The sequence below is a fragment of the Onychomys torridus genome, chromosome 1 (genome assembly GCF_903995425.1).
Source record: "Onychomys torridus chromosome 1, mOncTor1.1, whole genome shotgun sequence".
Lineage (NCBI taxonomy): Eukaryota > Metazoa > Chordata > Mammalia > Rodentia > Cricetidae > Onychomys > Onychomys torridus.
In genome coordinates this window covers 92,761,987-92,834,075 of record NC_050443.1, presented here as the reverse complement: position 1 = coordinate 92,834,075, position 72,089 = coordinate 92,761,987, and the positions used below count along the sequence as shown (strand labels likewise).

General features: G+C 40.6%; 1 protein-coding gene across 1 annotated transcript; it reads right to left on the bottom strand.

Moving 5' to 3' along the window:
• Nucleotides 1-18,394: 18,394 nt before the first annotated feature.
• LOC118577222 (calcitonin gene-related peptide 2-like) lies at nucleotides 18,395-20,639 on the bottom strand. Its single transcript, XM_036177328.1, has 3 exons — nucleotides 20,551-20,639; nucleotides 20,163-20,306; nucleotides 18,395-18,554 (listed from the first exon to the last, which is right to left on the bottom strand). Exons 1-3 carry the CDS (start codon nucleotides 20,637-20,639, stop codon nucleotides 18,395-18,397), a joined length of 393 nt encoding a protein of 130 aa, XP_036033221.1.
• Nucleotides 20,640-72,089: the final 51,450 nt, after the last annotated feature.

Genomic DNA, 72,089 nt, shown 5'->3' with positions numbered 1-72,089 from the left:
ACAATATATTGATGTATTATAACATCACAAGGTACTCCACTAGTCTGTACAATTTTGTATTTTGTATATTAGTTCATAAAGAAAGTTAATTTAAATTAAAAATCAATGAGCATATATTCCAAATGTTCATCTTATCCTCTGCTCCAGTTCTTAGAGAGAACCCTCATTAGATCTCTTTGCATTTGTTCTGATCTCAGCGACTCCTATTCAAACTCTAATAATGCTCACACCCAAGAACTCAGCATAGCTCTTTCAGAGCCATGGGTTACTTCGGCCCCTTGTGAGTCCCTCAACTTTAGATAACTCCAGAGACACCATCCTGCTGAGTATACGGTGGACATTTAACTTTTTTCCCACTAGCACTCTAATAGGAATTTGGAAAGCTCCCGTTGTATAGCCCTCAGAAGAGAAGGCCTGCTGCTCACAGTGGACGCTGGAAGAGGACATTATCCTGGCTAACCCAGCACACTGGAAATGAGCACAAGCCATGGCCTCCACGCTCCCCCTGGGCTCTACATCTTGAGTAAATAGCATGAGTGTTTATATGGTGACAGCAGTATACATGCCTCTTCTAAGTAACTTTTAAAGCAACTTTCCAAGTTCTAAGAAAAAATTACTGAAATATTAGTTAGATTTAGTTGCAGGATAGTCAACATCTTTAAACTACTGAAGCTTTCCATCCATGTGTATCTCTTCTCTTCTTTAGCTTCTTTGTTGCTGTTGTTGTTTGTTGTTTGTTGTTGTTGTTTTGTCTTGTTTTTTGAGACAAGGTCTCACTATGCATACCTACCTGGCTGTCCTAGAACTCATTACATAGACCAAGCTGGCCCCAAACTCACAGAGATCTGTCCATCTCTGCCTCCTAAGTGCTGGGCTTAACAGCATACATCACCACACCTAGCAATTTAGCTATTTTTAATGCCTCTGAGTAAAATATAATGTTTTTAACAAAATCTCAATCATTCAATTTTACCAATAAAGACTCAGGAGCCAAATGCTGGGGTCAAAGCCTGCTATCTCAAAGAGGCAGAGAAAGCACCCAGCTGACCTCCCTCCTCCTTTGCTCTCTCAAACAAACCTCCTCAAACGTAATGTCCCTTCCTTCTACTTCCTGTGTGTCTCTCTGTCTTTCTCCTGACTCCCTCTTACTCTCTTTGGTTTTTCCTATGTTCACTTCCTGTCATCTGTTTGCTTACGTCTGCCTCTTAACCTATGGTTGACTTTATATAATCCTGTTTACAATAATCAAGCAGAAAAATCTTGGATTAGTGGTGTGTGCTAGGCTGAGCCACACCACAACTAGAAACAGGTTTTTCTAGTAAATGATGCCATCTCCAGGTTCATCATGTCATCAAATATCCTGCGACAATATAATAATCTTATCAATGTAGATGACACACATACCTTGTTGGATTTACACTTAGACTTTACATTTTATGTTTATATGCAGCTCAAGTGGTTGGTACTTGTGGTATTGTGTTCCCAAAAATATTGTGCAGGCTAATAAACTTATCGCCTTTAATCCTAGCATCTCAGAGACAGAAGAAATACCTCTGGATCTCTGAGTTCAAGGCCACATTAGAAACAACCAGGCTTGGTGACTCACGCCTTTAATCCCAGAAACCCAGCATTTAATCCCAGGGAGTGACAGCAGAAAGAGAGAGATATATAAGATGTGATATAGACCAGAAAGTAGCAGCATTTGGCTGGTTATGTATGCATTTGTCTGGTTAAGCTTTTAGGCTTTGAGCAGCAGCACAGTTCAGATGAGAGCCATTGGGATGAGAACACAGAAGCTTGCAGTCTGAGGAAACAAGACCAGCTGAGGAACTGGTGAGGTGAGGAAAGTGTGGCTTGTTCTGTCTCTCTGATCTTCCAGCATTCACCCCAATAACTGGCCTCAGGTTTGATTTTATTAATAAGACATTTTAAGATGCATGCTACAGGTACTTGTTCGATTCTATACTATGTTTTTAAATACATTGACACACACCCGTCAATATGAGTACATTGATCCCAGAGCCAGTCATTTTTTAAAAAATACTGCTATTAATTCCAATGTTCTACTTACACATTCTTTAGAGACCTGTACATATAGAAGTGTTTGCCCAGCTTGAAGCCTTCTTTTCCCTGCCTTTGCTGACTTGGCACTTCCTCTGGTAACAAAACTCCTGGCAGAGCAGTGCTAACTACAGATAAGCAAGGCTGCGCTGGCCATGAGGTGTGGCAGGAGTAGAGCTCAGAAGTAATCATGGCTGAAAACTAACCCAGGGTGAAAAGTACTTCAAACCAATAACAAATATCCCCCTAAGAAAGAGGGGCACTTTGCTCAGCCTGGAAGGAGGGGATTGGGGCGGGGGAGGGAAGTCCTTGCCCTGGAGAAGATGGGTAGGAGGAGGGAGGACAGGGGAATCCATGGCTAATATGTAAAAATAAATTAAATTATAAATTTAAAAAATAGACATGATTTCAATACAAAAAAGAAAGAAAGAAATAGGGGAAGGGAGAGCTGAACTCATAAAAGCAGAAGTAAGGAATGCACTCTCGAATGGAAATCAATAAAGTACAAAAGTAGGAAAGCCAGAAAAATTAGTGAAGCCAAAATCAATAAAAGTGAACCACATTTAGCTAGACTATCCAAGAAAAAATATGCAAATTACTTAAATCTTAATTAAAAGAAGGAACAATACAAAAATAAAAATCTATCGCATGGGGAATGCTACCAAATTAGAAAACCTCTATATAAGAGGAAAACTTCAAGAAAAAATTCAAACTACTGAAATCAACTGACAAAAAACTAAAAAGTCTGAATAAAAAAAAGCTGAACATTTCACAGGCCTTTACAAGATCTTAATTCAAGAAGGACATTGGAGTAATACTCAGAACATGCCCCATGAAGAAAATCCCAGAATACTTTACCAAGCACTTAAAATTTTAAAAAGTCTTTCACAAAATCTTCTTCCCAAAAAATATAAATGAAGAGAAAATACTTTTCCAGCTCATCCAACAGACAAAGAGGCCCTTGTCCTTGTCTGTTTGGGCCTAACAAAATTACCTTACACTGGCTGTGTGGAAGTCACAACTTACCCAGCACAGATCTTTAGGCTGACATGTCAGAGACTGAAGCAGACCCAGTGTCTAGGACAGTGTTCTCACAGATGGCACCTTTTGGTTGCATCTTCACGTGTTGGAAGGGACAGAGAGTCTGGCCTGGGTCTTTAACAAGGGCACTGACCCCATTCATGAGAGTCCCTCCTCCTCGACCTCCCAAAGAACCCACCTTTCAAAGTATCTGGGGAAGACCTTGGTATATCAGGTACCAATCTGAGACAAAAAATAAAACTATCAGCCAATACCAAGTTTAAAATGAGAACACAGAAATCATCAACAAATTGGATCCAGCAAAATGTAAAAAGTGCTGTACATCATGTCCAAATCATTGGTAGCTTAAAAATCAGTAGGATAAATCAAATTAATGGAAAACCAAAAAAGAAATAATACACTCTGACACCCTTTCATGATGAAAACACTAAGCCACATGGGAACAGGAGAGAAGAACTTCCCAAACTATAAAGGAAAAAAGAAAACATCTTCAACAAATGGTGTTTTTCTATCTGGATGCTGGCATGTAGAAGAATACAAGCAGATCCATATCTATCATCATGCACAAAAGTCAAATCCAAGAGGATCAAAGTTGTCAACATAAAGCCAGATATGCTGAACTTAACAGAAGAGAAAGTGGGGAATATCCTTGAACATATTGGTACATGAGACAACTTCCTGAACAGAACACCAATAGCACAGGCACTAAAATCAATAATTAATAAATGGGACCTCATGAAACTGAAAAGCTTCTGTAAGGCAATAGGAAAAAATGGCAGCCTATAGAATGGGAAAAGATTTTCATCAACTCCACTTCTGACAGAGGGTTAATATCCAAACTATATAAAGAACTCAGGAAACTAGACATCAACAAACCAACTAAATCCAATTAAAAATAGGGTACAGATCTAAAGAAAGAATTCTCAACAAAGGAATCTTAAATGGCTGAGAAACACTTAAAAGAAATGTTCCACATCCTTAGCTATCAGGAAAATTCAAATCAAAACTACTTTGAGATTCCATTTTACACTTGTCAGAATAGCTTAGATCAAAACCACAAGTGACAGCTCATGCTGGTGAGGATGTGGAGAAAGGGGAATACTCCTCCATTGCTGATGGAGTACAAACTTGTACAGCCACTATGGAAATCAATATGGCAGTTCCTCAAAAATTTGAGAATCAATCTACCTCAAGACCCAGCTATACCATTCTTGGGCTGTTGTGGCCGCATCGTGAGACCCCCAAGCAGGACCACCACAGAGCCAATATCCAATTCAAAACACACAGGGGTTTATTGATAACAAGCAAACTCAGACTTGGTCTGCATCCAACACACTGGCTAGCCAGGTGAAGGAGGATGGCCCTGAGCTCTCAGGGTAAGAGGTTTTTAAAGGGAAAAAACATAAACAGGGTGATACAAGCCTTGGTGTCATATTGATTGAGTGAGGTTGTGTAACCTTTGAATTTACTGGTTGGGGTTTACAGTTATCATTTTGGGAGTAGGCCTGGACAAGTCCCAGGCTTTCTCCTTGAGCTGCCATGGGGGCTGGCTGGCCTAGCACATTCACATTGACCCATGCACATAGCTCTAAGTTGGTGGGGGGTCCCAGACAGTAAAAAATTGGCTGAATCTTGAGCAGTCAGAGTACATGCAGAAAGGTAACTACTGCAAGGACTATGTCTTTTGTTTGTGGCCATCCCAAAAACTGCTTACTTAAGTCTCAGGAAACTGAAATTGAAGCCTGATCTCTGAGAAAAGACTGAGCAGCCTGTTATGGCATCTGCTTGGTCCTTTCAGGGCATATACCCAAAGAATGCTCCATCATACCACAAGGACACTCCTCAACTACATTCATAATTGTTTTATTCTTAATTTCCAGGAACTAGAAACAACTTAGATGTCCCTCAACAGAAGCCTGAGTGAGGTAACCCAGACTTAGAAGGCTCAAGGGGAGAGCTCATGGATCTCCATGGGAAGAGGAAATAGGATAGATTTTGTAAGTGATTGGGGGTGTATGGAGATGGAAATAGGAGGGATCAGGCTGAGGGGATGGAAGGAGAGAGTAATGGGAGAGACACTGGAAATGGGAGACATTTGGAGGCATCTGGAAACATAATGCAGTGGAAACTCCCTGGAATCTTCAAGAGCAACCCTATCAAAGACTCCTAGTAATGGAGAATACAGTGTCTGAACTAGCCATCTTCTATAACCAGGCAAGGCTTCCAGTGGAGGGACTGGGCCACCAAACCAGCCACAAAACCTTTGACCTGCCTACAAGATATGCTGGAGTAAAGGTAGAATAGACCTTATTTGTACAAGTGGCCAACCAATGACTGGTCCAACTTGAGGCCCACACCATGAGAGAAAGCACACATCTGACACTGACTGGATGGACAGGAACCAGAAGCTGGACAGCCCAGAGACCCAGGATAGAACCAAACATGACTGGGGAAAAAATTCAATGAAATAATTACTAATGATACTCTAGATTGGTGCCTAGTCCAATTGTCACCAGAGAGGCGTCATGCAGCAACTGATGGTAGCAGATACAGAGACCCACAACCAAACACTAGATGGAGCCAGGGGAACCCCACAGAGGATCAAGGGAAATGATTGTAGGAGACAAAGGGGTTGAAGACACAAGAACACAGCCCACTGAATCAACTAAACAGGCTCAAAGGTGATCTCAGAGACTCAAGTGATAATCATGGACCTGTATAGGTCTGAGCTAGGTCCTCTGCATAGAAGTTATGGTTTTAGAGCTGGGTGTTCTTGTGGTACTCCCAACAGTGGGAGTTGGGGCTGACTCTGACTCTTTTGCCTACTCTTGGGACCCTTTTCCTCCTACTGGGTTTCCTTGGCCAACCTTGATATGACTGTTTATGCCCAGTATTATTGTAATTTTTTGATATTGGTGGGTCTGGGAAAGAGGAGTCAGAATGAGGAGAGCTGGGAAAGGTGGAGGGAGGGGAAACTGCAGTCAGGATGTAATATATGGGAAAAGAATAAGAGACAAATATATTTAAAAAAGAAATGAGAGATGAAAAAATAAAATAGAATTGGCTCAATGAGCAGAAAATGTATGTGCACAGAAAATCCTCAGAGGAGTGTATCACATCTTAGCCTTTTGGCTAGGATCAAGTGTAGAAAAAAAATGGCAAAGAAACTACAGGAACTAGTGCAATGCGTACATGAGCTTTGCACAGTCAGGACTCAGGGTTAGTCTTTCTTAATGCCTTACACTACCCATGAAGACCTGGAAACTTAGAGAAATCTAAGTACCACCTCTTTAGCACCAAAAATATAATTACAAATCTAACAATCTTCATGCCAAAAATAAAAAAGTTATTAATGGAAGAAATCAAAGCCCTAAGTAGCTGGAATCCGAGGTGCTCGTGAGTCAGTCTACTTAAGCTGGTCCTCCTCCTGAGCTTCTAATCTAACAGAACTCACAATCAAATTCTCCCCAGAAGTGTTGTAGAGACCTACAAGCTAACTCCAAGATGTGTCAGGAAAAAGGAATGATCTAAAATAGCCAAAATAATTTTGTAAAGTGTTATCAGTGTTGGACAAACCCAGGTGCCTGACTTGCATTCTAGCGTTAATCCTGCAGATGAAGAAGGTGGTGGCAACAGCAAAATGGTGGCCAAATATTGAGGAGCTCAAACTGGGAATCCAGAGACACACCTTCACAAACACAACAAAGGACAAAGACAGGAGAGAGGTGAGACATTCGCTGTTGTTAGTGAACAACCCCAGAACAACCGGACATCCACAAGATAGGGAATCTCAACCTCTACCTCCCATTCCCTATACTAAAACTAACCTGGAATGAATCATAGACCTAAATGTGAAACAGAAAATTGTATGTTTTTTATGAGAAACTACAAAGTTATCATGACTTTGGGTTAGGCAAAGGGTGCTTAGATATGAACTCCAGTAAAATTCATCAATTAAAAAAATCTCAATAAATTGGACTTCATAAAAATTTAAAAACTTTTCCTCTATGAATTATACTAAGACAATGAAAAAATTAATTCAAAAATTAGGGGAAATATTTGTAATTGTGTATCTTACAAAAATCCCGCATCTATAACATATAAAGTACTTTCAAAGTTCAACAACAGTAAAGCAAACCACCAACTAGAACTTTAGTGCTTGAAGAGACACTCCAACAAAAATGATAAACAAATGTCAAGGAAGCACAGGAATAAACAACACTTTAGTGATGGGTGAAATGCAAATGAAACTCATGGTAATATACACAGCTATTCTTGAAATACTGGGACTTCCATGTGTGGCTGTTGAGAATAATGACAATTTGTGATTGTCTTATGTGGTGGGTTCCCTGAAATATTGTGTGTTCCCCTATAGCATGAAACTTGTTAATGAAACTCAAACCCAAGGCCAGTTACTGGGGTGAATGCTGGAAGATCAGAGAAGCAGAATAAGCCACGGCTATCTCACCTTGCTAGTTCCTCAGATGATCCTGTTTCCTCAGGCTGGAAGCTTCTGAGTCTTCCTCCACATGAATCTCAGCTGAACTGTGTTGCTCCAAAGCCTGAACGCTTAACCAACCAGATACTTAACTAACTACATGCTTTACTTTACTAGTTCCTGGTCCTCATGCCTTATACACCTTTCTCTTTCTGCCCCCACTCCCTGGGATTAAAGGTTGGGTTTCTGGGATTAAAGGCCTGGGTCACCATGCTTAGCTGTTTCTAAAGTGGCCTTGAACTCAGAAATCCGGCTAGCTCTGCCTCCCAAGTGCTGGGATTAAAGGCGTGCACCACCACCGCCCAACTTCTGTTAGGGCTTACTCTTCCCATTTTCTAGGCACCATTTTTGGCTTTGTTCTAGTGGCTGTCTGTTCTGACCCCAGATATGTTTATTTAGGGGAACACACAATATTTCAGGGAACACAATACCCACAACATTTCCCCTGTTTTTGTCTAAAATTTTAAAAAAAGTTTATAACTAACATAAGAAAAACTATCCAATAAGTATATACAATATATATAGTCAAGAATTACATTAACAATGTCTAGTCCATTAACATTTGACAAATTCAGATAAAAACTCCATTATATATATTAACAATGTCTAGTCCAGTAACATTTGATAAACTCAGACAAAAAAAATTTTTCATTACTTAATGATATTTAAAACAAATAGTTCCTTTTTTTAAAGGTAGATTCCATAATCTCCCTTTTTATCTTATCATATCCATATTCTCTCTTTTCTTTTAATAATAGATTCAATAATCTACCTTTTGTTATCTTTCTCTTTCTCTTTTTAGAATAGATTCAATGATCTACCCATTTATCCTATTATTTCTTTATCTTTTTTCTCAGAGTAGATTCAGTGATCTACCTCATATCTACATTCTCCTTTCTCTTTTTCAAACAAAAACTCTATTTTTGGGTTAATTGTCAAGTCCTATATTATTTGTCCATCCGCTGCATAATGATAAAGTGCAGGGCTTGTTTCAAGTCCTTGTTCAAGTACTCTGTCAGGCTGTATCATCTCAGCCAGTCATCTCGAAATTGTCCTGAGCAGTTTGTAGTCCAAAGTCGATCTTTCCATGGTGTTAATGGCTTTACCATAGTCCATGTGGCATCATCATTGTGGAGTCCCATCATCCTTTTGAAGATTTCAAAGTCATTGTTAGGCATGAACATGATTCCTTTTAGATTTTGTTTGTTTGTTTGTTTGTTTGTTTGTTTGTGCCTCCTCTGTGGTTTGGAGCAATCACAGTCTGATAAATGTCTGTCTCTCGGGACCACGAATGTTCTTCCCTAGAAGAGAAAATCTTCACAGCAATTTCTCCCCACCATTTGTCTTGCCAACCTTTTCCAAACTGACCTTTGCCGATGCTTTCTTGTAACACGATGGTCCTGGCAATTCTTTTGTGAAGTTCCAGGTAGCAGTATCACCAAAGTCACCACCACGATGAGAAGCTGCTGGTAACTCGAAGCAGCAGCCACTGCCTCCATGGTTCCACCGACACTGTTTGTGTCTCTGTCCCGGCTGAAGCTTCTCCTAGGCTGGCCTCAACTCGGGATCCTCCTGCTCCTGCCTCTTTCACCAACCGGCATGCGCCACCACAGCTGGCTGAGTGTAGCTCGGGCCTGAGCTGGGGCCCACAAGGCCACAGGCAAGAGGCTTTTTCGTGAATTTGAGGTACCACAAATGTTGGGTGCCAGATGTAGATGTAACCGTCTTGTTAAATAAGAAACACAGAGCCACAATGAAAGTTAACTCCATATGCAGTTTCTTCAATGCCCATATTTTCTCTGAAGTAGATTGGTACTGCCAGGAGCCGACATGTCTCATAGTCATAGCAAAAAAGAAAAATTCCTAAGTTATTAAAACATTTTAAATGCCATATTCTGTAGATCTCTGAAGGGTTTGAAGATGACCTGTCTATCTAAACTATATCTGTTTGATCTTGAAAACACACCTAATATGACTACAAGTTCAATTGTAATGTCTAACCACTAATTTTAATTTCTATATATCCTAATAGTTGGTAATACTAACATCCAAGGATTAGCAAATTGCATTACATTGTTAAATGAATGGTATAAATACAATATCTCGAGCAAGATTAGAAATACGTGTATGGTATATTCTAATAATCTCAATCTCAATAATAATAATTTGTATACAATATAAAACAATCCAATCGAATGTAAAGTATTTAAAACTAGTAATTGTCTTTTTCATTTTTCTTTTTTTTTTAAACAAGCACCTTTTGCCTAGCCCTTTTCCTAACCCTTAACAACAACTTGTAACCAACCCTCCTAAACAATGAAAACTATCCCATACCCAATACCCATAAAAAGACCGAAAAACCACCCACCCCACACCACCCCTTTGGGAATGTGGGCGTTGAATTCTTAAAATTGCTTCCTCCTGGGTATGGGCGAAGTTATCTTTATTCTGAAAAGAAAAATTTTGGGTTAGTTGACAAAATCTAGGAAAGGCAACTATATTCTTTGTTATCCATAATGCCAAAGTTCAGGGTTTATCTCAAGTCCTTATTCAAATATAGTGATATTTTATTTGTATTGAAATGTGATTTTATTTATATGTTAATAAAGTTGCCTTGAGGTCAGAGCAAGCCAGAGCAGAAACTGGGTGGTAGTGGTGCTCGCCTTTAATCCCAGCACTTGGGAGGCAGAGCTAGGTAGATCTCTGTGTGTTCAAGGACACAGCCAGCATGGCAGACACACGCCTTTAATCTCAATAGCAACCATAGAAGACCTGGAGGTCTGTACAAACAGGCAGTGATGAGGAGGTCATGTGGCTGGGTTTACAACCAATGAGAAAACAGAACAGAAAATCTATAAAAAAGATAGGACACAGAGAGGTAGCTCTGGGGCGGAGAGGAAGAACAGCAGAAGCAGTGAAGGGTAAGGTTTTCCGCTCTTGCTCTGACCTCGTGGTTTTTAACTCTGCAATTGGCTCTGTGTTTCTTATTTAACAAGACAGTTACATCTACATTCCCTGAAATAAACAGACAGCCACTAGAACAAAGCCAAAAATGGTGGCTAGAAAAAGGGAAGAGTAAGCCATAGCAGAAGTTGGGCGGTGGTGGTGCACGCCTTTAATCCCAGCACTTGGGAGGCAGAGCTAGCCGGATCTCTGAGTTCAAGGCCACTTTAGAAACAGCTAAACATGGTGACCCAGGCCTTTAATCCCAGAAATTCAACCTTTAATCCCAGGGAGTGGGGGCAGAAAGAGAAAAGTATATAAGGCGTGAGGACCAGGAACTAAAGGAGGAGTAAAGCATGTAGTTAGTTAAGCATTTGGTTGGTTAAGGATTCAGGCTTTGAAGCAACACAGTTCAGCTGAGATTCATGTGGAGGAGGACTCAGAAGCTTCCAGCCTGAGGAAACAGGATCACCTGAGGAACTACCAATGTGAGATAGCTGTGGCTTGTTCTGTGTCTCTGATCTTCAAGCAATCACCCCAATAACTGGCCTCGGGTTTGATTTTTATTAACGAGTACCTTTAAGATTCCTACTACAGTCTTACTAAGTTAAATACATACTCACCAAACAACCTGGCACTCCCTAGTATTTACCCTAGACAAATCAGTGTATTGTATTATTTTCCTGGGACTGCCATAACAAATTTCCATGAATTTAGTAACTAAAAAAAAACAAAAAACAAAAAACAAAAAACAAAAAACAAAAAACAAAAAAAAAACCCCAGCAATTCGTTCTCTTTCAGTTCTAGAGGCCAAAGGTCCAAGGATGTTGGTACCAGGAGGGTCTGCCCCTGTCTAGGAACTCGGGAGAGTGGGGCCTGGACTCCAGGTATCACTAACAGCAGTCCCAGGCTCTTTTGTTCCTTTCATTTCCTTGGTTTGCCTATCTCTGTCTCTTCCTTCATGTCATCTTCTGTGTGTCTTCTTCACTTGTAAGGACACATAGGACATTATTTCCTGAACAATCCAAAATAATCCTGTTTTAAGATCCTTAACAGCAGCTGCAAAGACCTTTTTTTTCTAAATAAAGTAACATTTCGTCAATTCTAATAATTACAATATGGGCACATCTTTGCAGAATCCTCATTGAGTTTGTATTATTTATCACCACATTAAAATTTGCCCATGAATATTTACCATACCTCTACTCAAAAGTGTCAAAAGGTAGAAACATCCCAAGTCCCATTCAGTGAGACAACATACATGGATTGGGGTTCATATCTACAATGTTTTATACTTCACAATTCAAAAAAATAAACTAGTGATGTGTACGTCACAACATGGAAAAATCTCAAATGTATTCTGTGAAGGAAAACAATTCAGACTCAAGACTTTGTACTAATTGCATTGATGACTATTACGGAATATTTGTGTACACGATAAAGATGTGTCTCTGCCTAAGGCACCTTCTGATTAGTTTAATAAAGAGCTGAATGACCAATAGCTTGGCAAGAAAGAATAGGCGGGACTTCTGAGGAGAGAGATGAACTCAGGATGAATCTGCACAATTTGAGAAAGATGCCAGGGAGACACTGAAGAACATGGTCATTCGGTACAGAGGAGAGGTAACTGAGCCATGTAGCAGAACACAGATTAATAGAAACAGGTTAATTTAAGTTATAAGAGCTAGGTGGGGAAAAGTCTAAGCTAAAGCCAAGCTTTTATAATTAAAAATAGGTCTCCATGTTATTATTTGTGGGCTGGTGGTCCCAATGGAAAAGTTCTAATATAGAAGATATTCTAGAGGAGTCAAGTCCATAGAGATGGATCAGCAAAGACTGAAGTTGAGGGAGCAACTGAGTGCAGAGGGAAGCAGGAGGATTTGGTGAGTGATGTAATTGCTTTATGTCCTCATTGTGCTGACTCCATGGCTCAATGATTTGCTCCCAGAACTACACACCAAAATAAATGAACTTTTCAATATGTAAATATAAAATCACATATCTGAAATGAGATTCTGGGGCTGGGACTATGCCAGATATATTTTCTTTTGCCAGCTAGACCCCTTTAGACTCTCTTACTTGGAGTTCCTAAAAGGACATCAGAAGCCAAAACCAAGAAATAGCTGATCTGGCTCCTTCTAATTTCAATTTCTGTTTCTGTCAGCATCACTCACACACTGATTTACTGTAACAGGGAAGTTGTTTCCAATCCCTAGCTTGGTTTAGTTTTTCTGAATTCCTAGAACATTCTGGATGCACCTCCTCCCCTGCCCACCTATGGGATATCTGCATTTGTACTCTTAAAACAGCCTTATATTGTAGGAGTCTGTGGGAGACCAGCTACGACTTGTTCCTACACATCAAAGGGTTCTTGGGTGGAGGAGAGAGGAATGAGGGAATGATAGAAAGAGATGATAAGAAAGACAGATGCTGTGGATATCACTCTGTATAAATAAAGTGCTGATTGGCTAGTAGCCAGGCAGGAAGGATAGGGTAGGCGGGACAAAGAAGAGGAGAAGGCTGGAAACAGGAAGGCTGGGAAGAGACACTGCCAGCCGCTGCCATGAGAAGCAACATGTAAAGACACCGGTAAGCCACAAGCCATGTGGCAAAGTTTAGACTAACAGAAATGGGCTAAATATAAGAGTAAGAGCTAGACAATGGTAGGCCTGAGCTAATGGCCAAGCAGTTTAAATAATATAAGTGTCTGTATGATTATTTTATATGTGGGTTGTGGGACTCCTGGGGCTTGGTGGAACCTGGAGAGAAGCTCTCCAACTACAAATGGCACCCAACATGGGGCAAGAGTTTCCACCTAAAACCTGAAAAGAAAGATCCTAAAACGGAGCTAAAAACAGCTTTCTAGTTGTCTATCTCAAGTCAGCGGCAGCCTGCCAGTTTGAGCTACTATGGTGGGTTCCTGTCATGTGCGTCTGACCTGTAGTGTGGCGGGAATGAGGAATCTACAAACAACACTTTACTCTGCTGCATGTTGGATTTAGCCTTTGCTAGTTAAAAAAAAGGGGGGGGGATTCTGGGCTATGCACTGCTTTGATAAAACTGCTTCTGATAGTTGATGATACACATGGCTCCAGACCCAGAGCTGGCGGTAAACTGTACCACCGCCATGTTGGGAAGCTGAGATGGGTGGAACCAACAGCCACAGAGGTGTTTCAGTCTTACAAAGCTGGTTTATGTTGTCTTGGGGAATTTTTAACTACAAAAAAAGATTTGATTATAAAAGTTGTTGAGTTAAACAAATATGTAAATTTTAAAGATACCTTGACTTCAAAATTTGGATATAAGGATATGTTGCTTTGGAAAAGAGTCTCTGCTTTTGTTTCCACAGAAAGCCAGAGGCTATGGATTTGTTCCAGATTAAGATACATCAGGTTTGATCAGCCAAGACCACCTGAAAGGTCTCTGATGACACAATGGCCCAGATGATCTGACATCCAAAATGGTTTCAAGACAACTGGCTCAGAGGTTTACCCTCACAGACTACTCTATAATCCTAAAATTTTCTTTATGTCCCCATAAGATACACTGCCCCCTTCCAGCAGGAAGCAATAAAAAAAAAGCTACGCCCAAATTCCCAGCTGGCTTTGGAGATGGAATTGGCTCACTCCTTCTCTAAACCCAAGCACATTGTTAAAAGAAAAGGTTAAGAGATTCTTATGTCCCAAATCAGAAGAGCCCTCTGGTGTGGGACAGAGAAAAACCAATATTTTATTTAAAACAGGTTGATTATATATACAATCTCTTTCTAAAGATAAAAAGGGGATATGATATAGATATGATAGGATAAAAGGGTAGATTAATGAACTTACTTCTAAAGAACAACAACTCATTTAAAATGTTTTACATTGGTATAGATTTTAGTCTATTGATACAAACTTAAAGTTAATTTTATTATACTGTGTATATATTTCTACTCTTGTTTAAGGTATTATGTTTGTACAGCTCATTTAAAATTATAATGGATAATTAAAAATAGATTAATAATTAGTCATCTATGATAATCATACTTGTAGCCATGCTAGTTAAGTCTTCTAGGTATACACAGAGATAATTCAGATAGATAGATAATCTTCAAATACTTCAAAGACCTACAAAATATGACATTTAAAATATTTTTAAAATTTAGACTTTCTGGACAATGAGACATGTCTGCTCCTGACAACACCAATTTACTTCAGAGAGGAGGATGGGCATTAAAGACACTTCATATCTTATCTTCACCTTGGCAAAAATAGCCATTTGGGCAAGAAACTGTTCTTGCCTGGACTGCTTGATCGACTGGACGTGCAGGACCCATAGAAAGGTGACCACTAAACTTTGCTTGACAAAATAGTCCTTCAGTTTCCTGCTTCGCAGAGGAAACTGCCAGACATTCTACAGGACACTGAGAAAAATGACCGAGAGACTCTAGCCCTATGGGCTGAAGACAAATGCCCCAAATTTACAAAGGAACATTAGGTGACTGTCCAGGCTGCCAGCTGTCTCTGTCTACCCTGCAAGACTCCCGAAAGTTGCTTGCATCCTTCTCCCGGTTCTCAGGTAATATTATATCCTTCTGAGGTCTTTGATGTGGTTGAAAACTAGATAGTTATAATTTCCTCAGTTATGATACAAGATAAGTTAGATATAAAACTTTAGACTCACAAATATAAGATAGATAAGATACCTTCTTTAATATTGTAACTATAATTCTTGCTTGATAATTGTTTTGTTATCTGTAATTTTACTATGTAAAAGTTAACCCTCCTTTTTTAACAAAAAAGAAAAGGGGAAGTGCTGTGGATATCACTCTGTATAAATAAAGTTCTGATTGACTAGTAGCCAGGCAGGAAGGATAGGGTAGGCGGGACAAAGAAGAGGAGAAGGCTGGAAACAGGAAGGCTGGGAAGAGACACTGCCAGCCGCTGCCATGAGAAGCAACATGTAAAGACACCGGTAAGCCACAAGCCATGTGGCAAAGTTTAGACTAACAGAAATGGGCTAAATATAAGAGTAAGAGCTAGACAATGGTAGGCCTGAGCTAATGGCCAAGCAGTTTAAATAATATAAGTGTCTGTATGATTATTTTATATGTGGGTTGTGGGACTCCTGGGGCTTGGTGGAACCTGGAGAGAAGCTCTTCAACTACAGACAGAGACACAGGATAGCTTTGGGAAGGCACTGGATCAATCCCCAGCTGCCCAGAGCTTTATTCAAAAGGGCTTTTTATAATATGCCAAGGGGAAAGGCAAAAGACCTCCCCCTTGCAAGATCAAAGCACACTGTACAACCAAGTGTAGACCCTTCCAAACACCTGGTAAACATGCCACCTGTGTCCAAACCATCTCCTTATGCAGCCCTGCTGGGTAAAGCAAACTCAGATTCTCTGATCCTAGATAAGGTCTCACTAGGAAGCCTCTGTGTGCCACCACATTACATCACCCCAGCACCCAACCAAGAGATACTGGAGTCTGCTAATTTCCCTTCTCGGTGGTTTAAGAATCCTTCTCCAAGCTTCTCAGTTCTCCTTCATCTAGCCCATAGATGGTAACCCCTGTACTCCATGCTCTCTTTGGTCTTTTCAGTACTCTAACAGCTATGTGTGCCATTGTTATATTAAACATTAAATATTGCCAGTTAAAATGACCAATGTAATCCAAAGTCTTTTATGGGCCCTACAGAATCCTGCATGTTTAGTCACACCATTTCATCTCTGGACTCCACAGCTTCTTCCACATCACTTACTCTAGGTCTGCCTGCCAATTCACAGAAACTGAATGTTAACCTCACCATGTCAATGGAAAAAACTATTGCACATAAAACCTAGTCTCTCATGCCAATGAGTTGCAAGAGGTAAACAGATGGAGAGGAACCTCAATGTCAAATGAACCTTAAGGTATGAACCAGAGCAATACAAAGACTCAACATCAGCCAAGATTTTATATGTAGATGTATAAGGAGCTGGGGAAGGTTAAACCATTACTGCATGTGTGAGAGTAAAGAATTAAGAAATAACAAATGTACTCATTTCCCTTGTTAAATAGGCCTTGGTTATGTTCAACATCTTTCCCATTTAAAGAATACATGGTAAAATCCTTATAGATACACTGATACAGTAATAGATTGGGTAGAGGAAGAAATGGATTGTAGATGTAGCAACACTACTTTTGATTTTTCTTGAAACCACGTAAGGGGTACAAAGAACGCATTATACTGTATAAGGACTAGAACATTATATGCTTAAAATTTTTTATGTGTCAGGCAGGAAGGCCAAAGGATGGTTCACAGATCTCTGAAAAATGTCAGAAGACTTTGTTAATAACATAAGGCATGGTGGTTTCTACCGTGTGCTCTGAAAACCATCACAAATCATCCACAGCTTATTGATGTGACCTTGAATCTCTCCTCCCCATGCCTTTGTCTCCTCAAATGTGGGTATCTTCCTATGGCTTGGCCATGAAAACTGAATCAATTCACAGGTATATGACAATTTCTTAGAACACCGGAATAATACTAAACACTCAAAAGTATTTATTATTATTATTACTGTAATTATTATTATTACTATAATTATTATTATTACATAGGAAGACAAATTAAAATGGACTACCACAGACTCAAAACAAATGTATCCAAAATATGTTTTAATCTTGATGAAGTTCACAAATGGTACAATTTTGACATTTCCTTAAATAAATGTACAATCATGTTCTGAGACACCAAGGCACAGTATCTCCTCTATCCAGAGTCCCCAGAGGTTGCAAGAGGCAGTGATTTCACATCTCCCCAAAGTTCCCCAGGCTCTCAGAGAACCTGTGTGGTTTGCTGCTAGTGAAGCTAAGTAGGAGACGCCATCGCACTGACTGGCCACAGACTCAGCATAAACATGATGCAAACAAACAGATAATTAATTTATTTACACTCAGTTTCATTCCTCTCAAGTGACCATGGTGATTTTTCTCTAGAGTCTATCAGGATGCAAACATACACATTGTCCATGGAGCCTTCTTACCAGGTCATTGTTAATAAAAATTAGTAGACATGGTTGAGTTCAGCTTCACATAACCTGAGATGAAGAGAAAAAAAAAAGAAAGAAAGAAAGAAAGAAAAAAGAGGGAAGAAAAGGCAAAAGGAGAGAGGATGGGAGGGGAGAAGAATGAAAGAAGGATATGGACACATGAGTAACCACAATCATCCCTAACAATGATGATTTACGTAAATGGCTCCTCCGCTAAGCAGCATCCATGAATTCTGAATTTGGAGTGTGAGGAGGCTTATAACACTGTCCCTATTAATACTGGAAGTGGCCCATGGTGTCCTGGGGACCCTGCAATCTCAGCACTTGGATGTTAGGGCAGGATGGTCAGAAGTTCAAAGCCTGGGCTGCTTGAAACTTTCTCAAAAACAGAAAAGATACTAAAGATGCTGGTAGTGGTGTGCTCACAGCCCTCTAATCTGAACTGTTGGTGGTGGTGTGCTCACAGCCCTCTGATCTGAACTGGGGAACACCAACCAAGAGCCTGCAGAAGCTGTGCTCATCTGTGCAGCCCAGTAACAGGTAAGGTCTGCAGGCCTTTCCCTTTCCAAATCCAGACAGCATTTCTCTTCCTTTCTCTCCTCGGCAACAAGGCACTGCTACCCTGTGGCCTCTCTGGCCATTCTGATTTCAATTTCAAGCTCAGTTTAAGAAGGAACTCATTACCTCAGGAAGAAGACTAGTACTAGAGATAGATAGGGGACCCGAAGGCCCTACCACTCTCGGTGGGCTACACAATGTGGCTCTGAGCTCCCAAATCCTTCCTCTCCCAATCCAAAGTACAAAATCACCTTCTTCTCGGGGCCATTAGCTACTCAGTCCTGAAGGTCCCTGCGGCGCCGGCCAAAGGCTTTGGAGCCCACATTGGTGGGCACAAAGTTGTCCTTCACCATACCCCCTGACCTGCTCAGCAAGCCCGCTAGCCGGTGGGTCACACAAGTAGCAGTGTTGCAGGATCTCTTCTGGGTAGTGACACTGATATTCAGGATGGAAAAAGAAGATAAGTCTTGTTAGTGAGGGCTGGGGAGGAGCCTACCCCCTGAGAACTTCATCCCTTAAACATACCACTTAACAGTAAGTGTTTCTCCTAAGTGCATTTACCAAAGTCGCTCAGGAAAATGACCCGAGAGTCTTTGCCAGAAACTATTCCCCAAACCACCACCAAAAAATAATAAATAAATAAATAAACAAACAAACAAACAAACAAACATCTTACCTTGCTGAAGCTAAGAACAGCATTGGCAGCATCATCTCAGAAGTGCTTATCTGGTCCTTAGCATGCTGCTTGTTGCCATAGCTACACACAGAGATGGTCCATCAAGCCCCGTGCCCAGCTCACCTGAAGCTAAAGCTCATTCCTAGGTCCTGGCCACTCCCAAGTTTCAGAAGTAGACCAAAGCAATGATCGCTACAACTCTGATTCTTCCAGAAAAAAAAAAAAAAAAATGAGTGAGATGGAAGGGATGTGCTTATTTGGGTATTCAAAAGCAGGAAATGAGCAGTTCCCTAAGTGCTCTAGAAGGTTCCCTCACTGTCTCTTACCTCAAAGGTGGCCTATGACTTCTGTTCTCTCACATTCTCAGTCACTCGGGAAGCTGCTGTTGCCAGCTTCAAACCCAGAGAGGAATGTGCATGCAGCAAGTGAGAAAGTGGGAGCAAGAGAGGAAACCAGGAAGGACACAGAAGCTCTTGGTGGCACCCTGGACACTTCAGGCCCCTCTGCAAGTGACCTGCAGTGTTCTTTTCTTGTCAGAATTTCAAGTCCGAAGTCCATTAGCAGAGAAGGTGGGAAAGTTGTTTAGCTCTCGACTTACATGCCCAGAACTTGTGTATTTAGATTCCCATACCACCAGGGGCTGACCCTGTGGGCAGTCAGCGGGTTAACCCCCTCAGGGGACCAGACGTTGGGACAGAGGGTGGTAGGAAGTCAGCTCACACAGACTCCATTGGGGAGGGTTGGGGTGCGGTGGGCCAGGACTGTGCGGGGAAGGGAAGAGGAAAAGGGGGACTCTTTCTGGCATTCCATGTCAGTCTTCCATGCTATCAGGGGTTTCTCAAGGGGGATGCAGGTCAAAACATGCTTTTCCCTGGGGCAGTGCTGAAGCTGGACCAGGGTTGGTAGCTGATCCTGTAACAACATGCACACCTCTAAAGATGCTCTGGACCTACCTCAGACACTGTTCTGCCTGTCCCAGACCCCTCGTACCCTTACAGCTTCTCCTTGCCAGTGTGAAAGAACAAATCCTGAAGCTGCTGAAACTTCTTGCCATTCTGGTCCATCCTCTGGCATCACACTTACCTGCCCTACTTGAGCCCATGCAGCGATGTATCCCCATAGGCTCATGTCCAACTCCCACAGTAAGCGATTCTACATCTCCTCATTCCCTTTCCCAAGAGTTTTCAGGAGAAAACAAAATTTTAACGTGTCTAACCAGTATGAGTCCCTCTGGTGGTATTGGAACCTCTGTCATCCATGGAGGCTGGGAACAGTTAATTAGTTCCTTGGACTTCCGGTAGCGTCTCCGTACCTCTCTGAAACAGTTCCTCCCGAACGTGTGGAGGCCAGGTGAGGAGGAGCCTTACCTGGAGCTCTCAGCCTCCTGCTCCTCCTGCTCCAGCTTCCTGGCCTTCATCAGCTCGTAGTAGTTCTGCACAAGAGCAGCCAGCAGGAAGCGCTTTTCCTGTTCGCTGAGGGTAGCCAGGTCTACGTTGCTCTCCAGGGCTGACCTATGGAGGTAGCAAACCTAGGATAGATTCTCATTCCCTGCCTTTCTCCACCCCAAATAAGCAGCCAAGCTTCCTGATCACCCCCTGTTTCTTCCCTAGGGGCTTAGAGCTCAGGTCAGGAGGCCAGTGCCCACAAGAGGGCGCTGATTTACCAGTAACCAAGTAGGGGCTTTGGAGCCACAGAGGTGACAAGATCCCCGGCAGTAGGAGTGTCAAACTGCACTCTTAGTTCAAGCTAATTTACCTGAGAGGTGCTGCCTGGAGGCTGCTGGCCAGGCACAGGATCCATATGCTGCTGAGAGCCAGAAAGGGAAAGAACTTCCAGAAGCCCATGATGTCTCTGTAAAAAGAGAGTGGTCCACTGTACGAGTACCATAGACCCAGGTTCTAGTCCTGCCCCTGCCACAAGTGCCCTGCTAACTTTTCTATCACCTGCCCCACCACTGTTCCGTTGTTTGCCAGAGGGCTGTAGGGAATCTCCAAAGCTACAGTCTAGTGAGTGGCTTGATAGAGCAGAAATGAGTGGGGGAGGGTAGGTGTGGTTTGCATTCGCCTTCTGAGTTCGGAGGAGGGGCTACAGGCACTCATCCGCCCCAGCACGCCGCAGAGCACGCCTGCCAACGCCCCCTTGGCTCTCCTCGGTGAAGACAGCAAGAACCACCCAGAGCTCCCTGACATAGATTTGCTGTACCACTGCTTTGGATTTCTCACAGGCTGAAATTTTTAAAGCCACCTTCTCTGAGCAGTTGCCCTGGGGAGGCTGGAAAGGTATCTTGGAAAGACATAATCTCTCTCCAGCTGCAGAACTGAGAGAATTTCTTTTTTTCGAGTCCCAGTTAAACTGTCTCAAAACCTCAGAAGAACTGTTTAACACCTGATGCTGGACACCTCTCCACGGTGCACCCTAGATGCTTGCTGGTGACCCCGGGCGCTAAAGGCTGGAAACGTCTGAGAGAAAAGATCGGTGCTCCCCAGCCCTAGATCCAAGGACCTCCCATCCTAAAATCGGATAGGGTGCGGCAAGACCACTTCTCCCAAGGAGGAGCTATACAGACTCCTAGGTGAGGTCGTCCAGCTTCCAGAGGGGCTTTGTACTGCTACCGGTGTGCTCCAGAGTCCACTCATCCTAGCTAGGAGAAAATGCCACGACCGCACTGACTGATCCCCGGCTGCAGGAAGGCAGAAATGGATATGGGGTGAAGAACCTGGCCCGCACAGGGAGCCAAGTCAAACTGGTCTCGTAGTGGCGTGCGCCTGTAATCTGCAACCTCGGGATGCTGAGAAAGGAGGATCTTAGCGCGTTCAAGACCAACCAGAGCTATACAAGGAGTTCCAGGCCAGCCTGAATTACTACAGTGTGAAACATTGCATCAAAAATAACAACAACAAAGTGGACAAACTAATGGGTTGAAAAGTTAGTTCCTCACCTGGTAACCCGAGCGTTGGCACAACGAACGTTCAGAGCCAAGTGTCCACAGGAGAAGAGCACACACCACACGGCTGTAGATGCCTTGTCCTCAGAGTCCTGGTCTCTTATTCTCTGGTGGGGGGGGGGGGTGAGAGGTGGGGGGATCCTCATTAGATCTCTCGACCAATCAGAGCTCTGACCGAGCTCCCATAGCGTTTTCCGTCAGAGCTGCACTCCTGCAGCAAGGAAGCAGCAGTGCACTCCTTCTTGTCTTTGCCTTGAGGTCATTGCTGAGGAACAGGGTGGGGATGGGGTAAGGAGACTGAGGGAGAGTGGATTCTCCAGAATGTGTGAGCAAACTGGAGAGAGTTTGGCATCAAGATCTCTTTAACGCCTGAACTCGAGCGTACAACCTTTCGCTGCCCCCTCCAATGGGGGCCTGAACCTCCTGGAGGGACTCAGGCAGGGTGAGCCAGCCGCAGTCCTGGGCTCTAAAAGGACTTCAGTTAGATACAGCCAGGAAAGTGACTGCTCGGGAAGGAGGGGGTCCTGGGATCCATCAGGGGACTTCTGGCACGCCAGTCCCCAACCGGCATTCTACATTCTTCGCATCGCTAGCCTAAAAGCGGTAGAAACTAGAGAGTATAGGGGAGCAGGGTAACAGGCTAACATCGGGGATTGGACATTCTCTTCCCACGCCAGACCCTCCAAATCCTCCCCCATCCAAACCCAGGACCTCGTACTGCCACGGTGATTGTAGGTTAACGCACTTCCCCGCGCCTCTGGCGGCTTTGCCAAGCTGTGAGGCTGGCGCACCCAGTGCCCAGGTCTCCGCTCCCTTCCCCTCCCCGCATCTCCACTGCCCTACTCTGCAGAGAGTGACAGCTGAGCCAGGGTCCTGCACCCACCACTTGAGCTGGCGCTGCAACCCAGGGGTCTCTAGGGGACTTTCACACTCGCCCATCCGCTGGTCTGGACCGCAGGTGCCTTTAGCATTAACAGAGCCACTGAGGAGTGCTCAGATTCTCTTGCCTCCAGCAGAAGGCTGTGTGAGCCCTAACCCAAATCAACTGAGCTCTGGCCAAAAACAACCCTCCATGCTTCTGCTCTGAGAAACAGGCATGGATCATGTGGACACCTTAAGAGACACATCACCACTCTACTACAACCATAGACGTCGATCAGCGCACACCCACGCAAAGGGACTAAGTATCTCCTCTTTTCTAAGCTCAGTTTTGTGAGTCCACATTGCCCATTCTCTCTGTTCTCAGGTGCGTGGAGAAGATAAAGGTACTCGAAAGAGAAATACCACCTACTCCCAAGGCTCCCGGCTTTCCCCTGCCATAGCTTGATTGCCACACGAGGACCCCCGCCCCCAAGTGCCCAAGGAGAGGGGACATTCCAGCATTGTGTAGAAGAGGATACCTGAAGCTTGTGGAGCTCCACACCTGGTGTTCAGTTTCTGGGAATCAAAGAGGAACTTGGGGTATGTTTGTCCATGTCCTCTGAGTCATTTTCCTGTATCAGGTGCTGTTTGTTGGAGCAAAGACAGATGACAACACCCTCCCCCAAAGAAAAAGCCCCAACTGGGAAACTCCCACTGTCCTCCCATCCTCATAAGCAATGCAGTGAGCCAGAATGGAAAGCAGTTCCCCCAGGAACTAGTCAAGCTATATGTAAGTCAAAGTTGCAGCCAGCAGAGGCACAGGGTGGCTTTGTAAAGAATGTCCATGCAGGGCACCCCACCAATGTTCTCTAAAGGATTTTCTTCACGAAATCAAGGTCTCTGCATCCATATGGCAGCGTTCACTTCTGTATGAAAGGAGAATCATGGATATGGCCTTTATTTGGAGGCCTTCTCTCCCAAAGTCCTGAAAACAATAAAGTGGCATCTGTGCCCCTCTTCTGGGTTTTGGGCCTGGAGAGTGGCTGTGGGCTGGAAAGGTAAGTTTGTGAGGTGAAGAGCATCTGTATCCTGCACCACCAGTCCCCACACTACTGTCACTGTTCTTGGAGTCCGGGAACGCTTGTGGTCCAGTCATTTCAGGCTGCATCATTCTCCACAGCGCACTGGCCATAGTTACAGGGAAGACTGCATGAAGACACTCCCACCCCCAGCTCTCCAGCCTGGCCTCCATCATCAGTAACATGCATGAGGAACAGGAAAGCAAGTAGAGGATTATATCAGGAATCCTGATCAGTCTCCTGAGAAGCCTCCAAAATACTTATTTGGAGGAACATGGAGCCTTTGAGGTTAGACTGGGAAACCCACATAGTCTTGAAAGACAATATCTACAACACCAGGACTCTTCAGAAGTGTGGAGACGGCTGCCAGAGCACATTCCCCAGATATGCACATGCTGTACACGTGGTCCCCAGCCTGGTGTTGACTAACCAGGGTGGAATATGCAGTAGTTTCTGTACAGGTTTCTGACATTCCTGACCCCACCACACACCACAAAAATAAGTATGGCCAGTTCAGCAAGTTGGTTATCTTCTTGGGAGACCCATAGGAACTTTTTTTTTTAACCTCTGTGCACCCAGAATTATTTGACCTGTTTTTTTTTTTTCTTTCTTTCTTTTTCTTTCCCTTACTGAATGGTGCATAGTATATACAGAACAAATTGGTGAAGTCAGAAAGAGTGAACCAGGGAACACTTCCTGAGGTCACTAGAGTAGAATCAGACAATGAATTCATAGGCAAATTAAACTGGGTTGTAGACCCCATTCAGAGCCATTAGGCAGAAACACACATTGCTGGACCAGAGACATACACCTTTTTATTTAATAAGAGAAATGGGTGTACTGAAGAAACTTTCTGGAGTCTATTGCCAGAGGAAGTACTAAAGGCTTCTCCTCGGGAGAGTCCACAGCTTGAAAAGCAAAACAAGGCATTTTCTCTCAACCCAGCTTGGAATCATATTAGTGAATGAACAAGAAGAAAAGTCAATACAGTAATTTGCTTTCTAAATGGAGGAAATTGCATCTTGATTTCCCTGGAACTGGCCTGAGCTCAAGCTGTCTAGCATCAACCTAACTAGCATAAAGAATACTTTCCTAGGAACATATCTGGCTAAAAAAAAAAAAAAAAAAAAGAAAGAAAGAAAGAAAGAAAGAAAGAAAGAAAGAAAGAAAGAAAGAAAATTAAAAAAAAAAACCCTTCGATATTTTGATGTGAGCTTAAATATTACCCAAATCATTAGTTTTAAACCATGGAAAGGCTTGGTACAACTTTGTGCTGTCTGATTTGGGGAGTTTTGAAAATGTTTCTTTGATGGTTAGTCTGGACTGTCAACCTGATGGGGTTTAGAGTCACCATGAAAACAAGCTCCTGGTGTATCTGTGAGGGAGTGTTCTAGATTACAGTGATTGACAGGGAAAGCCCACCTTGCACCATTTCAGGCTCTGGGTCCAAGGTCCTCAAAGGGAGCAGAAAGCCAACAGAGCAGGAAGTGTATTCATGTTTCTCTGCTTCCTGACTGGATGCAATGTAACCAGATGCCTCAAGCACCAACTGCCACCTACTTCTCCATGAGGGAAAATGCCCATTAAAATGTAAACCGTAATAAACCTTCTCTCTTAAGTGGCTTTTTGTCATGGCAACAGGAATAACTAATACAGTATCTTAACTAGCTGTTCGCCTAACAAACTTCCTAGAATGAATATTCCATATCAGGTTTCCATCAGTCAATGTACATTTATTGAGGACCTACAGTGTGTAGGCCATTGTCTTAGACACAGGAATTCATAGTGAATTCAAGAAAACTCCTGTCCTGACAGCCTTGTATCACAGTGATAGACTTTAATACAAGTCTGTATACACCCTATTCTCCAAATGAAAACAATCCTCCATATGCTGTCATTACAGTAACCCCTGAGTCAAATGGGTATTTGTGGTATGCATTACTGACACCATATAAATACTACCCTAGTTCAGGCAGACAGTGTAGTCTGGTAGCATTGACTCGGCCAGTCCCTCTTTCCATTAGCCTCGTTCTTTCTGCCTGTTTATTCTTTTTCCCTGGATCCCATTTGCTCATCATCAATTTACTTTTTTTTTTTTTTTTTTTTTTTGGTTTTTCAAGACAGGGTTTCTCTGTGTAGTTTTGGTGCCTGTTGTAGATCTCACTCTGTAGACCAGGTTGGCCTTGAACTCACAGAGATCAGCCTGCCTCTGCCACCTGTGTGCTGGGATTAAAGGTGTGCCACCACCACCCAGCTACTCCTTCATTTTTATGGAGCTAGTTCACAATTATGGATTACTAGTGGTTCTTTGGGAAGAATTCTAGATCAGAAATCATTTTTACTGCACATTTCAAAACTGTTCTCTAAAATCTTCTATCCCCAGTGCAGCCTTTTGTTGTTAAAGACTCATAGGCCTCCATCTCCTCCTCATAAGTGTTCTAAAGTGCCTTAGGATGTGCCTCGGTGAGGTCCTCCTCATTCATTGTCTGAATACGCAGAATACTTGCAATCTCAAGTTCCATGCTCTTCAGTAGGACACTTTCTTGTTTTCTTTGATAATTCTTCTCTCTCTCTCTCTCTCTCTCTCTCTCTCTCTCTCTCTCTCTCTCTCTCTCTCTCTCTCTCTCTGTGTGTGTGTGTGTGTGTGTGTGTGTGTGTGTGTGTGTGTGTCCACACGTGCCTGCTGCCTACTTGCCTGTCTGTCTCTCCCAACTTTGGAGGGGGTTTCTGTTGTTTAAACATATCCTTTTTTAAACTCTTTTAATCATATTTCTAATTTTCAAGAGACTTTTTAATCTCTCAATAGTCTTCTTTATTGTTTGTTTGTTTTTTAAACAGTTCGGTGTATCCCAGCTCTCTGGGAGTATTGAAAACAGGTTATCTGGTTAATAGGTTAGTCTTTCTTTGTCAGGGGTGGTCTTTACATTTCAAATTCCTCTCTGCTGATGCCCATGTAAGAGAGGGCAGGGAAGTACTAAGTTGTGAGGGCACTTGCTTATATGTGGACTGCAGTTTAGAGTTACCAGGTGGGAACTTGGACATGGGATTGGGTAAAAACTTCAAACTACCAGTTGTTTCAAGGCTTCTGTTTGAGTTTCTTTTAGAGGACTCTTCTAAAAGAGTCCTCTAACTTCTTGTGTGGAGCAGCAGGGTGGAGTTCAGAATGAGGGGTAAACCAAAAAGCAAGGGAAAGGGAGTTGGGAGTCTACTATTTGTTATGGTAATTCTCCATCATTTCTAGGACCCAGCACCCTGGAAAAGTGAGGCAAATCCAGAGTCTAACTGTAAGCCACTCCACACTCTCCCAAGCCCTCTCCCACCCCACCCCACACCTCCCACCCCCACCCCACACTCTCATCCCCCACCCCCTACTCCCATGCCCAGGCTTGCCATCACTTTACCCTCCGCCCATGTGTAACTGCCTACAGGGGAAGCCTCTGCTCCAAGCCCTGAGCTTTTCTGAGGGGTTTGCCTCCTCATGTCTTTTCTCACTGCACCACATTTACAGCAAGAGCAGGCATCTGTACATGTTTTCTCTTTTGCCAATCCAGGTGAAAAGATTGGCTTAACAGGAGGAGATGCAGCCTTCACAGAGCCTCCCAACCCCTGGGTACTTTTACTTCAGCGGGGTCCATCAGAAACCCCTCACCCACTCCCCAAGCCCAGAGAAATAAGGATCAAACTAACATCAAACTAACAGAAGTCCCTTCTGGAGAATATTTTTTAGAGTCTGTGTCTGCCAGAGGATAAGCGAAGCACAGTGGCCCAGACCCAGGCTGGTCACTCTGAGAGGTGGACAGTCTCAAGTGAGTGACGTCAGGAATTACTCAGGTTATTTCCTCTGAGATGATTCAAATTTTTTCTTGGCTCAGACTCACAGAACCCAAAGTGACTTCTCCCTCTCCGAGTCTGATCAGAAAGCACTGTTTCATGATACAAAGAAGGCAGAAATACAGGTCCTTAAACTTCCTTGTCATGCTAATTACAGTAAAATCATCAGTGCTCTCAGATCCTGGGAGGTTTTGTCAAGGTAAATTCCCAGTGATGCTGAAACACCCTTTGTAAAGGCCCTAATGGATGGGCAGTTTCTTCTTAATGTTCTCAGTGACTCCGAGACACTGCCAAAGGAAGATTCCTAACAGTGTGCTTTGTCCTGAGTATGGACCCAATGAGCTAGCCTGTTCACCTCCACATTGCTGGCTCCTGCCCCACCACTTCCTTCCTCAGAGAACCTCAAAGGGGTGTTTTTGAGTCTTGATGGGTTCTTCTAGTCACTGTCAAAGTTTCTGCATCTAGCTGACTTTCCACCTTCTAATTCAAGGCCAGCCAGAGAATAGTAGAATCCTGCTCTGTAGAAGTGATAAGAACAAATCAAAGGTGAGGAGAGAGATTAGAGAAGCTTCCTACAAAAGACTCTGAAGTGCTCCAGTATTAGCCGGTACACTGCCCTGTTCTTATCTCTTCCGGGCCTACTGTGAGCTGGAGAAGGAGTTTTCAAGAAGAATCCACTTCAACTACTTCCTTCAGTGTTTCTGTGATGTCAATGTGAAAGACTAGGAGTTAGACAGACTTCCTGGTAGGCAGACAGACAGGAAGACAAGTGGCTAGATAATAAAGACAATGAACTTCTAAGATGGCTGGCTTCCTCCTCACCCCTCCCACCTGAGACAAAAGCTGAGCAGCTTAAAACAAAGGCCTTGTGGGTTTTTTCTTCTACCAGTAGGTCTCCTGCTGTTAGAACAACACAAGTTCAAAGCCTGTTCAGGACATACACAATAGTTGTGGGCCAATCAGCCATCCTATCTGTCTTCAAACTGACCAGCCCTAAATTAGGGGAGGAAGATTCTTGAGAGACTTCAAAATCCCCAGCCCTCAAGAAGAGACTGAGTTTTTTGCTTCCAAGTCCCCTCTCTGCTTTGCAGACAGTCTTTCTCTGTGTGCCTACTGCATGTGGATGTTTCCTCACCCTCATCAAAGCCTCTCTTCAGCTACTGATTCCATCTGCGCCTGTCTTCTGTCTTTGAGATTGCTCCTCTGCTACCTATTGGGCTCAAGATTCTTCCTCCCCAATCCAGTAGCCAATAGCCACATGTTGCTCACTCTTTAGCACATAGCTACTGCAAATGAGAGGCTAAATTCTTTATTTTACATGATTTTAATGAAGCTAAAAGTAAGTAGTGGCATGTAGCTGGTAGTTAGCTTAATGGGCAGTACGGTTCTTTCTACTGCATAGAGATGTTAAATACAACTCACACAATGTAACTCCCTAGTAGTCAAAGTCTGCCTCTTAAATTTATTAGCAAATAGCCACAGGCAAATCAATGACACTTTTGTAGAAAATACACTATTGTAACTCCTGGTCTTCCTTTATAATACACTATTGTAACTCCTGGTCTTCCTTTATAATAATTTGCCTGTTTCATCAGGTTGACATGGAGATCAAGTAAGATATAAAGTTCTTACAATAGTGTACAGCAAACAACAAGCACTGAATAAATGCTAATGGCTATCTTGCTTTGCGTTTCTCCAGAAGCAAACCCTGACATAAGAATCTGGAGGGAAGTCATTTGCATTGTACCAGTGAGGATATGAGTAAGTGAGAAAGAAGGAAGACCGGCATTACAGAGCACTAAGGAGGGGATTCCTGCTTTAGGCAATTGGTGCTTAATCCCCAGGACATCCATCCCTTGGGCCACAGTAAAAAGAATGTCTCAGATTTGCCCTACCCATCCTGCATGGCTAACCTCTGCGGACACAGAAATCCCCAGGCAGGTAGTTTAGGTGCTTTTAGGGTAAGCTGTGTTGCAGGTGGCAATGATAAACACTGGCAAAGCAGCAAGTCAGTCTTCCACAGATCATAATACACACATCTGCCACTGCTGACCCATCCTACAAACAGGCAGGATTAAGTTCCCATCCAGAATATGCTGTGAAAGATATTGGCTTGTGATAGCCTGCTGTGGCTTCTCCCAGATGTCAAGGTCTTTTAATGCCCTCTTAGTCCTAGATCCAGTTCCCTTCAGTACCTCTTGGAACAGCAAGCAAATACATAGGAACATCAAAGCCTTCTATTCTCTCTTGCAACAGTAAGTCAAATCTACACAAAGGCCTTTTGTTCTCAGGGAAATAGAAAGGACACACTGTTCAAATACTTAATCAGGTGGGTATCTGTGGTACTTTAAATAAGAATGGCTGCCAGGCGGTGGTGGTGCACACCAACCCAGCACTCGGGAGGTAGAGGCAGGCGGATCCCTGTGAGTTCGAGGCCAGCCTGGTCTACAAAGCAAGATCCAGGAAAGGCGCAAAGCTAAACAGAGACACCCTGTCTCGAAAAACCAAAAAAAAAAAAAAAAAAAAAAAAAAAAAAAGGAATGGCCCTCACATCTCACATCTTCATATATTGGAATACTTGGTCCCCAGTAAGTGGGACTGTTTGGGAAGGATTAGGAGGTGTGGCCTTGTTGGAAGAGGTGTGTCACTGGGAGTGGGCTTTGAGGTGAGGTTGCAAGATTCATGCCATTCCCAGTTAGCTCTCTCTCTGTCAAATGCTTGTGAATCAAGCTACAACTCTCAGCTACTGTTCCTGTGCCTTGCTTCCTGCCTGCTGCCATGTCCCTACCATACAGATCATGGACACTAACCTTCTGAAACTGTAGCCCCAAATAAATTCTTCAGTAAGTTGCTTTGGACATGGTATCTTATCACAGCAATTGAAAAGCAAATATGACAACATCCCAATCAGTCTATTATTTCTTATTTAGTAGACCCTATTCTCTCAAATCTCCATTTTAGAAGTTTCCTTTGGCCATGAAAGATAATTATAATGGTTTTATTTAATGTATATGGATTATCTTCTTTGGGTTAAACTAAGTTCTCACAAGTACTACTAAAAGAGTTAGTGATCACAGCATATATATGCATGGCCATTCACAATACATTTAACATTGTATTAATCTGGGTGCTTTAGCTGAATATAACAGAATCTTCTTAGCTAATTTAAATAGGACAGGATTGTATATAAGTTACTGGGTGGTGTTTTATTCCAGTTGTGCTATTTTGGCAGAACAGCTGAGAATGGGAAATTTAAAAAGAAGAAAAAGTGGTCACATTTCTGAGCCTTGGAAATATAAGATAAAGGTTGGAAACGCCCATCCTACTGAGTCATCAATGACAGAAGGCAGAAAGGCAAGCTAACTGACCACTTTGTGAAGCCTCTTTTATAAGAAGTGTAGTCCTGCTAATAAAGAAAGAGCCCTCATTGGGCCAGCAAGATGGCTCAGCATCTGCCTTCAAGCCTGATAACATAACTTCAATTTCTAAGATGCAGAGGGTGGAAGGAAAGACCTAATTCTTGTACATTGTCCTCTGACCTCTACATGCACACCATGGCACATGTACACACACACACACACACACACACACACACACACACAAACATAAATCTAATTTCTTAAAAAGCCCTCATGATCTAGTTACTCTCAGTGACTCTGCCTTTAACACTATTTCAAGACCTGAATCCTGTATGGGACACAGTCAAACTATGGCCATTTCCTTATAGTAACTGGATCTGGATGTTATATAGCCAGAAATAATGCATTTAGGAGAAACAAGCCTCATTATGAAAATGCTCTAGTAGGAAACTAGTCCTCATGGAGATTTCATCCATTTCCCCTTCCCAGGGTGATCCATGTGTCCCTCTTGGGGTTCTCCTTGTTAGTTTGCCTCTTTGGATATGTAGGTTGTAGTCTGGTTATCCTTTGCCTTTCATCTAGGATCCACTTATGAGTGAGTACATACCATGTTTGTCCTTTTGAATCTGGATTATTTCACTCAGGATGATATTTTCTAGTTCCATCCATTTGCCTGCAAATTTCATGATGTCATTGATTTTTACTGCTGATTAGCATTCCATTGTGTATATTTGTCACATTTTCTTTATACATTCTTCAGTTGAAGGGCATCTAAGTTGTTTCCAGGTTCTGGCTATTATGAACAATGCTGCTTTGAACATAGTTCAGCATGTGTCCTTGTGGTATGATTGAGCGTTTCTTGGTTATATGCCCAAGAGTGGTATTGCTGGGTCCTGAGGTAGATTGACTTCCAATTTTCTGAGAAACTACCATGCTGATTTCCAAACTGGCTGTACAAGTTTGTACTCCCACCAACAGTGGAGGAGTGTTCCTCTTGCTCCACATCCTTTCCAAGATAAACTGTCATCAGTGTTTTTGATCATAGCCATTCTGACGGGTGTAAGATGGTATTTCACCATTGTTTTGATTTGCATTTCCCTGATGAGTAAGGATGTTGACAATTCCCTAAATGTCTTTTGGCCATTTGAGATTCTTCTGTTGAGAATTCTCTGTTTAGCTCTATAATCCATTTTTTAATTGGATCATTCTATATTTTGATGTTTAGTTTCTTGAGTTCTTCATATATTTTGGAGATGAGCTCTCTGTCAGATGTGGGGTTGGTGAAGATCTTTTCCCATTCTGTAGGCTGTCATTTTGTCTTATTGTCTGTGTCCTTCCAATGCAACTCTTACTAAAGAATGCATTAACTGGGGGCTGGATTACAGTTTCAGAGATTTAGTCCAATTATCATCACAGTGGGGAGGATGGCAACATGCATACAGGTGTTAGAGCAGTAGCTGAGAGCTACATCCTGTTCTTTAGGAAGAGAGAGAGAGAGAGAGAGAGAGAGAGAGAGAGAGAGAGAGAGAGAGACTGAACCTGACATAAGCTTTTTAAACCTCAGAGCCCACCCCCAGTGGACATGCTTCCTCCAATAAGGTGCCACTCTGGATGACCAAGCATTCAAATATACATTCTTATTCAAACTACCACAGCTACCATAACCTTCTACATATTCAACTGTAATAGTCTCCTTAACTAGTACCCTGACTTTTACTACTTTGTTTTCCACATAACACTCAGAGGGATCATTTAAAAATACATATTATATACATTATATTGAGTCACTTACATTTTGACAATTTTCTACACAGTTAGGATAAAAATATACTTTCTCATAGCTTTTTAAGATCTACATGCTCTAGGTTTTGTAATCTGTGCAGTCATCCTCTTCCAGTCTCCCCTCATGCATAAACCCACTCTGGCTTTGTGGGTACTTCAACTCATCCACCAAGTCCTTTCTGTCCCCAGAGCGTTGGCACTTGCTCCCTGCCCTGGCCATAAATTGTTCTCATTAGTAGTTCTCTCTACTAAGATACTTATGGGACCACCAGAACATCTTTTGGGGTCTTTATAAGATGTCCTTATAACTGGTCAACGGAGCTCAGTTGTCAGCTTAGAAATAATTGTCAGCAACCTAAAACAAAAACAAAAACAAAAGACAAACAAAAAACAAAACAAAACAAACTTACTGAAACTGTAAAGAATTCCCTTCAATAGCTTTATGACATTAGTGTATTTCCTTCCCAGGATTTACTGGTCTTCAATGTTATCCCTGACAGGTAGTTTGTTCCTCCAGTAAAATACAAACTCCCTTCTTGAGTAGAATGCAGACTTCCTTCTTGAGCATCCTTCTCATCACCCAGAACAGTGCCCAGCACAAAGGTCAGTTGATCACATCTAAAGACGAATGGAAGCACATAAATGAGTTTCATCTGAGTGCAACAGACTGGACCAAAGACAGTACACACCAAAGCTGGAACCTAGACTTTACAGCACAAAGGTTCTGAGCTAAGTTTTGTTTGTAAGGTAATGACAGACTCTAGCTTGTGTATGGTCTACACTAGCATCAGGAGAACCACTCAGTGAAGACATTTCTAAAGGTTATTGCCTTCCATTCAGCAAAACCAAAGGCCATTCTTACTCTTCTATGAGATCCAACTTTGTAGAAATACAACTATAAAATAAAGGCGTTTCACACCACAGTGTGAATGACAGCAACATGAGATGTCATTGCAGGTTGTTTACTCAAACATCTTCACATCCTTGCCGCAGCCCCCTTGAACTCACCGTGCCTGCCCCCAGCTTAGCCTGTGACTCACAAGTATCATGTGGCAAAGTCCAGCAGAGGGCACAGCCTTGACCTTCCCTTCCTTTTCAAGACCTCAGATGTTCTCATGTGTCGTTCCATAATTGAGATCCGCAATTAGTCACCTCATCTCTGATCCCCACTTTTGTGTTCCAGCTAAACTCAACCTTCAGCCCACACAAAGGAATTGGACAAAAATGAGGTAACGGTTTTCTGTGTGAGTCACTCTGCCTGATTCTGTTCAGAGAGCACTGTAGGGTGAGCAGCCAGAGTCCAGGCAAATGTTTCAGCCATCCAAGAACTGGCAGGCTGCCCAGAAGACACTCACCTGATGATGGACTTGCCGGATGAAACTTAGAGGAAATGGTTCCCAACAGCTGCAGAAAGAACCTCTTGGCTCCTGCACAGCAACACTCTTCTCAATTAAAATCGCTGTCATCGTTCATGCTGCACCATGCAACCCTTTCACACAGTGTTCACATTTCTACAGACCTCCTAGTCTGGGTATTAAAGACAGGTCCTTTATGTGCAAGGGCAGCATCTCTAAGCCACTGTTCCACCCAAAGGGTCCCTTGCATAGTAATGGTTTGCAGACTCTGAAACGGAAAACATAAGGAGAGATGTCCATAAAGCTGCTCTTTCTTGAGTATTCAGAAGAAAGTGGTAAGTGGTTGGCTGTGTTTTCAAAAAAAATTTTTTTTGATTATTCCCAAGAGATCCTCCAATTCTTCCCAAAGAGGTTATCTCTCAGATGCTGTCAGCTGAACAGATTGGCAGCCAAGCAGAGGTGTTCAGAGAGGTCTCCAACTAATGCAGCCAGGGGAAAGCTGCCAGAGAAGCAAGACTCCTTAGATAAGTAAATTGAAGGATATTTGGGGGATAAAAATAAATCCTTTTTTTGAAAATGAAAGATGGAGAGTCGCTGTATATACAAATTTCCCGGTTCTGAACAGTGAGGATGCCAGGGCCAACTCTGCAGACCAATGCCATGAGCAGAGGTATTCTCAGACATGCTGGATGGCTTTTCCTCCTAAAGCATCTGCCCCACTCCATGACCACAAGACTTCCCCCTGTACAATGTTCATAATTATTTTGTTTTGTTCATAATCCTGGTGGACCTCCACTGGAACCTTTGGGTTAAGGGGAATTCTGCAGAAGGGTCAGGGAACCCAATATAAATACAGAGGTTGGCAAAATAAAGCTAGGATGTCTAGCCTACTGTCTGAGAGGATACTGTTTCAGATGTTTAGTTTCCAAAATAGTCTGCCCTATAAGAAACACAGGGATCAAGAATCCACTCAAGACCAAAGTATTTCAAGTCACAGATTACAGAACTCACTACAGAACTAAACAAAATATTGGGGGAATTAGAAACTGACAATTTCCCCTCCCAATATAGAGGGGTTAAGTATAGAATTTGGAGTGCTGACTTGATGGTGCAGTTGAGAGAAAGGCATAGTCAGTGAAGACAAACATGGACACTTTGGACTAAGTGTTCAGTCACAGGAGAAGAAAAGACACTAATGTGAGATCCTGTGCTACTGGTTCCTTTGTAATTATTGATGATCAGTGGTCTGTAAGGAGAAGCTCTAAGAATCCAGTGGTAGCCGAGCAGCTGGTGAGTAGGCTAATGACCTAATGACCATGGCAGTTTCAAGACCTGAAGGTGATAGGAAGGACTGTCAAAAAATGTGCTACCAGATGCACACAGAACTCTATGGTAGAGCATTTGCCTGACATGCACTATGGAACCTCTGTACAAGAAGAGGTAAGGAGCAGGGAGGGGAGGGGAAGAAGGGAAGGAAAGAGAAGAAATATGCTGCCTTTATGAGACAATTCTGTCATACCAGATTCACAATAAAGGGGGCAAAGAGGAACTAGAAGACAGTGGCAGAAAGGTTTTTTTTTTGTTTTGTTTTTTGGTTTTTTTTGTTTGTTTGTTTGTTTTTTAATCATTAAAGAACTCAAAAAACAAAACCCAAGTGACCCCTAGTACTGAAGAGTTCATGGACAAATTTTAAGTAACTGAGCATGCAGTCAAGAAGTTGTATATGTTTTATAAAATCTTGCTCCCAATTCCACCACAAATCTCAACTCTTCTGTCTCCCAATAAAGCAGCCTTGACCCTGAGCTTGAAAATATAACACTCATGTAACATGTGGGACAGGTAGCTCACAGCGTGGTGTGGCATACTCTTCCCCAGGGAATATAGCTTCTTTGTCATGGAGTCATTCCAGTGGCATAATAATAAAGTGTAAGGCAGCATTTACTACCTGAGCTAAGTGCTAAGTATATGCCTATATAACTCTACATACACCTAAGGTAAGTACTACACATACATGTTAGTGCATGTGTCTCAGTCAGGGTTTCTGTGAAGAGACACCATGACCATAGCAACTTTTATACGAAAAACATATCATTGGGGTGGCTAACTTACACTTTCAGAGATCCAGTCCATTATCATCATGGTGGGGAGCACAGCATTCAGGCAGACATGGTGCTGGCTACATCTTGATCAGAGGGCAACAGGAAGTGGACTGTGACACTAGAAGTCACTTGAGCATAGGAGAATTCACCCCCACAGTGACACACTGCCTCCAACAAGGAGAAACCTACTCCTACAAAGCCATACCTCCTAATAGTACCTCCCTTAGGGGGCCATTTTCTTTCAAACCACCACAGCATGTACAAACATACTTGCTATGTAGTTTACTAAGTATCTTAGCAGGTACTGAACATTTTTTTTCTTTTTTGCATAGTTTTTTGTTTGTTTGTTTGTTTTTTGTTTTTTGGTTTTTTTTTTTTTGTTTTTTTTTTTTTTTTTTTTTTTGGTTTTTCGAGACAGGGTTTCTTTGTGTAGCTTTGCGCCTTTCTTGGAACTCACTCAGTAGCCCAGGCTGGCCTCGAACTCACAGAGATCCACCTGCCTCTGCCTCCTGAGTGCTGGGATTAAAGGCATGTGCCACCACCGCCCGGCGCATAGTTATTTTTTAAAAAATAAAATTTTAAGAGAATATTTTCAAATAGCATTAATAAATAATACCCGACTGAGGATAATTTTTGTTTGTGTTCATTCTTACTGATAAGAGGTGAATCTCACAAATGGATTCTCAATCACCTAAAATACTGAGAAAATGAATTTATCAAGGTTAGTAACTAAGCTTAATATCTTGATTGGTTATAATATAAGATTCCCTGGCTTGAAATAAAAGATCAAACAGTTACTTTCCATTCCCAAAGGTCAGTCAATAACTATGTATTCCCTATAGGATCTTCTCTTACATCCTATCATCATAGTCCCCACTCTTCTCCACAAACTAAATATAAAATGTCCCTACTAAGCATATAATCTGAGCAACAGAATATTCTTGAATGTATGCCAAAACTAAACAGCTCCAAATTATATATATAAAAAAAAAAGCACATAGAGCCAAATGACCTGCTCTAAGTAGGAAGATGGTTTAAATTTCAGGGTAGCACCAATAATGTAGTGTGTGCTGTTTCCTTGATAACTAGAGAACACAGCTAAAAGGTGAAATAGTATTGGTGTCTTTTACTTCCAATGACTTCCTTAAGAAATTTGTTTCTTGTTCCCATAACTTTAGGTTCTGCTGAGGGATGTTAGGGGATCCTGGTAGACAGGAAGTGTTTATAGTTCTAGGGATTGAGTTCAGAGCCCTGCACATGCTAGGAGAAATCCTACCAGTAAGTTATATCCACAGGCCCAAAAGTAGAGATGTAGACTATATGAAGGACAACATGGTCCATGACAAAACTACCAAAGGATAGTGACTTATTAGCTTCAAACAGGAAAGTGACATGGCCTAAGGCCCTATGAGCATATGAATCAACTATTTGAGTATAGCTTTGAACAATGCATCAGCAGATATTTGTAAGGAGCCAGAGAACTTTACAGTTCCTAAAAAAAAAAAGTGTGGGGGGGTGGTTATTAGCCATCAAACAACTTGGTTGGTATCAGAAAGGACTTTAGCCTGACATATCCAGGGAGAGAGCAAGCAAACTGAGGTTTAGAGCTCAAGTAACATTTAGACATTTAAGGACATCTGGAGTGCCCCAATTTTTGTCTTTTGGGTGAATATATTCCTGAATTCTAGTGCATTTTTTTGTGCTTTATGGATTCTCTATTCCACTATTTGATAAATCACCATTATTGTTGTGACATCAAATGTAACACATAGAGAGCACATAGTTGTTGTTTCTACTTAGAGATAACTTCTGTGTTAGTCTATATAGTCATAGGGTAAATAGAAAACGGTATCTGGTAACAGAAAAGTCAGTAAGCCTAGTTACTCAGAATGAGGCTCATGCAGTTTTTTAAGAGACAATGAAAATTGGAGTGCTAAGATAAACACTCACCAATGAAATATTCATAGAGACAGCTGTTCTCAGGACAAAGATCTATGGAAAGTTAAAAGATCATGTTGGTGTGTTCCATTCAGAGTAACTTCTACCATGCAGAATTGCAGAAACTATACCTGTTCAGTTTATGGAAGAGAAATATTCAAAATGGCATAGCTAGAAAAACAAACCATGGATGTCTGTGCTAAACAAGTTGGTGGTGAAAAAACTCCATGGATGTCTGATCTGAGATGCATAAAAAACAAATAAACAAAACCTTACGGTGTCTTAGAGTTTTCACATACAGTCTTTTACAACCATTTGTGGCTTCAGATATTGTAGTCTGTGCTCAGACTGAAATGCAGAGCAATTTTGCCTTCAAAACCACAGTATTTGGTAATGAGTAGGTAACATGTGAGTGATAAGATAAGTTATAAAATAATTCTCAGAGTGCAATGTTCAACTTGTCTTTATATTATTTAGGTGTGATTTGGAGAAGGGAACAATGTTTTCGTGAGTAAATCAACTCATTTCATGATAAAGAGATGAATAGTCGAGTTACAACAGTGATAAATCATTTGCATTTGTGGCCACACCCTCCTCCCCACATCTTCTACACTCTGAATGCTTTTAGGGATTGAATGTTTGAACCTCCACCCTCATTCATACATACGTGGGAACACTAACTTCAATACGGTGGTATTTGAAAATGGAGCCCTTGGAAGTAAGCAGGTTTAGGAGCAATGATGAGGGAAGTGCCCATGATAAAGATATTTATTTGTCCTTATAAGAAGAAAAGACATCAGAGCTCTCCCTGTGACTCCATGTAAACAGTTGCTATGTGAGTTTACAGCAAGATGACATATGCCTACAAGGCCCAGAACAGAACTCACCTTCCAGTACCTTGATCTTAGACTTCTCAGTTTCAGGATTCACTAAAAACAAACTTCTATAATTTAAGTTGCCTACTAGGATATTTTGTTAGACAGCCCAAGAAGACTAAGATAAACAACATCAGCCGTAGTATTACATTCATTGTTATGCCTACCCTCTCGGAGTGATTTCAGTGTATTTTGCTGGCCTATACAGAACAAGCAGATCAATCCTTAACCACTATTCCTTGGCATGGTGAGTCAGGGAACAGTTGTGCTTAAATCCACCAATGAGTAAATGCAAGACTCTTTAATGGCATCCTGGAACTTGTCCAAGAGGAAGCATAAATGCCCTAGGTTCATTCACAGGTCATGATTTGTAATTTGTCTCTGGGGTTTTTGTAAAGAGGCACATGTTTATATGCAGATTGATGACACAGCATCTCTAACCTGCACTAAATAGGTTTGGTACAACATGCAGCACACTAAAATTCCTGTGGTGGATATATTTCCTAAAAGGTTCTTTTAGCTCACCACTCTCAGGGGCTTCACATTGTAAATCACAAGCTCTGCAGAAACTCACCAAAGAGACCCAGCCTCAGATATATCTGTAGGACCCTGTGATAGAGCTGACATGTGAGATTGTTTCCACAGACCAGTGGCAAGCAAGCTTTACCCTTTCCACAAATATCCACATTCTAACATGTGCCAAGAATTTTGGAATGTTCCTCACTTACTTTACTATTCAAAGTAAGCCCTGAAATGGGTATTCGTTATGGTTAATACTGAGGTTTGGCTTGACTGGATCTGGAATCAACTAAGAGATGTGACTCTGGGTGGGCCTGGGAAGGCAGCCCCAGGAAGGGTTAACTGAATGAGAGGACCCTCCCTCAGAGTAGGAAGCACTTTGCAGCAGCAGCCTAAAGTTGGCCAGGGGAAAACCAGGCCTGTCTCAATTCTTGCTGATGACTGCATCTATCTGGATGCTACAACGGCCACCATCCTTCACTGACATCAGAACCCATTCTTTGGCTTTCCCACACAGACTAAAGACCAGCAACAGCCCAGGGAGCTTTCAGTTGTGGGCACTCAAATGGGACTGCTAAGGCATCCAGCCTTATGAACTGAGCAACTAACATGATGTTAGCCTGTCTAGTGTGCAGATAGCCACTGTTGGATTTCCTACTCCCTATCATATAAGCCAACTGAATAAATCCATCTTCATAATATATATGCATTCTATTGATCTTCTTTCTCTAGATAACCCCAACTAATACAGTATTATACAATTTTATTAAAGAAAGAAAGAAAGAAAGAAAGAAAGAAAGAAAGAAAGAAAGAAAGAAAGAAAGAAAGAAAGAAAAGTAGGTCTCTTTCAGTGGCCAATGGCAGGAAAATCTGCTTACTTTTCCAAACACTGAATCTGTTTACTGATCCCAGAACTGGATCATAACAGGTCCCTGCCTTTATCTGTAAACACTCTCAATTAAAAAAAATACATATATTTTTTGTCATGAGGGCATGTTTAACTTTGTCAAATATCTTTCAGTATCTAAGATAATCATGTACTTTCCGTCCTTACTATTAATATAGTGTCTTTGTTAGGGTTTCTATTGCTGTGAAGAGACACTATGGCCATGGCAACTCTTATAAAGAAAAACATTTATTTGGCATGGCTTCCATCTTCAGAGGTTTGGTCCATTATCATCATGATGTGACATGGTAGCATGTAGGCAGACATGGTGCTGAAGAAGTACCTGAGTGTCCTACATCTTGACTCACAGGCAACAGGAAGTGTGGTATGACTCAGTGGGCATGGCTTGAGCATATATAAGACCTCAAAGCCCACCTCCACAGTGACACATTTCCTCCAACAAGACCACACCTACTCCAACATGATCACACCTCCTAATAATGCCACTCCCTTTGGGAGCCATTTTCTTTCAAACCACACATGGTATATTACATTTATTGATCTGTATATATCAAACAACCTTTGTATGCCTGGAATGAAACCAACTGGTTGTCATATATAGTATTCTTTTAAAGTTTTATGTTCTCTCTCTCTCCCTGTGGAGGCCAAAAGAGGGCATCATACTCCCTAGAACTCAAGTTACAGGCAGTTTTGAGCCAGCCTGTGTGGGTACTAGAAACTGAACTCTTACCCTTTGGAAAAGAAGCAAATGCTCTTAACTTCTGAGCCACCTCACTAGTGCCCATGCATGATAATCTTAATGTGTTCTTAACTTTGGTTGTCAGTATTTTTGTTGTTGTTTTCTTTTAAATAGGGTCTTACTATGTATCCCCCAGCTGACCTAGAAATCATTATACAGACCAGGTTGGTATCCAAATCATGAGAGACCCACCTGTCTCAACCTCCTGACAGCATAAATGTCTGAACCACCATGTCCTGTATGGTTTGCAAGTATTTCATTAAGTATATGTTCATCAGTCTGACTGTGGTGGCACACGCCTTTAACCCTAGCACTCCAGAGGCAGAGGCAGGTGGATCTCTGTGAGTTTGAGGCCAGCTTGGTCTACAAAACAAGTTACAGAACAGTCAGAGATACACAGAGAAATCTGTCTCCAAAAACAAAAACAAACAACAAAAATATTTCTGTTCATCAGGAAAACTGATTTGTAGTTTTCTCCTTTTTTGTTGTAGTATCTTTAACTGGCTTTGGTATTAAAGTAATACTGGCTTGGTAGATTGAGCTTGATAATGTTTCTTTTTTTGTCACTTGGGATAGAGCCTGGCTCCTCCTTTCTCTCTCTCTCTCTCTCTCTCTCTCTCTCTCTCTCTCTATATATATATATATATATATATATATATATATATATATATATATATCAGCTTGATACAGTATAAATTCTTATCCTAATAGTGAAATGTTTCATTGAGGCTTGCCCAGTCACTGAGTAAAACCAAAACTTATTATAAGCTACAGTCATCCTAGGGTCCCCCCTCCTATATAGCCTCCCTGGTTCTGTGGGCTGTAGTCTGACTGTTCTTTGCTTTATATTTAGTATCCACTTATGAGTGAGTACATACCATCTTTGTCCTTCTGGGTTTGGGTTACCTCACTGAGGATGATATTTTATGTGTACTCTTGAATGCATTGGCACAGGAGATCACTTCCTAAATATAACACTAGCAGCACAGACACTGAGACAACAATTAATAAATGGGACCTCTTGAAACTGAAAAGCTTTTGTAGGGCAAAAGACGCAGTCAATAAGATAACCTACAGAATGGAAAAAGACCTTCACCAACCCCACATCTGACAGAGGACTGATCTCCAAAGTATATAAAGAACTCAAGAAACTAGACATCAAAATATTGAACAATCCAATTTAAAAATGGGCTAAAGAGCTAAACAGGGAGTTCTCAAAAGAAGAATCAGAAACGGCTGAAAGACATTTGATAATGTTTCTTGCCTTTCTGTTTTATGGGACAGTTTGAGAAGTGTTGGTATTAGATCTTCCTTAAAAGTTTGGTAGAAGTCGGTAGTGAACTCATCTGGTCCTGGGTTTTTCTTTATCTGGAGGTTCTTTATCAATGTCATTGCTTGCTATAGGTCTGTTTAAACTGTATTTTCTGGCTTTATATCTGAAGTCACACATGGTTTGAAGTTAATCCATTTCTTCTAAAATTTTCAACTTGTTGAAATATATTTCCAAAGCATTCTCTTATGATTTATATTTTGTGGGAATCTGCTATAGCAATTCCATTTTCAGCTCCAATTTTATTAATTGATTCTTCTCTATCATTCTTTTGGTTCAGTTGGATAATATTTGTCAATCTTGTTAATTTTGTTCAAGCACCAACTCTTTGTTTGATTAATTCTACGTCTTTCTTCTTTTCCTGTGCATAGTATTCCTCTAAGAGTTTTTTGTAGTCTTGGGTTAATAGTCATGAATTACTTTAATTTGTGCTTTTCTTGAACTATTCTTATTTCTTCATCAATTTTAACAGACAACTCTGTTGGGAATAGCAACAAGTAATATAACTTTGTTGCCAGTTACTTACTTTTAGTCTGAAACATGGGTCTTTGTATTGCTGAGGACCTATTTGAGGCTAAGCTGATGTTTCCACCTCAATCTGTGAACTGGCATTTCCCTTAGAGACTCAGGCAATGACTATACCATTCTGTGAACAGGTTCTCTGCTCATGTCTGTTTGGGGACTAAATGCTTCCTGTCTTCAAATGTCTATTTCTCTCTTTAGATTTGTGGAATTCTCAACTATATTTTCACTGAGTAATGTTGTGTGAATCTAATTTGACTTTATCTCACCTCCTTTTATTCCACGGATTCTTGGGTTTGGTACCTTGACAGTTTCTGAGACTTTTTAGCAGTTTGGGTCATTCTTATAAACTTTATTCTTTGTGTGTCTATACTTACAATTGTCTTGACCTTATCCTTCCATCCTTGAAGTATACTCTTGTGTTTGGTCTTGTCAATGTTTCCTACTGTGTTTTATATTTGGTTGCTTGATTGTTTCTTTTCTAGAATTTTTTTCCTAGTGTCTGAATTTCCTACCCGAATTTTTCTCCCATTTTTTTTTAAATTTTTTCCTTCTCTGTTACTGATTCTTTTATCCACTTTGATAACTTTCTTGTCTAAGTTTTGAACTGATTCATAGCATTCTTATCTAGATCCTCAATGTTCATTTGAGTCCTCTCTTTGGTTTTTGGTTCCTTGTGAACGTATGCCTCTTGACTCTTTTTCTGCATTCCAGCTCCCTTGCCTGTAGCATGAAACTTAGATAGTCTTATTAATAAAATCAAACCTGAGGCCAGTTATTGGGATGAATGCTGGAAGATCAGAGAAACAGAACAAGCCACAGTTTCCTCACTTGCCAATTCCTCAGCTGATCCTGTTTCCTCAGACTGGAAGCCTCTAAGTCCTCACCTTAAAGGATCTCAGCTGAACTGCGGCTAGAAGCCTAAAAGCTTAACCAGGCTAACCAGGCTTCCTGGTTTTCACGCCTTATATACCTTTCTGCTTTCTGCCATCACTTCCTGGGATTAAAGGCTTACTTCCTGGGATTAAAGGCGTGAGTCACCATGCCTGGCTGTTTTCAGTGTGGCTTTGAACTCACAGAGATCCAGATAGATCTCTGCCCTCCAAGTGATAGGATTAAAGGCGTGTGTGCCACCATTTTCTGGCCTCTATATCTAGTGGCTGTTCTGTTCTCTGACCCCCAGATAAGTTTATTAGGGTGCACAATATTTTGGGGAACACAATATCACCACACTTGCCATCCATCTGTCTTGCAGTTTCTGGAAGCAGCTGGCTTGTGGGTTGTCCCAGAGTGGAAGACCATCTCATGTGTTTTGTTTCTTTGTTTTATTTTATCTGAGTCCTCCTGCTGGGTTGCATTTATATTCAGGGGGTCAGTCAGCTGCAATACAGCTCTGATGGCTTAGCAGCAGTCCTGGAGTGAGCTTCAGAAGATACTTGTGCTTTCCACATCAGTCCCTTAAAGGATGGGGAGATAGAGTCATTAGGGTGCTGGCTGGGTAAAATGCAGCTAACAGTTTTGTGGGATGTTTTGGACTAAGGGTATCCATTTATTCAAATAGTAAAATGTAGGATTAAGAGAATGATGAAAATGTATGTGGCTTAGAGGTATGAAAAGCAGTACAAAAATATTGTTTATCAGGTTTTGAGGAAAGACAGACAGATGAGCCTTTTCCAATGAGATACAACATACCACTTAAAGTACAAATGTACACTGTGTGTGTGTGTGTGTGTGTGTGTGTGTGTGTGTGTGTAAAGACTTTAAAGACATATGTCCATAAAAATTGAAAATAAAAATAAATGTTAAACATTAAAATGTAAGCATTACATGAACAATAAAATGAAATAGACATTACATTCTTAGTCAGTACTTCTTTCTAGTTGACGAGGGCCCATGTCCCCTCTCTTTACTTTAGTTCTGTCTGTCAGGTTATTGTACCAAGTTCCATCACACATTTTTTGTGATCTGCATAGCTCCAGGTGGGGATGTTGGGTGTCTCTGAGATTCAGCTCCTTCCTGGGGTCCTATGGATCTTCGGCTCCATGAGGAAAAGCCGCTAATGGGAGACTGTGAATTCATGTATTTCCCAACCTTAGGATCCTGTGTTGTTTTCAAAGCTGTGTTTTCAATCACAGAACTGCTGCCCTCTGCTGTCAAACTCAGACGAAACAATAATAATATCACTCCCTCCTGAGCCTCAGTAATAAGAAATCTCACTGAGTTCAAACGATCCTTAACCACCTGCAAAATTATTGGGACAGATTTGGTGGTGTATGAGGTAAATCACGAGTTTCAACCCAGCTTGGGAAACATGAGAAACTGTATACAAATAAAGAAGCACCCCACCTTAGAATCTCTCTTCAACCAATTTCAGACTGGTATCAATTTGTCTTTGCCAAGCAAGGCTAAAAATAAGTAAGCAATAGCTCATTCTCACAAGCCATGGAATAAACTAGAATGTAGTAATCACTGAGAGGCAAGATTTTAAGGTTTTTTTTTTTTAACTTTCATATTTATTCTTCTTTGTGTTTTGTAATTTCCACACAAAAATATATAGGGAAAAAATCAACAGTAAAATAATTTTCTTGTGGCTAACAACCCCCCCTCCACCTTTGCCTGGGTGTATAAAATCCACCTCCACACTCATGACTTTTGTTTCTGGAAAACAAATCAACTATTTGCAGAACTATCTTGCTTTGAAAGGAAATGCATATTAAGATAAGAATAAAGGGCAGTACATGATTAGCTAACTGTCCTTATCTTGCTGGCCTTTGATGGAGATCTACATCCTCAATCAAATGAGGGCTTTGAATGCTGTGAGTGGACAAGACACAGACTGCAGCCAGGTCATGGGGACTCTCATCTTGGCAAAGTTATGTGTAGCTTTACTTGCTTATTAGTTTCAAGAGTCAAACTTTACTAAAAGGCCAGAGAGCAACTATGGTAGGTTTACAGATTACATGACCTTTCTCACAACTACTCTTTTTTCCTACAGCATGAAGGCAACCATCTATCAACATAGTGAATGTGTGTTTATTCCAATAAGATTTTATTTAACTTCCATGGCTGTGACAAAACACTGGAGATCATCAACTTCAAAGAAGAGATGTCTACCAGGCTCTGATTCAGTGGTGCCAGCACGTGATTGATAGAGTCTGTTACTATGGGACCTGTAGCAAACGGAACATCTTGATGACCAGGAAGCAAAGTAAAAGAGGAAGGGGCCAGGGTTCCAATAACTCCATTAAGTACACCTGTACCAATGAGTCTTTTTGGTTGACTTCACTCCCTGAAAGTTCCACCACCCACTAATAGCACAGGTTAGCAGCTGAGATTCTAACACATGGGCTTTTGGTTAGGCATTTAAGATCCAAACTGTAACCTACAGATGCTGTAATCTATACCTTGTATGGTTTTTTATGTGTCATAAAATATCATGCATTTAAATTTTTATGTTCTAGCCCTTAAAAATATAAAAAGAGAGAACTACTCTCTACCAGGGATCCACAGCTTCCACACTAGGCTGAGACTCAAATTTAGCCTCCTCCCTGAAGTACCTTTTAGTCCTGCTTCAGCCTGCCTGCCTCAGTCCCCTCTCCAAACCCCTCTCTATCCCTTTAGACTTTGGCCTCTTGGTGTGGACCCAGGGTGACCCTGGCTCTTCCCCTCTTTCATGCTCTGTGACTAGCCCCTATCTATTCCTTTCTGGCTCACCACTGACAACCAGAACACCTGCTGGCAAAGAGGAAAATTTCTCCAATGGAGTGTCACTGGGTATCCACCACATTGCAGGGTAGGCCTCATGCCCAGTAGTGGATCAATACAAATAGAATTCCATGGGACTTTTGTTGTTGTTTTTGTTTTTGTTTTTGTTTTTCGAGATAGGGTTTCTCTGTGTAGATTTGGAGCCTATCCTGGAACTTGCTTTTGTAGACCAGGCTGGTCTCCATGGGACTTTTTTATGTGAACTTTGTTGTTTTGTTTTGTTTTGTTTGCCTTATTAAGGTTTTTGTTTGCTTATTTTGATTATCGTTTTGTGTTTGGGGGGGGCTGAGAGAGAAAATGAATCAATGAATTTGGGTTGGTAGGGAGGTAGGAAAAATCTTGGAGGAGTTGGGGAGGAGAATAATATGATCAAAATATGTTATATATATATATACATACACACACACACACACACACACACACAAATTTCTTAGTTCACAGGCCATGTAGAAATAGGGAGCAGGTAGATTTGATCTATGAACACTATCATCTATCCATCTATCTATCATCTATCTATCTATCTATCTATCTATCTATTTATCTATCTATCATCTATCCATCTATGTATCTGTCTGTCCATCCATATACCACCTATTGTTATAGTTGAAAGAGCAGATTTTTACTCTCAATGAATTTATTAGTTTATTGAGAATTCCATATCTGTTTTGAGCACATTCGCCTTCCCTCCCTCAGCGAGGGGTAGAACCTCATGCCCAGCTCCCCTATCCATGCTGAAGTTGGTTTTGTGTTTGGCAGGTCTTCTACATGTTATCACAACTGCTTTGTGTTCACATGTGCAGCTGCCCTGATGTGTCCAGACTATAGTGTTTCCTTCTGGGTCTTATGCTCTTTCAGTTCTTCCTCTTCAGTGATTCCTGGACACTGGGAGGGTGGACGCAGTATATATGCTCCATTTAAGGCTGAGCATTCTTCAGTCTTTGCAACTTGGCCAGATAAATATGAATCTCTGTGTTGATCACCATTTACTGCAAACAGAAGCTTCTCTGATGAGGTGTGAGATGCCCTAATCTATGGGTATAATGATAAGCCATTAGCAGTTAGTTTAATATTTTGTCCATTTAGCAAAATAATAGTAGGTTCTCCCCTAAGGCCTATGACCTTTCTAGCCATAGGTCTTCAGCCTGATAATGGGGCCACGTGTAGGTTTCATCTTGTAGAACAGGCTTTAATCCAATGAAAAGGGGGTTGGTTACTCCCACGATGTTTGTACCACTGTTGCACCAGTGGACACATCTTGACAGGCGAGTCATTATTGTAGCTTCCGGAATCCACAGCTCAGTATGACTGATGCTTACTTCTCTCCTTCGGTAGGATGCATAACAGGTTCCAACACCAAGAAAGATAGCCAGCAGATAAGAAATTTCTAGGACAGTACCAGCTTGACAGCCCCATATTCTATGCTTCAAGATCCCTAAACATTATAGACCATTGCCACTGCCCCTACTTACCCTCCAGAACTTGGTGGTAAAATGTTGTTGCTGAGACTCTCAGTTATTTTTTCTATAAGTTTTCCTTATAAAATATAGTTATATTGTATTCAGAAATATACCAAAGCCACTGCTATCATTTTATTATACATACACTGTGATTCCATCTACATGTTTTTAATTTTTACATGATTATGAATTATTGACTGTCAAAAAATCCTATTAGTTTTGATTTTAATAATTCATCATTAGGTACTAGGTGGTGTTCTTTTACGTATCTGTTAGAAATAATGCATGTTATACATGCCATGGTGTGTATAACCACGGAACCAAAGTGTTTGAATTGCCACTTAGATATGCAACTTTTATCTGTGTTGAGTATGGATATGAAATGGTATAACAAGAACACCCCCTAGTGGCAGCAGCCATGGCAGAGAGACACTCAACCAGGATTTTCTTCCCAGGAAATGGGCAGAACTAATTCCCTGTGTGACTAAAGAAAATGCAGAATGGCACTCAAACACAGAAGACAGACTGTCAAATCAGAGAGGGCAAGGAAGTAACAGGTCCTGGAAAATGCAAAGATAGGTCATTCCTGGGGCAATTCAAAAATTACACTTTGGAGGTAATGATATTCCTTAGAAGTACAAGTCTGATAAATAGCAACTTCTAGTGAACTCTGAGCAGGTCCATAAACAGATTAAGAAGTGCTGTCTTAATAAAAGGAAGAAAAAGCCAGGAAAAGAGCAGCCATGGCTAACATGCTTTGAGTAGTAGGACAATTTGGTATTTTATGTTTATAGACTTTGGAGTCAGATTGCTTGAGCTTGAACACTAACTTGGCCAACTGCTAGCTTGATAACAACCTTCCAGCCATCTTCATGCCTTTATGATGAAAGGTTCCAGAAGTGATACAAGAATTATGGGATTGGCAAGATGGCTCAGTGGGTAAAGGTACTTGTTGCCAAGCTTGATAACCTGAGTTTAATCCCTGGATCTCACAGGGTGACAGGAAAGAATCAACTTCCTCCCTTCTTGTATGGCTCTCTCTCTCTCTCTCTCTCTCTCTCTCTCTCTCTCTCTCTCTCTCTCTCTCACACACACACACACACACACACACACACAATTAAATAAATAAGTAAAAATCTTTTAAAGATTAACATTGTTCTTTGAACAGTGCTGGCACAAAGTGGGGGTTTTATACAGATACCACTACTATTATTACAAAAACTTTCTATTTTGAACTTATTTTATCCAGGTGCAATGCCAAATTCATGAAAGAGACTTATTAATTTGATTCTCACAATACTATGAGCTCTATGATTATTTAGTAGTTACAAATGACAATATTGAGGCACCAGGCACACAGAAACATGGAGACACAGAGCCCCACTTGAGCCCAAGAGATCACTTTATGTATCCTGTACTTAGCATTACCTCCTGGTAGGAGCAGGAAAGGGTGGCTAAGGATTACTATGACCAGAAAAGGAAGACTCCATTCTGGTCCTTCTACCCTAACTCTAGTCTGTTAACCCAGCAGTTCTACATGGGCTACCAATATGTCTTGTAAATATAACTGATTAACAGTAAGTTCACAATTTCTCCAAAACCTCTTTCCCCCCATAGTCTTCCCTACCTTAATTCAGGACAACTCCATCCTTTCAGTAGCTCAACCCCAAATGCTGGTTCTGTATCTGACTTCTATTTCTTTCATATTATACACCCAATATTGTTACATTGGGCTGTCCTCTAAATATGACACAAATCCACCAGTGACCCATCATGTCCTTGTTACCACCTGTTTTCAACATTCTCACTATTTCCTGCTTGTATTTTTGCAGTAAGCTCTTACCTGTCCCTGTATACCAACTCTCATCCCTCTCCGGGGCTCCATAAGTCTTTTCTTGGTACAGTAGCCAGAATTCCCTAACACCCTGATTGACTGTCCCTTGGTAGCATATATCATCTTTCATTATATGAATTTTACTTATTGGTTTTTAATGTTTTCCTCTTCTACTAAAAGTTTCATGAGGGTAGGAATTTATGTTCTGTATGCTACTGAAATGCAGAGTATGCCAGGTTACCTCTCTGCATTCAAATTCCCAGAGTCTATTCTTTTCCTCAGAGTAAGTTTCAACATCTTTGCCAGCACACACTGCCACTCTACCTCTGGCTTGCATATACCCTGATCATTCTACCTAGGACCCTTTTCCAGGCAACAGAAGCCTGGATCTTCCCTCCTTCATTCCTTCCCTGTTCCAAGAGTACCTTCCCTACCACCTAATTCAAAACTAAACCCCATCTCATTCATACATACTAGGCCTTGTTTCTACTAGACCATTCCCTCAGCAACATTCACCACTGTATGCATTTTATTTATAAACACTTCCATATTCTATTTACTTTAATATTTATGGTTTGACTTTTCTGCCATAGGTCCCATGGCAGTAAAAACTTCAGTCTGTTTTGTGCACTATTATGATTTTCATTGCCTAAGAAAGTCTCTGGCACACAGTAGGTGTTTAGTAAACATTGAGTAGTAAATAACCAAAATAAATGTACAAATGAATGTGTAAATAAAGTAATAAATCAACCAGTGGCCAAAGAAATGGAAATGAATAACAATCTCATTTTATAGTTGTCATGGTTAAAGATTAACACTAGAAATCAATCAAACTGTCAATCATCAGGGGGAGGAATACAGCTCAGAGGTAGAGAATTTGCCAAGTATGTACAAGGAAGGCCCTGTATCTGATTCCCAGCACCATAAAAAATGTCAGTCATCTTTTTTTAAATGATTGAAGGAAGTGACCTAAGCCAGAGGCCATATGAGGCTTCTACTCAATTGAAGTTGAACTGATGTGACAGATGAAGGAACCAAACACCAGAAACCCAGGCAGCCTCTCTCAGTCAGCACTCAGCATCCTTGCTTTGTGCTTGCTCCCTGTTAGCTGGAAGCCTGAGGGAAGAGGAAAGACAGGCATACTTCATATTGCAGTGACCCTGTATCTACTAGAGGAGCCTAACTGCTGCCATATTCTCCTCAATTGTATGATCAAGTAATTCCTTCCCACTGCTGTAACAAGGATCAGTTAGAAAATGGAAGAGAAAGAGGCTGAAATCTGAGCCTAGAACTTCTCTAAGAAGGTGCCCAACTAAATACAAACTCCATTTAAAATAATAATAAAGATAAAAAATAATTATTCTTTTGTACATGGAATTCAGCTGTTTCCCTGTTCTACTATACAAGCTCAGTTATTTCAGCTCAGTTTTTATAATCCTATAATCCTTAGTTAAGTAATGTTGCCAGACATTACTATAAATAGATTTCTGGCTGACTAGGTCCAAATAATAATTGTAGCAAAGATGTTGTTCCCTAAAATAAATAAGAAGAAAAATAACATCAAGAAATAATTAAACATTTACTATATGCCAGATATCATTCTAAAGTTTTTGTGAATTGAATTATTCAAACCTTATTGGGACTCAAGAGAGGTCAAGGCACTTATCCAAAGATATACAGTTAGTAAACAATGATAATGACTCCAGCCAATGTTGTCTTATTCCAAAGTCTGTAGCACTAACTCCTTTAAATTGGCACCAGCCCCAACATAAGGTAAACTAAGTACACAGCTCTCCTTTAGCTAGGATTTTTTCCATGTGAATAGCTACATGTTGCATACACATTCTTACTAAATGTTACTACCTAACCCAACATAGCACCAGACCCTGTTGTAAATCAGGAGATTCTCTAAATTCAGAAGTGTAACAAACTAGAATATATCCAACAAAGGTAAGTACAGGAATCAAGAGCTATTAAACAGCATGCGGGATAAGGAAAGATTGGGAAGAGGGAGAATAAAGTATTGTCCTGGGTGTTTGATACAGATGTTTTTGAACAAGGGTAACTTGAGTCTGTGCTTCTTTCTCATGACAAGTCAAGCAATTATGATTTGAGGTTTTAAGCAAGTTCATTTCAAAGAAGAATTTTAATTACATTGCTTAGAAATTAAGCACCCTACTTCTGAAAATATTTCATGCAAGGCTGAGAGGGATGTTAGAAGAAGAACAAGCTTTACATTAGGTAAGAGATGTGTCTCCAAAAGTACTCATCACCTCATTGCCCTGTTCAGTGTTGAATGAGAAAAATTAAAAGTAAATTCCTCAAAACACTTTTGTATTAATTTTAGAAGACTATATTTTATGTTTAGATGGTAGTTTACTCAACTTGTACACATTTAACATGGTTATGTTTTTGTTTGTTTGGTAACATTCAGAAAATAAGAAGCAAGTGACATTACTTGGTAAGAAATTTACATATAACTTTAGTTAAAGTCTATATAGTCTAAAAGTCTAATAATCAGCAGACTAGATAATAATCTAAAGGTGATTCCATGCACTCTTAAAACATGGGTAACCATAAAAGAATCAAGATTAATAGTCATTTCCTATAGACCCTGAGGGTGATATGCACCACAGTTTTTTAACCATTTCATTTAATTCTCACAACTTGGTTAATGATCACATTCTCTACAGAGACAGAATACTTAAGTAATGAGACAGAGGATACATGACTGGCATATGATGGTGTAAGGACTGAAATCTAGGCTGGTGGTCTCTAGAACCAAACCTCTTGGTTTTTATACTAAAGTGATCTTAATTTTAAAAATTATGAAAAATGAAAATTAAAGAGGCTAAATACGTTCCTTCATCTTCAAAAGTCTGAAACAGAACAGCAAGTGTATGATTACTAGAAAGGTAACAGTTAGTAAACAGTAGACAGTGAGAGTACAGGTGAAGTCAAGAGCGTGAACTTTACAAATGTAAAAAAAATAAAGTGGGCTGGAGAGATGGCTCTTCCAGAGGTCCTGAGTTCAATTCCCAGCAACCATATGGTGGCTCACAACCACCTGTAATGAGATCTGGTGCCCTCTTCTGGTGTGCAGGCACACATGCAGGCAGAACACTGTATACATAATAAATAAATCTTATTTAAAAAAGAAGACTCTAACATCAGGTAATAAACAACATAGTAAGATGAGAGAAAAAGCTGCCTCAGTGTGTTCTAAGCAAAGGAGGAGAGGAAGCTTCAGTAAACTCCACAGGCATACAGTCAGGAACTCTGAAATAGTACAGTTTAATGTGGGATCTGTAACCCACATAGCAAGCAGATGCTGAAGAAGGGGACTGCTGAACATCTGTTCACTAGGGGGAAGAAGAAACCCTTTAGTTTTAGTGTCTCCAAGCCTCCCAGGTTTCTGCTCTTTGTTAGATAAATAAACAACCATCCTGAGGATCAGTGCGAGATCAGAAATGCATTGTGCAGACCTGGGTGGGTCTGCGTGTTAGGAAATGCATGCTGCACTACAGAAGGAAACAGCGGAGCTACCATTCTAGAAGTGAACTTAAAATCTGAGAAGACAAGACTAGCTGTGTGTAAATAAGAGCAAGATAGTTGAATAGAAGGCCCAGCAGGCCAGAGTAATCAGAACTCAGTATCTTGACATCATTAATCAAGGAAAGGTTGTTTTTATCTCTACACTTTTAGAGGGGCAGAAGCATTAGTAGGAACATAGCCATTGCTTGTACATTTTTTGGCAGGATATTATTTACAAGTCTCTAGCCAAAATAACCCAAAGAAAACACCAGAGTTGGAAAAAAGATTATTATCATACAAACCATTGGAACTCAGGTAGTCACTGGGGAATATTCTGAAAAATTGCATTCCAATAGATTTTAAAAAAAATTAGGAAAAAAATTGTTATATTTCCAAAACATGACATACCAAAATCGAATCAAAATTGAACCTAAAGTATATGAAAGTCTAAGGAGATTTATAATGACCAATGAGAATGAAGCAATAATATTTTCCATACAAATAATACACAAGGGTCAGATGGAGACACTGCTCAACTCTATCACACCTCTAAAGAACCAGTACCAATGTTTCTCAAACTACTCTGTAGAACAGAAAAGGGGGTGCTTCCCAGCACATTATATGAAAAGAGTGTACCCTGACACCCAGCCCAGATAAGGATATAGCAAAAGCAAAAGAAAACTATAGAAAAATGTCCTTGGTGGACAATACAAAAAAAATCCTTGATAAAACACTTGAAAATAAAACTCAACACCACTCAAAAATATCATACACAATGGACCAATTTGGTTTCATACCAGTAATGAAGAATAGTTCAACATATGTAAACCAATAAATTTAGTGGAGCAAATAAATAGGTTAAAGGACAAAACCCACAAGATCATTTCAATAAATGCAGAAGCTTGTGATAAAACTCAATAGTGCTTCATGAGAAAATCACTGAAGAAACTAAAAACAGAAATGCCATTCCTTGGAGCTGGAGTAATGGTTCAGAGTTAAGAGAATTTGCTGCTTTTAGAGAAGAGCCAGGTTCAGTCTTTAGCACCTACAAGGCAGCCCCAAGCATCTCTTAACTTCAGCTTCAGGATATGCATGACCTTTTCTGGCTCCACAGGCACCTATGGAAGATATACATACACAGGTACTCACACAAACACATACAAATAAATACATCTTTTTAAAAACATATAAATGTCATTCCTCAACATAATAAAAAGTATATTTGATAAACTGATAGTCAATATTGCAGTGAATAGGGAAAAATTAAAGCATTTCTTCTAAAATAGGAATAAGACAAGGATGTATACTCTTACTACTCTTGCTCAGTGCTTAAAATCTTGCCTTGGCAATAAGGTAAGAAAAAGAAGAGGGATATAAATGCAAAATTAAAAAGTAAAAATATCCCTGTTTACAAGTGATGTAACCTATACATGAAAGAACCTAAGAATCCACCAGAAAATACTTAGATACAATAAATAGTTTTAGCATGTTAGCAGAATGCAAAACTATTTTTAAAAATCAGTTAGCTTAAGTCACTGATAAACAAGTCAGAAATCAATCCCATTCCCAATCACTTAAAGAATACCCAGGCATAAATTTAAAATTTAAGATGACAATTAAAAGACAGAAAGCACCCCCAATGTCTGTGGATCAGCAGAATTAATGTACTATAGTGGATAAATTATAAAAAGTTATGTATTAGATTTAATGTAATTCTTCTCAAAATTCCAATGACATTCTTTACAAAAATAGAAAAGCTATACAAAAACTCATATGGAAACACAAATATCTTGAATGCTCAAAATAATTGAGCAAAAAGAGCTGAAGATGTCACAATACATCCAAACTATATTAAATAGACATAGTAACAAAAACAATATGGTGATGACACATAAACAAACATGTAGACCAAAAGAACAACACTGAAGATCCCACAATAAACCCAAAAAGCTACATCCATCCAGTAATCACTAAGCAGACTGAATACATACACTTTAAGGCAATGTATTTAACAAATGTTTCTTGGAAAACTCACTATCAACATTTAAGAGGCTGAAGCCAGAGCTGTACCTTTTGTCATGTACAAAAATCAACTCAGAATGGACTAAATACTTCAAGACAGGGGAAATATATCAAAACATAAGCATAAGCAAGAATGTTCTGAATATGACTCCCAGAACTCAGGAAATAAGAGCAAGTACTGACAAGTTGAATTGCATCAAATTTTAAAGTTTCCACAGAAAAAAGGGGATGGAAAGATTGTAAGAGCCAGAGAATCAGGAATTTTGTTGTGAGATTGTATCTCTTAGTAATGTCAGAAGCCATACCATACAGTGTTTCCAACATGACTGTCTAAGCATGAACTGAACAAGGACAACAACACACATGCCAAAGTGGATAGAGGTATGTGATGGGGGAGCCCTTGAGGCCTCGACCTTACACAAAGCATGACCAGTAACTAAGGAATGCTGAGAGTAGGAGAAATAGTTGGACCGCATGGTCCAATTATACCATTTCTGTGTATACATCCAGAAAAATCCAAGGCAGCTTACCAAGAGATATTTTTATATAGATGTTTATCACTTCACTCGTTTTAAGAACCAAGCTATGGAATCACTCTAGGTGTCCAACACGTGAATGTACAAAGAAGATGTGACAGATATACACATGATGGTGTCTTATTCATCCATAAGAAGAATTAAGCTGTCACTTGCAGGAAAATAGATGAAATTGGAGTGCATCACATTAAGCAAAATAATAGATTTACAAAGAAAAATTGAAAACTATTACACATTTACTCACATTGTCTTAGGGTCCTATTGCTGTGAAGAGACACCATGACCACAGCAACTCTTATAAAGGAAAACATTTAATTGGGGCTGGCTTGCAGTTCAGAGTTTTAGTTTATTATCATCATGGCAAGAAGCATGGCAGTGTGCATGCAGACATGGTGATGGAGAGGGAGTTGAGAGTTCGACATCTTGATCAGCAGGAATCAGAAGGAGTCTGTTCCACTGGGTGTGGCTTGAGCATATATAAGACATCAAAGCCTACCTCCACAGTGACATACTTCCTCCAACAAGGCCACACCTACTCCACCACAAGGCCACATCTCCTAACAGAACTCATAAGGGTCAAGCATTCAAACACATGAGTCTATGGTGGCCATTCCTATTCAAATCACCACACACATGTAAAAGTTAGAGGGGGAAAAAGACATGAAAGTAAATGTCTACTATTGCTAATGTGTAGCAGGTGAAGGAAATAGATATATAAAGGAAAGATGGGGGGAAGTATGATCAAAGTATGTTAAATGATATGTGAAAATATCATTATGAAATTTATTACTTTGTATAATTAACATATGCAATATAAAAACCAACAATCCTGTCTCAATCAAACAGCAAGAAAAGGAAAGGAAATATATCAGTTAAGAACACAAAGTTTCCTAAGTTGATAAAGAATTTCTACTCATCAAAATGTTATGCTTAATTATAAAACATTAGAGGCATTCTCACTAATACCAGGAACAAGCATTGCAACTACTCAAAATCATAAATAATGTATGAATACAAGAAAAATAAGATGGATAGACACTGTGAAGCAGAAAATGAAATGTCATTGTGGTATATGCTTCTGCCTACAAGAGAATCAAGTGTGAACCAACAATATGAGTGAGAGTTTAAAGTGGTCCAAATAAAAGACTAATGACTTTCCTACTTGCCAAGAAAAAAAGACTTAGAAAGCTTAGTTCCAGTTCTGCCACTGACTCATAATTCCTATCCCCTTTTTGAGACTTAATTTCCCACCTTTACGACTCTTTCCCAGGCTATTATACCGACTCTTTTGTGTGCTGGCATTATCCATAGCCAGCCAGGTCCCTTTATGACTCAGTGTGAAAGAATGGAGGGCCAGAATCAGCTGAAGAGGGGGTGGTTTCTTTGCTCACAGTCACTAGGACACTAGTCATCTTTATAAAGGTTCTGGGATTCTTCCACATTTTTCTTAAGAGAAATGATCAGCCCCCTTGTTAACGACATGGCAAAACTATCAAAGGATGAGTATTACATTGTGATGCTGAGGGTTTAAGAGAAATGGGTCAGTGTGGAGAATGAGAAGCCCTGGGATGGTTTAATAAGATTCTTACTTTTTTTGATAGTGCATGTCTTCTCCTTTATGGGGAGGCTCTACCTTCCCTTGGAACAGACACCAATCAATGACACTCTCACTCTCCCCCAGAATAACAAAATCAGGATCCAAGTCTGACAATGGCATGTTCTCTAGTCCTTTTGTAAAATAAAATAATAAATTTGATAGTCTTGATTTGCTCGTGTTGGTCAAATGCCCCAGACTGAGGAATTTCATAAAGAATATAAATTGATTTTCTCATATCTCTGGAGGTTAGAAAGTCCAACATCAATACACCAGCACATTACATGTCTGGAGAGAACTGGTCTTGACTCACAAAGCAACGCATTGTTGCTGAATCTTCTAGATGCCCTGCTGCATCTTCATGTGGCAGAAGATCATAAAGGGACTAACACTGTCCTCTCCCAGCAGTAGAAACGGATGGACCAAGTTCTCTAAAACCTCACTTTTCAAAGGCAGTCTCATTCACTATATTAGAACCCTTTACCCCAATTATACAGTCACCTCACTCAAAGACCTCCCTTTTCAACTAAGGATATGGCTCAGTGGGTAGAGGGCTTGCTTAGCATGCACACAGCCCTGGTTTCGATCCTCAGCACCATGTACAAGACAGAATAGTGGTGCTTGCCTGTAAATCCAGTACTCAGGAGTTGAAGGCAGGTGGACCATAAGTTCAAGGTTACCCTTGACTACTTAGAGGGTTTGAGAACAGCCTGGAATACATAAGCCCCGTTACAAAGAAAAATAAATAAACCATCACCTCTTAATGCCATCACCTCGGGACCCTAAAAATCTAAATTCCAATATGAGAATTTTGAAAGGACACATATTCAAACCACAGCATTCCTGCTGCTACAGTTGGCCTCAAGGCCACCACTGCCAATTCCTATTTCTCCTTTCTTATTGTAGATTCCCTTCCCCCACCTCCATCATATCTGCTTACTTCGGCAGTTTCCTAGTATAGCATCCCTATTTGTCATCACTGGGGAGTCTGAACCTCTGGCTACTACGTCACTGTTCATTCATCTTTGTTGTAATTGCTTTTTGAACGTTAAAACTGAGTTGGGGACTCCACCCAATGAATGTCCCACTGGGTGTCTTGATTTCATTTCCATTCCTCTATTCACTTACATAACATCCACTAAACTCCTTATGGTGCCCAGGGCTACTTACTCCACACTTTGATTACTTTGTTATACTGACAAGAGGAAACAAAACTATTAGTCAGTAGCTCTGGCCTTAGGTAGGACCCTGTCAGTGCTTCAAGTGGAAACAATGTTCCCAACTCAGGACCAGCTAAAGTGACTAGGACAAGAAGCTCAAATTCTCCAAGCCAGTCACTAGGTGTGATAACGAAAGGCACCACTCTCATCCTTGTCTCTCCAGAATCATATGGTGGTGACATTCCAGGATTGAAATGGTTGGGGAACATATCCAACTGTAATATACACTGCAAGGTCCAATAATTTGGCCTTGATCTTGAAGAGAGAGGACAGCATGTTCCAAATCACTGGATCTTAAAAATCACCAATATAGCAGAGCTCTGAATTTTGGTTGGTAGAATTTTACCTTCTACTCTAGAATTTGCTTCCTGTTCATCAAGGCCAAATAAATGATGGCAGCAATGAAGGAAATCAGTGTGATGCTTTCCAGAATGCACAGAGGATCCATGTAACTCTTCACCAGATTGTAGCAGGAAGCAGAAGACCACATGAATGTTTATGGATTTGTGAACTAGTGCTCATTCAAATGAATGGCGACTAATGGATCTTCAAGATCAATAAATAGCATTTAAGAAAATCTCAGAACTATGTATCTTTTACTGTACCTCAGTGTTCTTGATACATTGTTTATCATTGGTATATACATGGGTATAACTGGTATGCATATTATCATACTTAAACAAAATGTAATTTAAAAGGGAAATAAACATTGGTATAATGTTGTTTATGTCTCAAAGGTGATCCTTTTCTTCTTTTGGTTTTGTTTTGTGTCTTCTGTAGCTTTTTTCCATTCATTATTTGAATCTCTGCTTTATTTAATTTCCTAGAAAACACAGGTGATTATAGTTGAATTTTTTTGTTCCCTAGAGTAAACTTCCAAAGTGCTTTTTTCATCCATCTTTTGTATTAGATGTCCCTTAATCCTTTTTACTATGAAATTTGTGAAATAGTGCTCATTCAAATGAATCATTTTTATATGATTTCCATCCTGAATATTTTTCTGCATACTTATCTCTTAGTGTAAGTCCAATATTTGTTCCAGATTAGAGTGGGTTTCTGAATCTCCTTAATACTTCCTATTCACTCAAGCATTACTTATGTGCTGACCAGCACTACTGCTCAAAGGGTGGGCTTTACAGTAGATATTATCTCTTCCATTTTCTGCTGCATTTGATGGGTTGGTGGGCATGGAGCTGCATCTATACACAGCTGTAGTCTAGGAAATTTAACTTGGGATTTTCTTCCTAAATGTACTGAAAATATTTTATTATTATCTACATTTTGTTATTTCCTACACTATGGGAGCATCTCTTAAATTCAAACCATTTTATTATATGAGATAAAATCTGCTTTAAATATTGACATTTTCTTTAAATGATTAGTACATATTTAATCACATGAGTATACATTATTCTTTCTGATTCACAGCTGCAATAAAGATTCTCCTAGATCTTAACACATAGGAAGTTAAGTCAAACATAACAACAGTATTTCGTCTCAAAATTTACATTCTGGGCACCCCATTACCCAGAAAGGTGCTTTTGATCTTTTCAGTTTGCACTCACTGCTCCTCTAAGCCCCACTGGACTCTTCAGCATAGTCTCCACTCACTTCACATGCCCCACCCACTTCACATGCCCCACCCACTTCACATGCCCCACCCACTTCACATGCTCATAAGCAGGAGCACTGGTGCCTGCCTGCCCAGGCATCCTTTCTTCAGGGCTTGCATTATGGAGAAAAAGCCTCTCTAGTTGTAACATTAATGAAATTTCCTTTTCCTGGTTTAGCCATTTGCTGCTAGGCAGAGACAAATGTGCACTTCACCACCCTTCCTGCAACCAATTTACTTTCACCATTAGAAACAAACAAAAAGCCTTTCATTTTAAAAAATATAATCCATTTTGAAAGATTATGTGATAGTAATTTCAATACCAGGAAATGGGATTTTCTACTGGACAATCTATTTTTTTCCTAAATATAAAGTCAGTGAGCTTGCTGCCATCTTCACCTCCTCTGGATATACTGAAATTCTTCTACTCTGTCATTCTTTACTATTGTATTTTTAACAATTTATGTGAAAAGAAAAGCAATGGGCTTTATTTTGGCATTTTCACACATATGTGTCACTATACTCTGTTCTCAATCATTCCTCTCCTCTGCCCTCCCCTGTGTGCCTGACCCCTGTGTGGCTCCTCCTCCTCCACTGCCTTCCTCTTTCCACCTTCTTAGCGTGTGTACCCATTACTATCATTTCCTCTCTCCTTGAAACGTCGTCCTCTCCTCAGGCTTCCTTTTTTAGTTTCTTGACCTACATACACAACTATAAGTATCATACACACACACACACACACACACACACACACACACACACTCACACACTCAAAACTTTACATCTTGGTTCTGTATCTAAGAGAAACATGCTGTATTTTTCTTTGTGATTCTGAAGCTTTTATCTGAGAGAAACTTTTCTGTCTTCACAGCTCCTTGCAAACACTCCATATAAAGAACACCTACACTTCCTGATCCATGCCACCCAGTTCACTCAGCTCCTTGCCCTGCTTCGTGATTGTTTAAATTTTTAAAGGCACTTACAGGTACATCATTAGATCCAACATATTTTGTCATAGGCAGAGTACAAGCTAATCCCTGGTGATCAGTACAATATAAACCAGATTTGAAACTGAGTTAAGCTGAGAGTTTAAAAACAGTGTTTTTGGTTGTTCTTAACTCCCCTATCCAAACCATTCAGAGTATTTACAACAAGAAAGTTCCTCAACATGACTAAACACAAGTGCTTGAAATCAGGAGATTTTTAATTAGCCTCTGCAACACACAAACATAGTTCTCAATCAAGAAACTGTCTTATCTGTGCCAATGTAGATAACAGTTTGGGAATTTAATATTCATAGGAAGAGCTGAGCTAAAGCCAGGAACCTGGGAAAGGGTGTCTTTTTCTTAGCAAGCACTTAATAAACAAGTCTCCTCCCCACATTTCCAAAGACCTGACTTCTAAGATCTATTTTCAAAGTTGGTGAAAGGGAATTTATCCAGGGTGAAGAACCAGGTGCTCGTGTTGTTTCATGGGGATGGCTCATTACAATCCAAGGTCTCTTTCCTGGTTTAAGTTTAATCCGTGATTTCAAACTAACGGACCTCAAGTTCTTAATAAGTGATACATACATTGGAAAGCCAAAGTTACTAATATTGAGAAAATTTGATCTTAAACAATTAAGTACACTAAATATCCAAACCTACTGGCCATATATTCAGTGAAAATATGCTGACTTATAACAGGTGGTATATACATTCATCATGAAAAACAGATTTGTGTCTGCTTTCTTTCATCTAGTTAATCAAGAGACAAATTAGAATTTTTAAAATCTTAGAAATCACAGGAAGTATAGAAACTAGAAAGATGGCTTTTAAAAATGATAAACATTGATTTTTAAAAACGTTCTGCCCACAAAAGATATTTAAGTAATGTTTTGGTTTCTCCTTTACCTCTGAGAGAACACTGGCTCAATGCTACTAAGATCTTCTGACGCTGTGTGACTGGATGCCATGCCCAACTTCTCCACTCTTCCCACACAGCCTTCTTTTGGAACTGTCAGTACTAGCCAGTCCTTCGCCAGCTTCTTACTAAACAGGATACTTCTTGCTTTAACATGATCTGCAGAGATATTAACTGTTCTGCATGGATTTTGTCAGTACTGTGACCATGACAGAGCACTGGGATAGCATGCCACTTACCTGTTTTAATAATGGGTCTCTATGGTTTTGCCTTCACACTTTCTTCACTGTATAAAGAAAGGAACAAAGAACAGAGCTGGGTGGTGTCTTTCTTCATCTCTGATATTATATATTCTGAGAGTCTTCTGTCTGCTGAGATCATTAACAACCACAGAATTCTGATGACAGGTTAAGAAGATTTTCATATATTCCTGTTTGTGGGTTCTTCTTGTATTGCTACCATAGAAACAGCTATCTTATTGCTCTTTAACAAACTGCTTAATTTTAACTGCCATAAAAATGATGTGTGTGTGTGTGTGTGTGTGTGTGTGTGTGTGTGTGTGTGTGTGTGTGTGTAGAAGATACTGTGGTTTTCAATCAATTTAAACTTTATTAACAATCATGATTTAGTATAAAATTCATCTTTTTAGTTAGCCTGTGTCATGTGGATTTTTAGTTATCCTCTGTCACATGGTGTAACACAAAATCTAAAACCCAGAGACAGATATTGGAGTAAATGCTGAAAGATCAGAGAGACAAAGGAACAAACCACAGCCACTTCTTACCTCTAGGGCTCCTCAGCCTGAAAAGGCCTTTAGCCAAAAGAGCTTCCTCAGTTGAAAAGCTCTAGTTCCTATCTCCTCACACCTTATACACCTTTCTCTGCCTGGCCATCATTTTCTTCCTAGTGCTGGGATTAATGGTGTGTGTGCTCCCCAAATACTGGGATTAAAGTTGTGAGATCTCAAGTGCTGGGACTAAAGGTGTGTGACTTCCAAGTACTGGGATTAAAGGTGTGTGTCACCACTGCCTGGTTCTGTTTCTCTCCTAGACTGAATCAATATCATGTAATTCATAGTGGATTTGAACTCACAGAGATCCTGATGCATCTCTGCCTCCCAAGTACTAGAATTAAAGGTGTGTGCCACCACTGCCTGGCATCTATGTTTAATCTAGTGGCTCATTCTGTCCTCTGATCTGCAGGCAAATTTCATTCGGGTATATAATATATCACCACAACATGGATTTAAGAAAAATACCTTTATATACTAACAATTTTTATACCAACTTTGGATGTGAAAAGCCCAGACTGCCATCCTGCCTCCAAAGAAATAAGAGATCACAGGCTTCTGAAATTCTGATTGACACAAACAGTAAACTCTGTACGTGTTATAAGTAGTGTAAAGCACATATTTCCACATATTTCTGAGTTTGGTTCCCCATGCAGACTATGCAGCTGTGCCTGGGAGCTGGTGGGCCCTCCACAGGTCTTGAATGAATGCATGACAATTTCAGTGACTTCTTACATAACACTATGGCAGTAGCACTGTACTACTGTTTATTAGTCTAAAATAATTACCGAGGAGACATTGTGGTACACACCTATAGCCTGAACTCCTTAGGGGACTGAGGTGGAGTGTCAAGACCAATGTAGGCAACAAAGTGAGAGTCATTTCAAAAGCAAAACAAATGAGATTATGAAGTAAGTACACATGGTATAGTGTATTTGAGATAAATGTTAAAAGAGCACATGAGAGGAGAGCGACTGGGATATTTAAGAGAATGATTTTGAACAATAGATAAGGGAAGAATTGAACTGGTGCAGTGGTTGGGGTGTGGATCCTACCACATCTTATCTGCTGCATAACCATGGCCAGTGTGTATCAGTCACATAGGAATGACTCCTTGTTGGTTTTCTTGTCTGCTACTCAGGTTTGGTCCAGAAAAAGTAACACAAATTATACATGATAAAACACTATTGCTTTAGTGAACAACTTAGATTCCCAGAAGCAGCGAAAGGTTGCAGCCCAAGTAATTCCACTCTTTGCTGTTACTGAGGAAGCTGGAAGCCGTGGAGAGAGGGAAGAAGAGCCAAAAGCTAAGACAACACGGTACTTTAAGCCAAGACTTTGAACTTCTGTTCAGCCTTTCCTAGGTGTTATGCCAGTCACTTTTCTTATGGCTATGGCAAAACACCCACACAAAAGCAACTGAAGGAAGACATTATTTATGTGGGCCCACAGTTCTGGGGCACGGTCCATTCGGCAGAGAAAGTCATGGGAGGAGGAGCCTGAGGGAGCTGGTCACATTGTGTCTATAGTCGGGGAGCAAAGGGAGATGAACACTCGTGCTCAGTGTGCATCTCCTTTTTTACTGACCCAAGCCCAGGGATAGTGCCACTCACTTTCAGGGTGGATCATCTCACCTTAACCTAATCAAGATACTCTTTCCAAGGTGTATGTGTGGAGGCTAAAGGAAATTATCCCTCAATTATGTCTGGAAGCTTGCCTCCAAGGTAATTCTAGAGCCTGCCAAAGTAACAATACCTACATCACAGGTAGGATAAGATAATTTCTCTATTAATAAAATAATATGAATAAATAAAAATGGTACGCCTTTTTACACTGGAAGAAAAGTATATTTAGTATATAACATGTCTCCTTATTTAAACTGTATAACTGTGGGTTTGTTTGTTTGTTTTTTAACTGACTACATCTTAAAAGGCAGTTTAAGAAAAGAAAAAAAATAGAGTTGTACTGATCTACTCCCTGTTTCTGTAACAAAATATCTGAGGCTGAAAACTTTATACACAAAGGCTCAAAGTTCCAGATGGGGTTATCTCCGAAGGCTCTGGAGAGGATCCTAGCATAGATGTCATCACAAAAATAGGAGCACATAGGATGAATATTGACAATGCAAGGAAGGCAGGAATCAGGCAGGGTTTGTCTCACTGACTTAATAACAATCTCTTGTGATAACCACTTCACTCTGGGAGACCAACATTATCTCTTCAGAGAAACAGCATTTTCCATCGTACTTAATACACAGGAAATGAAAATAAAATACCCACAAGTGGTTCTTGTTAAGCACATGAAGCCAGCTGACAGTAGCAAGAAGGGTATTTTCTCTCCATTTCCACTAGAGGGCACATCTACTTCAGTGGAAGACAAGAGGCAGTTCCCTGAAGGAGAGAGGGGAGCGGGTGGCTGGCCTGCTCTGACTGGCTAAAACTCTCATAAGCCCTATGGGTGGGCACTCCAGCAAGCCACCCATCTGGATCACCACTTCATTTCTGCCTCCCTACAGCTACACTGCATGATATAAGAACAAATGCATTTACCATGATGTCACCAAAGACAAGAACTGATTCATTCTGGAAGAAATGAAATCCGTAAGCCAATAAATACTATATAGAACATGTTTTTAAAGTGAAGAAAAACATACTCTGCACAAATAAGTTTGCTTTCCTACAAACAAAATTAATATTAAATTCTTGTTTAAATTTTTCAATCTTTAATATACTCTTATCATCCTGAATTTCCAAGAAGATTTAGGTTTACAAGTCCTCAAGCTTATTTAATTATAGGAACTTGACTATGAAGTGCTACTAATTAATAACCACCTGGCCCAGTATTTCCCACCCAGCACTCAAAAGAGTGATCTTTCAAGATGAAGTCAGTTTATCAACACCCTGCAGACATGCTGCTTAAGTGCCATCATTTGTCCACATTTTCACTGTTGTATCCATCCCATACATTTCCACATGCTTCATAAAGACTGTTTTCACGTTATTTCCCTTCTTATATTTAATGATTTTGTCAATGCAACCAGCACATTACTAAGCACTTAGTATGGGCCAAACACAAACCAAGGTACTAGGTATCTTACAGCAAACAAGGCACACAGGATTTTTTACCATCATGAATTCTAGATGAAGCAAAGAAAAAATATGCAAATTGTCAGGAGTTGATCCGTATTATGGAAAAATAAAGCAGATAGTGAACCAAAACTTTAAAATAGGAAACAGTGTGATCTGGTTTGCATTTTCACACCATTGCTTCTGCCATGGTGAATAGCCCTTGGGGACTGGCCACAGAAGGAGGAACAGGAAACCAAGGAGGGGAAGCTGACTCACCCACCCCTAGCCAGGATTGGGCAGGAGCAGAGATGCTGAAGAGCAGTGAGCCCAGGTGGGCTGCTCCTCTACTGCCGGAGCATCTTTAACTGCATTGCTCTGGTTTTCCTCCCACTTCACGTGTGTCTTACAAAAACAAATGTATTTCTCTAACAGAATGGAGAACAAAACAGAAGCTGTCATTGTCTTGCCCCAGTACAACCCAGGGAAAGGCAAACCACAGTTTTCTTCTGTCTCTCAGTTTAAGTCGGGATTCCTAGGATCAGAACCTGAGGCAGTTGGTCAGTGGTATGCTAGCTGTACATCAATAACACAAAATACCCAAATACCAACTCAACTTATGAGGAAAGACTTCTCTTTGGCTCTCAGCTTCAGGGATGCAGTCTAAGGTCAGTACCTTGGTTGCTTTGAGGCCTGTGGTTAGGGAGAACATCTGGGCAGGGAGCATGTGCCAGCAGCAGAACTATTCACCTCATGGTGGCCAGAAAGCAAAAAATAGGCAAGGCAGGACAGGACCATAGCCCCAATATCCCCTTCAAGGGATGCTGCAAGAACCTTCCTCTAACCAGGTTCCACCTCCCAGTGGCAGCACAGGTGTGGGATCAGGTTTTAACACTTAAGCAGGGCAGCAGGGGAAGTACTTAAGATCTAAAATATGACATTGGGAAGTTATTCCCCCAAGCAAACGGCTGTGAGGATACAAGGTAGGGCAGGGCAGGGCAAGAAAGAATGCAGGATGGATGGATGGAGATAGATAGATAGATAGATAGATAGATAGATAGATAGATAGGAAGGAAGGAAGGAAGGAAGGAAGGAAGGAAGGAAGGAAGGAAGGAAGGAAGGAAGGAAGGAAGGGCATGAAAGACGAATGGGAACTATTTGGGAAAAGAAAAGAGACCAACAGGGCTAAGAGATGAATATGAGCAAAAGGCATACATGACCTTGTCATATGAAATCTACCCAATCTAACTTTGTGCAATTAATACAAGTTGTTTGTTATAAAAGAAGAAACCAAAAGCTAAGTAATTATGTCTTGACAATATAGTAGCCTCAGTCTGGCCCCATCCAGTGCTCTAGAGGAAAGTACCATTAAGAGGTACCTTGAGAAGAGGGTTGGCCTTCACCCGGCACTGCATCTCTCATCCTCTAGAATTCACATCTTTGGTGCCTAGTCTCAGTCCTCTCATCATCAGTACACCCTTCTCCCCAAACTGTTTGTCCCATTGGGAAGCCCTCAGCCACAGACTGACCAATACAGCACATAAACACAGAGCTGCCATGCACACTGCTGTGCTGGGATGCTGCTTCTGCTGGACTTAGCTGAATCTGCCTTTTGGTTTGGCCTCTTCCCAGCACTATCTGCATGCCACATTCTTGACACCAGCTTCTTTTGAGAGCATGCCCTGGGTAAAGCAGAAGAACCCCCTTGTAGTGTCTGCTAAGGACCCTTTGCCTCCTTATACTGAAGTGGGTGGATAGGACACATACTAATCTGTTTTGATTCATTTGTAAAAATACATCCCATACTGCTTCCTACTGTCTTTCTAATCCTGTCACCCTCCAGCTGTAATCCTGTTAAGGATCACCTGGGGCTCTCAACAAAAAAGGCACTTTCTGGCCTTACCCCCCAGTACTGACCCTTATGGCTGGGTCTAGAAAGATACACTTCTTTTTAGTCATGTCTGCTCCTTATTCTGAAGCAGTTCAGTGCTTAGAGAAATGCTAATTTCTCCTTTCCAATCCCATTGCCTCTACTTAAAATGGAACCTTTAGTACTTTTTTTTTGGGGGGGGGATCCTGAATTACACAGTCTTTAATTTGCCCAGTGTCTCCCTTCTTTCTAATCTATGTGCAGGTTCTACTCATACTGATAGGCAGACACTTACTGTGTGACTTAAAGACATTCCATGTTTCCCCTCAGCACCAGACAAAGCCCAAACTTTTAACCACAGCATTTTAGTTTCTCTAAATCTGACTCTTGCTTTCCTCCTTTTGATGTGATTTGCAAAACATTGAGTGCATGCATGTGTAGAGAGGGTGAGAGAGTGTTCTCATTTCTCTGTGTCCCCTTAGAATGTAATGCATTTCTTGTTTCTTATCTGTCCAAGGAAGCCTCCTCTGAATTGAGTTGAAAGCCCCTTCCCATTATCACCTCCCCACCATTATACCAACCCCTTGGCATTGCAATGATTCCTCAATAGAGCCTTCCTACAAGAATGATATAGGTCAAGAATCCTGACTTAACAGAACTGGCTTGTTTTCTCCTCTCAGCCTGCCCATAGAGCTCAGATTGGATTTCCTTCAGTATAGGGAGCAAGACATTAGCCATCTAAACCCTACCTACGACTGAGGATGCATTCCTTCCAAGAAATAACAGACAGTAAAGCCATGGGCACATTGGCACCACCCCTGAGAACCAACTCCAGATTCCAATACTTACTGTGGGGTGACATAGGTCTAGGCAGAGTTCTGCAGGCCCCTGGGCTTTTGAAGTCTCCAGTCTCACCTAAAGGATCATTCCTAGACTCTAGGTTACAAACACAGCAGTCCTTCATGTCTCACCCTTCCTGGGAAGGAACACACAGAATCAGATTGAGCTCACAGTTTTGAACCAGGTTGAACTGGATTTGGGGACAAACATATCTGGATTTTATTCTTATCTCACTATTTGCTGGCTTGCCTCTCTCAAGACAAAGTACTTAACTTCTCACAGGCTCTATTTCTGCAACTAACAGATACATTAAAAATAAATAAAACACACAGATTTGTTCATAGGATTAAGTTGCATAATTAACATTGTGGATCTGACACAAAGCACAAAGATATCAAAGAGTGGGAACTTGCTTGGCTTCCTGCTCAGATGTCACCCAGACAAAGTAGCACATAAGGTTCTGTTATCTCTTGGGATCCTGCCTGTCCCCTCTGCCCCATCACCACTGCCTCCACAGCCCCTCCCTCTCAGTGCTGCTGAAGCTGCTCCCATTCCACGTTTCTTACACCAAGCAACTCAATTAAGGATCCTACCTTGCCAAAGTACTAAGATTAAACCAACATGCATGCTGCAACCTTTGTCTTTGTTACTTTACTGAACTCTCACAGAGCCCTGTAAGCTTATTTCAAGGACAACCATTTTTCATACTAGAAAGCTAGGTGAGAATATTCTGCATCTGTGCCACAGGCACTAATCAGGTCTGCTTACTCACACTTTCAGGAGAGATGCCCAATGTCTCTCCTAGATTTAAACAGCTATAAAATATGGATGACTAGAATATTATAAACACAGGACAGTTTAAGCTCCTACATTACTCTTTCAAATACAGCCTCTGTGTCTATATAATACAGCACTTTAGTATTGACATAGTCCATTAAAAATAAAAGAGAAGGCTCATCTTTGATTGCCAAAAGTTTATATTGTCTTCCCCCTTGATATTCATCATAATGGATTTCATTTTATGCCTAAGGGTCCTTATTCATCTTATTTCATTCTCTTCTGAAAATGAAATGAATATGTTATTTCTTATAATTGTTCTATGAATGTTCTTTCTAAAGTGAATTGTTACAAAAATTATTAATAGAAGTGATGAAGACATAAATTTATTACACATATTGGTAAATAATATTAGTATAAAAAGTCAGTTGTTACTGGAAGCACATATCTTATGAAGATGATAAATAGGATATTTTTAATCAGTTCCAGTATCCACCCATGAGCAATTGTTCTTACTAAAATGAAAAATGCTCAGCTACAGCTCTATTACTATTTTTGTAGTTGTTATAATGAATATGAAAGCTGAGAAATGCCATTCATATAAAAATGAGAATGGAATGGGGGAAATTTTCTCTTAGCAATATCACAATTTTCAAGACTACTTCTGAGTAAATGCCAGGAAGTGATCTGGCTTCAAAACCAATTGTTAGCAATCTATAAGATGACAACTTGATAAGATTTCTTTTCAATTTTCTTGGAAACCATTTAACTTGCCAATTTTTTCCCTAAAGATTTTTTAATGCAGTCTTTCAGATTTGCTTTCTCAGTACTAGTACCAAAAAATCCAAATAGACCCTTTGGGCACCCCCAAAGTCCTACATCCTAAGAGAAAAATCAGGGTAGTAAGTTAAAGATACTGTTTGCTTCAAAACAAATTCTATTTTAGAGTAAAATATGCTGAACTCTTCTCCAGTGAGTTATCTGGGTGGGTGGTACTGTCAAACGTTTGATCCAGTTTGTACTTGCTGAGGCTCAAAAGACAGTATCCCAAAGTTAGGTGAAAGGCATTCAGATTGACTCCAAAGTCAAAGTCTTTCTTGCCTCATATCCTTCCTGGTATACACAAAGTTGTTCTGCAAAGGCCCCTTATCTGACTTAAGCCTAAGTCTGCCCAAGAAGACATGATTGTCTCTGGTCTTTTTTCAGTTTTTAGTGGCTAAACTCATGATGTAGAAAGAAAAATATGTCCACACAGCTGGGCAGACTTTGTCACACCTTTGTCCTCTTTCTGCTGTGCTGACAAAACAGACTTCGTTGTAAGCTACTATAAGTTCTCCAATTACACTTTACTAAATATTACTTATTATACCTCTCAAAACTGTCCATATTTCCAATTCTCCCTCACAGAAATGATGAATATAAACTTCTGAATAACATTGGCAATAAACTTTGACTTCCCCCAAACTATAATTTCCCACTTTGCACATTAATTTATTTGCATGCTCTTTCTTCTAATTATTTGTATTTGTCAGTTTATTCCAGATAATCTTAAGAGGATGAAGGGCAAATTTCCCCTATCTGTACAAATAAAACAAACTGATTTTCTGCCTAATTGAAGTTACTATTTTTTCAAATTCTTTTCAATCAGCTCTAGATTGCATCTCTAAAAGCATTTAAATGTCTTTTAAATGTATAATTGACAATGTGCACAAATAGTCACATAGTACCATATAGGGGTAGGAGTATATGTATGTGTGATTGTGTGTGGGTGTGTGTATGGTTGTGATTGTGTGGTTGTATGTGAATGTGATTGTGAGATTCGTGTGTGTGTGTGTGTGTGTGTGTGTGTGTGTGTGTGTGTGTGAAGTATCTGAAAAAGGTGAAGACAACAGTTTTTGGAATTTGCATGAAACAGATTTGGAAGACTAAATAGAATGAGCATTAGTCATTAGACAAGACCACAAATGAACCCTAGATTCTTGTTTGAGCCATCTATTATGCCCTTTTGATCATTTTTTTTTTCTACGAATCTCTGAGAGCACTCCTAAGTTAAGTGATTTTGAAGTGGCCATTTAATGCTTGGTGAGGGCTTTAAGAGAACGGATCAAACAGACTAGCTAGGAAAATCAATATTTTCCCAAAGACCTTTATACATTTAGCCATGCTGCAAGCAAGACATATCACCTGTGTGGTTTATAAAGCAGCTACACTTTCCTTAAGAGCCTTTGAAAGTTTCACAGTAATTGGCTTTTATTCACCAAACAATTTAACAAGGCTGAAATTCCTAATGCTAAAAATAAAAAGGTCTTGACGGTGGTAGCAGACTTTTGAGGGAA

Bases quoted from the DNA above. Each gene is read 5' to 3' on its own strand.
- LOC118577222 (XM_036177328.1), bottom strand. From the start codon at position 20,639: ATGGGCTTCTGGAAGTTCTTTCCCTTTCTGGCTCTCAGCAGCATATGG. The intron at 20,307-20,550 runs GTAAATTAGCTT...CTACCTCCATAG, and splicing joins CTCCAGGCAGCACCTCTCAG to GTCAGCCCTGGAGAGCAACG. The intron at 18,555-20,162 runs GTAAGGCTCCTC...CCTGAATATCAG, and splicing joins CAGGAGGCTGAGAGCTCCAG to TGTCACTACCCAGAAGAGAT.